Source organism: Mercurialis annua, linkage group LG5 (assembly GCF_937616625.2).
Source record: "Mercurialis annua linkage group LG5, ddMerAnnu1.2, whole genome shotgun sequence".
NCBI classification, from domain to species: Eukaryota; Viridiplantae; Streptophyta; class Magnoliopsida; order Malpighiales; family Euphorbiaceae; genus Mercurialis; species Mercurialis annua.
In genome coordinates, this window is record NC_065574.1 from 45950508 (window position 1) to 46022596 (window position 72089).

Sequence of the window (72089 nt, forward strand, 5' to 3'; positions counted from 1 at the left end):
CTCGGAGTGAGGAGGATCATGCTTATCACTTGAGGACTATACTACAGACCTTGCGAGAGCATCAGTTGTATGCTAAGTTCTCAAAGTGCGAGTTTTGGCTGGAACAGGTTACCTTCTTAGGACACGTGGTGTCGAAGGATGGGATCAAGGTTGATCCAAAGAAGATTGAGGCGGTTATGGATTGGCAGAGGCCGAGGTCAGTTACCGAGATCAGGAGTTTTCTTGGATTAGCTGGCTACTACCGTCGGTTCGTGCAGGATTTCTCTCGGATATCTGCACCTTTGACTAAGCTGACCCAGAAGGGTGTTAAATTTGAGTGGACCGACAAGTGCGAGGCAAGTTTCGAGAAGCTCAAGGAGATTCTGACTACAGCTCCTGTTTTGGCGTTACCTTCTGGCATTGAGGGTTTTACTGTGTACTGCGATGCTTCTCAGATTGGCTTGGATTGCGTGTTGATGCAACATGGACAGGTGATAGCCTATGTTCTCGTCAGCTGAAGAAGCATGAGGTGAATTACCCTACTCATGACCTGGAGTTAGCTGCTGTAGTTTTTGCTCTGAAGATCTGGAGGCACTACTTGTACGGTGCGACTTGAGAGATCTTCACTGATCACAAGAGTCTGAAGTACATCTTTGATCAGCGAGAGTGAAATTTGAGACAGAGGAGGTGGCTAGAGTTTCTGAAAGACTACGACTGTACTATTCAGTACCATCCTAAAAGGCTAATGTGGTAGCCGATGCTTTGAGTCGCAAGTCTTCGGTCAGTCTGGCCCATATTTCTGAGGTTGGACGTAGACCCATGGTTAGAGAATGGCATGTTTTGATAGCTTCGGGCTACGGTTTTCAGGTTTCTCAGAATGGTAGTCTGTTGGCACAACTACAAGTGCAACCGGTTTGGATTGATAGGATTAAAGCTTTACAAGCTAAGGATCCATAATTGAAACGGATTATGGATGAGATCCATCTGGATGGGAATTTCGAGTTTGTTTTTGTTGACGGAGTTCTCAGGTTTGGTCCTAGACTGTGCGTTCCGGATTTGGATGGTTTGAGAGACCAGATTCTGGAGGAGGCGCATAGATCAGCTTACAGTGTTCATCCAGGATCTACCAAGATGTACCATGACCTCAAGGGTACGTATTGGTGGAGTGGAATGAAGAAAATGCTGATTTATAATAGGGTACGTATTGGTAAAATGCTGATTTTCGAGTTTCTAGTCACTCAATTACTTGTTAGCTAGCGCTATTCCATAATTTGCTTTTTAAGGGCATATATAAAGCAAAAGGAACTAGTAGGGCGAGCAAGGCAATGAAGTCAAGGTGTTAGACGGATAGACAACATGATGATAAGTAATTGGATGGATAATGGTCATAGGTTCAACTAGGTTCAAAAAGAACATAGCGCTTTAGGAATGCAATTGCTCGAGCGAAGGTCTTTTTTCAAATGGTAGAAATGGGGTTATCTCACTACGGTTGAAAAGGATGCTACATTTATAGAACGCTAAGATGAAGAACCTCCTAGCTCATAAGTTCAGGCCATATTGGTATATCGAACCAATCAGGAAATCAACTGTGAGTTGCGGAGTTGACTCGCTTTTCTAAGATTCTAAGAGATGGCGAGATTGGTGGTAACATATGTGATACAAGGGGAAGCTTTGAGTCTACTTTTTAGTCTATTCTCAGCAGTAGGGTTGATTTTCCTTATTTTGCCTTTTAATCATCAGTTAATCAATTAAAAAGAGATTTCCGTAGTACCAGTTTATAAGGCATTCAGGAAATAGGCAATGGCACTTTGAGTAGAAAGTCACCCTTAGAAATTGCTTCAGAAAGAACCTCAGATACAGTCTATGAAATAGCCTCGGAAATTGCCTACGTATAGGAAAGTCCTTTAGAGCTGCGGGGATTTGGCTTCGTCACCATCTCTGTCCTCGGCTTAGGTTACTTAGTTCCCTGCCAGAAAGGCCTCTCTCTTACCCACGATCAAGGTATCCCTTGGATAGAAGGAAGATTTATATTTACCTTATTTCTAAAATAAAGTTGCTTGGGATCTTTCTTCAAGAGGCACCTGCTGTCTCAATTATACACATTCTTTATTAATTCCACTCAAAATAGTATATATATTTTTAAGTGCAAGCTGCGCTAAATGCTACTAAATAGATATTTAGTACCGAACGAACCGAGATGACTGGGAAAGCTCTCGACTAGATCAGCATAGAAGTTCACGGCGTATTTGGAGCAGAGTAAGCTGCGGATCATTTCAACTCAATATCGGGTCGAACTAGAAAGCAAATGGTGAGTGGCTTGAGATGTTATTTTTATGAGTTAGCCAAATCCAACAACAAAACTTGCAGGCGGTAATAAAGAGGGCCTGTAACTTGGCGACGGATTAGCCCCGACCTGTAGAATGCTCCTACGCAAGTCTGGTTGTGTCTTTGGTAGTTCGAGTAGTATTTTTAGTAGTAGAGAGAGCCAAGCCATTATATATGATATTTTTAATCATAATAAAAATCCTTCGAAAGGTCTGAAAAGAGCCTTTCCTGTCTACTGGCTCTATTGCGGATGTAGCTTCAGTGTCCGTTCGACTTTTTCGTTAGCTGAAGCTACTGATGTCCTTGACACTTTAGAGTTCAAGTTGCTCAGAAAGATCTGTTTTTGTGCAGGTCGCCTCCTTATAATGCAGAGATCCTTAAGAAGAGATGGGATTACCGTTGATGAAAGGAGGAAGGTACTTCTGTATTTTCATCATCACTGGCAGCTGGATTACCCTAGCATTGGCAGCTGGATTACCCTGGCACTGGATTGCTCAGAAAGGTCTATTCAGTTGCCAGGGGCTATCTCAGCCTCCCCTCTTCCAGTCGCTCCCAAGATAGAAAGGTTATATCATTTACTCATGCCCTTTCACCATGGAGAAAATCCATCTCTCTTCTAATACCGAGTGAGATCTTAGATTGAATAATCACTAAGGGATAGTAAAGAAAACAGAAAAAAGGAAAAAGAATAAAGAAGAAACCTGGGCTCGATTTGCCTGAAATATTGCTCACTTTCAATGTAGACAGGGGTGAATGGAAACTCGCCTCAGAAGTCAAATAAAAGAGTGAAACACACTTTCACTCGCTCTTTTGAATGATAAAACTTCAAAATAAATTTATTTTTTAAAATATAAAGAAGGGACTTTTTTTTATTCCTTTCACCTTCTTTTCCGATCAAATTTTTTTCGGTGCCGACGGTGCAAAACGAGGAGAGCTCCTCGTCGGCGAGGAGCAGCTCTTTCAAAATGGTCCTCGTCGGAGGAGGAGCACACTCCTCGTCGAGAGCAGCCCTTTTCCAAAACGAGGGGCCCTGCTCCTCAACGGAGTTGGAGGAATAGATGTGCTTGGCGGGAGTATTCCCTCCAAAAATTAGAATGAACGCGACAAATTGTATATTCCGTTGCTAAAAATGGATTAAATTTGCTAGATGTATTCCATTCCTAAACTCTCCTCTTCGGAGCCTTTCTTCCTCCTCTCCCCGGCGGCTTCCTCAAACAATTCTTCTCATTTTTCTGCCGCTATTGGCGCTTCTCACCGACTCCTCCGCTCTTCACCGGCGATTTCAGGTAAGTTTTTGGTTATTTTTAATTTATTGTTTATATAATCTTTTCATTTTTTATTTTTGTAAAACAACAGTTTTGTTAGGTCCGCCTTAGTTCGCTACTCACCTATGTCTGCTGCCACCTTCCACCGCTGCCGCCTACAGATTTTATAAAATTAGATTTTGATTATTGTTGTTTTAATTAAATTAAAAATTATAATTATTAGAATTTTAGTAGCGTTTATATTAGTGCTCTGTTGGAAAATAATCGCAAGTGTACGATATCGCTCAAGTAATATAACTTGGAAGACCAAGTATCGATCCCACAGAGACAATGGACTTAATCACTAATTTCAAATATTCTTTAATCGGCTAGCTAGAAAAATCAATAGGGTTTTGTAATTTAATTAAACTAATATAAACTGAAAACAAATAATAAAATATAATTTAAAACAATAAGATTAAAAAGCTCAAGGATTGATAATCCCAAATAAATAAGTAAAATTATGGAATAGGATTTCTTAGTGATTTTATCGCGAATCGAGCTATTCTAAAGCACCGAATCCCGCCTTCTCAAGCCTCAAAGATTCAAATAAAATCACAACCTAATTAGCTAATCAATTATTAACTTGCTCTCACAATATTAAAACTGAATTAAATAATCAAATTATAATTATGAAGCAAACTCAATGACTACCTAAATTCCAACCCGCTCTCACGGCGTTTTCCTCTAAGTTCTTAATTATCTATGTCTATTTAATTAACAATCTCTCAATTAGTTAACTAAACACAAACTCATGAACTAAGTAGCTAATTTAATCCAAGCAATAAGATTAATAATTAAGACACGAATTAACATTAATCCATCCAATCCAAGTAATTACAAATTTATAAGTTCATATCAACCCTTGAACAAGGGTTTTAGTTACTCATAATAAAACTGAAACAAAACAAGAAGGATGATGAAGAAGAAAACATAATTAAACAATAAATACCGGAGTTGTCAATTTCGGAGAGAATCGTCTTGATTAAGCTTGAAATCTTCAACAATCGTCTTGCAGAAACTAATTATAAACTACTTATAAACTGCTGAGAAACATAAAACTAAAACGCTAATCTAAGAGAAAATAATTAAAACTAATGTATTCTAAATTATTCTACATCTTTAATTGAGTCTAGTACAAGGTCTTTATATAGTAGGAGAAGTTCCGGAGTCTTCTAATTCGTATTACAAATCAATTTGTAATAGGAATTGTAATTGTAATTGGAGTAGGAATTTCAGTCCAATTCAAAGTCTGCTGCACGCCAAATTCTCTTCTTTCCCGTTCGGGAAGCCAGAGTTCCGTTCGTGACATGCCCAATTTTCTTCTTTCCCGAATGGAACAAACCATTCACGTTCGAAAAAACTGTAGACCGAAAGCTTTGAGATCTGATTCCTTCTTGAGTCCCGAACGGGACAAGGCTTTTTCGTTCGGGACTCATGCTCACTCTGCATGTTTTCCGTTCGTGAAACCTCTTTTTCGAACGGAACAACCCCTTTTTTTCCTCAATCTCGTTCGTGAACTTTAATTCCTTCGTCCGCAAGCTACGCTTTTTACTCGTACACGCAATCCACCATAATTTTGCCCCAAATAGTCGTATTTCACCTAATTTCCACTGAAACACTAACAAACACTATTAAACGTAAAAACGCCAAATAATGTATAAAAACAATACTACACATAATGAAAACCGAGTAAAATCGACCCTAAATATAGGAGTAAAATACTCCTATCAAACCTCCTCACACTTAACCTTTGCTTGTCCTCAAGCAAGAAATAAATCTTACTCTACAAAATATGTTAGAAATCCTTAGCATATAACTTAACAATAAATCAATCAAAGAAATCCCCGACCCTATGAATAATATGAAAAACAACCTTCTAAAACCGACAACTAAATAATGATGCAATCGAATAACAATAATAATTCTATGACATAATTCAATATAACAACGGTTACTAACTCATTAGTACAAGGTCAAATTGAATCACACTTCAAGTTTCACTATCACTTGCGGGACATGGAAAATAATCAATTTTTCACTTAGGCAAATCATAGCACAATTTAGTAAAAACTAAGCTAATGGCATCAATATTTCAACAAGTAGGGTGTATAACAAAGAAAGCTCACAATTGAAAACATGAATACTCACCATAAGCTTGCTCATAGTCCCGGACTCCGCTACTTGATTCGGTAATCAACAAAAATCATATGGTCTTTAATGGGGTTGTAACGTGGCTATGGTAAAGGGTAGGTAAAAAGGATAAATCAAAGGCTACATATCAACTTAATAGACTATTTATTACTACTATTAACTTTTAGGTTGATCTAACTCCACTTTCGCGTTTTATATGAACTTATAACTTTCTTTTCTTTTTGAATTACGCTTTACTCATTGCTTTTTTGCAATCTCAGAATTTTTTTCTTCTTTTTGAAGCTTTTGCTTGCAAATTTCTATCTCTTTTTATTTTCTTTCAATCTTTTATAAGGCGTAACTTTATCTTTTAAGCACAATGTAGTTCACTTTCTCTTTTCACTAATCTCGAGTTATTAATCACCTATATTTATCATAGTCATAACAAATAATATATTAAGTCGATAAGGTAAACAATAGAGGTAAAACATAAAACGGTAAATGGTAAAATATGGTAAAAACAATAAAAAGGTTTAAGGCTCAAATTGGTGTAATCTAGGGGATAAGGGGTAGTCTATTTAAGTGGTCTAAAAGAAAGGTTATACCTAATTGCCATAATCATCTAATTGTTGAAAACTCAATCGTGTAACTTTAAACGGACACCGAGCAAGTTCTAGGAATAAAACACGAAATCAACACTCACAACAAGGAAATTAAGCTCAAAACTCTCAAAAGTGTGTAGTGTTATGCCATAAACTCAATTCCTACAAAAATTATGCTACTTATGCCAAAAGTTAAAAACGACTATAAAAATAAACAATCAACATGTCATGAATCCGCATCAAGTTATTCAATTTTGTTTCAACGATTTGAACAAGTCTAAATTTTGAATTCACCCTTATTTCATCGGATTATGTCAACGAATTATTAAGTCATTAAGCAAGCATCGCTTATCAATTGTCGAATTAAGAAATCGCGTTCATACATTCATTGATTCGGGGAAATCTAAGATTGACAAATTAATTAAGATACACACCAAATCAACTAACACTTTCATATTTAAAAGACAAAGATTTAAAGCGATACAAGACCTTGAAATAAACTAAGAATATCCTAAAACACCCTAATACAATCTACTGAAGCACAAAAACACAAGAAAAACAATAATAATAAAAAAACACAAACTAAACTTAAGAAAACAAACAATAATAAAATAAATAAAAATCCTAACCAAACGATATGTTTTTCCCCCATCCTCACACTATTTCATGCAATGTCCTCAGTGTAATGAAATAACAAAAATTGAAAAACACGAGTGTAAGATGAAAGAAAAATAATACCTCTTGGGATTGCCTCCCAAGTGCGCTTTAGTTAGAGTCTAAAGCTTGACTCTTCGCGTAAGGTTGCTAAAAATAAAACCTAACATGAGGAAGCCGTCTTGGTAGCATCTTCTCCCTTTTTTTTCTTGTTGGCTCCTTCGAATAAAACTTGGATGATATAGAGTATGCGTGTACATTATAGTAGGGAACATGAGGAGTATGAATCATATTCATATATTTAGTATTATTTCCATCATACTCGGAATCAAATCCTTCTAAGAAAGGATCTTTGAAATCAAAGGTTTTATTAAATTCCTCGTAGAGTACCGTAATACCAAATTGCTCTCCACTTTCATTATTTAAGCTCATGGATGTTGTAACTGGGTGGAAAATCGGAGTATCAAGTTCGCCATCCGCACACTGTTCTTTTTCGACCTCTACATGTACCTTTGTTGGATGATGTCCAACTAAAGCATTGACATATGGAATTTCAGCCATCTCATCCTCACTATTGATCGGTACATCGTCAACTTGAACCACCTTCGTAACATATGGATTGTCAAGTGATTTTCCGCTTCGAAGCTCAATTACTTTTACTTGCTCTTTTAGATTTGATTCTTTTGTAGATGGTAGACCATCTTGAGCTATATTTTGAATCAAAATAGCCAACTGAGAAATTTGCGTCTCAAGACGGTGGTTGACCGCGGCTTGATTTTGGAAACCGGTTCTCATCTCCTCAATGAATTCGTCAATCTTGCTTCCTTCATCCACATTCCAATTTTGCTGAAAATCCGGTGATTGTTGTGGTTCATTATCAAAGTTGGAATTGAAATCCCATTCGTTTTGATATGGGTGATAACTTGAATTAAAGTTAAAGTTTTCATTGGAGTTCTCCCAAGTATCGTTCCAACCATAAGTTTCACTAGCTTGCCATTGATCACCCATGTAGTTGGCATGTCCATTCCAATCTGGATAGAGCGCATGACACTCGGCTCGAATATGACCAAAATCCCCACAAATTTCACAGTTATACTGAAAATTTTGGTACTGCATATAATTTTGATTCCATGCCATTACTCTTTTCAGAATAGGTACACCAAAAAAAATGAGGATTAACCAACAAATATCAAATTTCCTGCACACCCAAAAACAAGAACACCCCACGTAAAATCCAACAAACACAAAAACTCAAATAATAAAAAAAAACAAAAAATAAAGGCTAACACAATCAAGAATATAATACTCTTAATTTATTAAGTACGCAATTGTCCCCGGCAACGGCGCCAAAAACTTGTTGGAAAATAATCGCAAGTGTACGATATCGCTCAAGTAATATAACTTGGAAGACCAAGTATCGATCCCACAGAGACAATGGACTTAATCACTAATTTCAAATATTCTTTAATCGGCTAGCTAGAAAAATCAATAGGGTTTTGTAATTTAATTAAACTAATATAAACTGAAAACAAATAATAAAATATAATTTAAAACAATAAGATTAAAAAGCTCAAGGATTGATAATCCCAAATAAATAAGTAAAATTATGGAATAGGATTTCTTAGTGATTTTATCGCGAATCGAGCTATTCTAAAGCACCGAATCCCGCCTTCTCAAGCCTCAAAGATTCAAATAAAATCACAACCTAATTAGCTAATCAATTATTAACTTGCTCTCACAATATTAAAACTGAATTAAATAATCAAATTATAATTATGAAGCAAACTCAATGACTACCTAAATTCCAACCCGCTCTCACGGCGTTTTCCTCTAAGTTCTTAATTATCTATGTCTATTTAATTAACAATCTCTCAATTAGTTAACTAAACACAAACTCATGAACTAAGTAGCTAATTTAATCCAAGCAATAAGATTAATAATTAAGACACGAATTAACACTAATCCATCCAATCCAAGTAATTACAAATTTATAAGTTCATATCAACCCTTGAACAAGGGTTTTAGTTACTCATAATAAAACTGAAACAAAACAAGAAGGATGATGAAGAAGAAAACATAATTAAACAATAAATACCGGAGTTGTCAATTTCGGAGAGAATCGTCTTGATTAAGCTTGAAATCTTCAACAATCGTCTTGCAGAAACTAATTATAAACTACTTATAAACTGCTGAGAAACATAAAACTAAAACGCTAATCTAAGAGAAAATAATTAAAACTAATGTATTCTAAATTATTCTACATCTTTAATTGAGTCTAGTACAAGGTCTTTATATAGTAGGAGAAGTTCCGGAGTCTTCTAATTCGTATTACAAATCAATTTGTAATAGGAATTGTAATTGTAATTGGAGTAGGAATTTCAGTCCAATTCAAAGTCTGCTGCACGCCAAATTCTCTTCTTTCCCGTTCGGGAAGCCAGAGTTCCGTTCGTGACATGCCCAATTTTCTTCTTTCCCGAATGGAACAAACCATTCACGTTCGAAAAAACTGTAGACCGAAAGCTTTGAGATCTGATTCCTTCTTGAGTCCCGAACGGGACAAGGCTTTTTCGTTCGGGACTCATGCTCACTCTGCATGTTTTCCGTTCGTGAAACCTCTTTTTCGAACGGAACAACCCCTTTTTTTCCTCAATCTCGTTCGTGAACTTTAATTCCTTCGTCCGCAAGCTACGCTTTTTACTCGTACACGCAATCCACCATAATTTTGCCCCAAATAGTCGTATTTCACCTAATTTCCACTGAAACACTAACAAACACTATTAAACGTAAAAACGCCAAATAATGTATAAAAACAATACTACACATAATGAAAACCGAGTAAAATCGACCCTAAATATAGGAGTAAAATACTCCTATCATGCTCCTCGTTATTTGATAATTAGATTTGGTAATTGATAAAATTGGGTGGAATTAAATTAAATTATTAAAAATTAGGTTTATTAAAATTATTAATCCTGGAGATCACTGAACTTTCGACTTTTTTCATTTCAGTCACTAAACTATTTGTTTTTTCATTTCGATCACTGAACTTTTTTTTTTCATTTTGGTATTTCAGGCCAAAAATGCTTAGGTGGCAGCCGGAAGTTGACATGTGACATCCGAATTTTACAAGTTTTACATTGAAAATTTATCACACATACATAATTTAACTTTCAAAATGATTTTTTGGATATGGCAACTTTTCAGGTTAAAAAAAATTAATTCCGGCTGCCACCTAAGCATTTTTGGCCGAAAAATACCAAAATGAAAAAAAATGAAAGTTCAGTGATCAAAATGAAAAAAAAAAAAATAGTTTAGTGACTGAAATGAAAATATTCGAAAGTTCAGTGATTTTCAGGATTAATTACCCTAAAATTTACTTTGTTCACTTTTCACCATTGGATGAGTTTTTATCACTTTCATTCAATGGTAAAAATTAACAAAATACACTAAAAACAAAGTAACCATAGAAAAAGCCTGATTGTGGCATATAAATGTAGAGCTTGATTCAAGTCTTGCACATCTTCTTTCATAATGAGCTTTTTTGTTGTAGTCATAGCTATTGTACTTTAAGTGTGAATCAAAGATGTGTCGCTTGTTAAGTCTATGAGCGCTCACCAAAACTTTTGGAACCTTGCAAAAAACTCTAAGCCCAAAAATGAGTACAAAAAAATGTGAAACAAACGTAATACATGAATTATAAAGTATATTAGTATTTCTACTCCTATGTCAATGAACCCAGTCTTTAATTTTGAAAATTTTATACCATGATGTTTGTATGATTATTTGTTTTGACATCAATTTAGGGGGCTCTTTGAATATCATTTTTAGAATGACTTTCATTATTTAAATTTATTTTTTTAATTTATATATTAAAATTTAATATTTATTTAATAAAATTTATATATGTTTCTATTTTTGAGGATGAATGAATATATAAAAAGTTTATTTAATTTAAGTTAAAATGTTAAAATAATGTAGTTTTAAATATTTTTCAGATCAAATTTTATGATTGGAGAAAACTTATTCTATTTCCAAAATAAAAAAATTTCACTCTTAGGGTGGGTTCGAGATGGACTTAAACGATTAGAAATCTCATGTGGCTCTCAGGATGAAATCTGTGCGAAATCAAGCCACTTTTACCGAGACTTCTGAGCGTTACTATCCAGACTGCTACCTATTTTAAACAAATTATATCTTTGATTCCCGACACTTCTTTATTGTGCTGATGAGGATCTCAGTTTATGGATTGTTTTACCATAATGTTAGATGCTATGTTTTCCCTGATATAACGTACCATTTTTTAAATTGACACTAAGAAACACAAAAGTCCCATAAAACAATATATACTGAGGGGAGAAAAATATCAAAAGCCTCACCCCATCGACCTTCCGACGCCTTACCTCCACCATAAGAAGTGTTGGCCTTGCAACTCCTCCCCTCAAGCAAGCTGATCAAATATACTCATTACGTTTTGAGTGATTGGAAATAAATATTTCTGACTTAAAGTTGGTGCTGTGAGCTATGAAAAACTTAAAAGGACTTCTTCACCATAACACTTCCTCCGTAATATCAACATCATTGTCAGAATCGTTATCTATGCAAGGTAACACCATAGAGCGATTAACAACACCAGAAATACAAATAAACAACCCAGCTTAGATACTTTCACAATATTGTCAATCTGTAAAACCTTACCATTCCAATTACAGCACCCAATTCTTTTTCCATATAATCACCCTTTTACCTTATATTGGATCCATCCACATTTTTTACCTGTCTTTGATCCAATCTGTAATGCTAACAAACTTTTAACCTTGTTCATTAAGACCTGCTCATTTTGCTACATCATGCTAGAGACAGCTGTAAAAAAAGCAGCAAACTCTGCACTTCTAAGAAGGCTCGATCATTTATAAACAGACTGAACACTCATTTTCTCAGGGCATGTTAGTTTTTGAGGAACAATCCATACAACAATATTGCAATATACACAAGCAGTTTATAATAGCAGTTCAATGGATTTTATTCAACCAATTAAAATCAAAAAACGATGGGCTGGGTGATTTGTCATAATTTCAAAAAAAAATTGGAAGGAAATATTACCTTTTGTGCCACCATAGTGAGGAGCAGTATCCCAAAATTCATCACATGAGTTTTTTTTACATGGGCAGATCTTAGTAAAGCTGCCAAAAACTCACATTATTACTAAAACAAAGACGTAGATCATTATCAAAGACTTATTGAAATCTGAAATTAGCATGTATGACTATCATTACACCATGCACATGTAGCCATTCGACATGCAACGATCAACAATATAATGCAGTGATCAACATAATCTACAAAAAGTTTTTGATTGGGGATTCAAGGACAGCAACAACAAACAATGAATTTAAATTCCAAATGCATAGGAATTTCACTTAACCTGATTTAAATCAGAATGAAGAATGGAATCAAAGCTAAATTATCAATCAGAGATAGACAACAAATCCGAAGAAATCTTTGTCACTATAACTCCATTTTTGTTCATTTCCAAGTCCAAGTCTCACCACAGGGTAATTGATTCTAGGGGTTACTGTACTTTTCAAGAATTGCAAAATGGTGACCGAACTTCAAAACGTAACAAATTGGTTACTAAACTTTCAAATATGTGATTTTGGAAGGTTTTTTAGTGTTTTACGGTCAAATTATACATACGTAGTAATCAAATTTTGATTATTTATAACAAATAATATCTTATATTTCATATATACACACAATCAACAAAAAATCGACTTGAAATAATTTTCTTCGGTAACCAAAAATCCTTCTATCTTAACATAACCAAGTAGTATAGTAACTAAAATGTTACGTTTTGAAGTTCGGTCACCATTTTGCAACTTTTTAAAAGTACAGTGACCTCCAAAATCAATTACCCCTCACCACAACATGTAGTAACTTAATTAGCTTCAAATTTACCAATTGCAAAAGATAGATAATCTAAGAATTCTAAGAATAGACATAAGTATAATTGTCAGGGCGAAACCTTGGAAACCGGATGGGCTTACCAAAAAAAAAAAAAAAGTGATAATTTATTAGTTTTAATCTTTGAATTTCCCTTTTTTTAAGCTTTAGTTTCTTTCATAAATGACATTATTGCCACTGATCAATTCAAATTGTGTTTAATCCATTAATTAAGAGAGTTGATATGCTAAAAAAAAAATTATTCTATCCGACTAAATCTTGGAAGGCATCTAATATGATGATTTACTAATGGTTTTTTTTTTATTAATGATTAATTATAAATAGAAAGGAAATGAAAATTAAAGAAATATTTATTTGAGAAAATTATGTTAAATAAAAAGTAGAATTAAAAAAATGTTAAATAAAAGGCCAAATAGAAAAATACATGTAAATTTCTGTGTGTTGTAATTTTATCCAAATTTGAATTTCTATAATAATGCTCCCGATTTTATTTTGTCGTAATTTTAGCTAATTTTTGTTCTAATCAATAATTGTTCTAATTTTTAGTTGAATTTATAAATTAACTCCTTTGCAAAATTTATTTTTAAAAATTTCAAAATTTAACTTCTAATATTAAAAAAAAAATTAAATCTAATTCTAAATTTTCTAACTTTGTCGGTGGTTGAAGAAAATACAAACGAATTTAGGCCGTGTTTGGTTCATGAAATGGAATAGTACGAAATAGAATAGTTATTCCATAAGAAATAGAATAGCCATTCTTTTAATTTTGAGAGCAGTTTTGAATAACAATTTCATGGAATACCCATTCTATAAACCAAAGTAAAAAATTGTTATTTTATACGGAATAGCTATTCCATTCCGCACCTATTTCTTGAACCAAACATGGCCTTAAAGTTAAAATAACCGAAAAAGCCAAATAAAACTAATAGGTAGGTGAAAGATTGAAAATATTAAATTGAATGAAAGAAAATGGCTAAAATTGCAACGAAATGTTAAAATTAAAAATTAAAAAAATTGGATAAAATTACAACCCGTAAAGATTTGCATTTATTTTACTATTAGGCATAAATAAAATTAAAAGGGCAAAAATTTTAACTAATAAAATAGATGCGATAATTTTTACTAGTAAAAATTTTCTACGTAAGAACCGAAAGACTATTAAACTAAGGCTTAAATGCACAAAAAATCACCAAATTTTGCGTGTTTTGGGTATTTGACACGAATTTTTAATTTTGGCATATAAATACACGAACTATCAATTTTTTGCATATATGATCAAGTTTCCATTTTTGTTGAAAAACGGTGCCGTTTTAGGTATAAAACGGTGCCGTTTTAGGTCAAAAACGGTGCCGTTCTATGTTAAAAACGGTGCCCGTGTTACGTATGCAAAAAATTGATAGTTCGTGTATTTATATGCCAAAATTAAAAGTTCGTATCAAATACTAAAAACATGCAAAAGTTGGTGATTTTTGGAGCAATTAAGCCTTAAACTAATTAACTCATATAAATTGTCCAATTAAATGTTTTAGCAAATAAATTTCAAGATTTTCCAATAAAATTAACTTTCTATTGGTTGTTTACGCTAGAGAAAATTATGAGGTGGGAGATTTTACGTGGTAGGATAGATAATGAGTATGATTGATAATTGACGCCGATTAAGGAAGCACTGTGGTGTAGTATAATTATTTTATTGGGTTAATTACATATAAAATCATCATCTTTACATGAATTTTCAAAAATAACACGACCTTTAAAACGTGTCAATTCAGGGTATCACCTTTCATTTCTTTTCAAAAACAACATGGGTACGTTTTATGATAAAATTTTGCTGACTTGGACAGCCGATGAGAGTGACACGTGTCACGCCACATCAGCAAAAATGCCACTAAAAATATGCCTGTGTTATTTTTGAAAAGAAATGAAAGGTGGTGCCCTGAATTGCCACGTTTTAAAGGTCGTGTTATTTTTGCAATTTCGTGTAAAGGTGGTGATTTTATATGTAATTAATCCTATTTTATTTTTTATTGGTGCCATATTTCATGATGACCGGAGCGAAGATAAAAGAGGATTTTTGAAAGTAAAAATCTAGAAAACATAATTTATGATAGACCAACTAAAGATTTATTTTTTCTAAAAATTACTACTCCCTCCGTCCCAATAGAGTTGTCCACTTTGAGAAATTTTTTTGTCCCAAAACTCTTGTGTACTTTTAAAAAGTAACTAACTTTTACATTTAATTTTCCAATATTATCCCTATCTAAAATCCACTAATAAGTAAATTGAAAGTTGACCTTATATTTAATAGGAGTATGACAAGAAAAGTAAGAAATTTTTTATAAAACCAATAAACAATAATTGCTTTTCTTAAACTGTGTGATAAAGGTAAAGTGGACAACTCTATTGGAACGGAGGGAGTATTTTTATTAAAATATTTTCTAAAAATTAATTTATTTTGAAAAAATTCATATGTAGCACTATTAAAGTTCAAAATATCTCAACATTACATTTTGCAATTTCAATTTACAAAATTGATCTATTTAGCTAATCCATTCAATAATTGGTATAAAAAAGTAATTAAAATATTTAATCACTTTATAATTAAGTTTTCTTTTATTCATTATTCATTTATTTATTTTAAATACTACGTCGAAGTTTTCAAATTATAATGTTTTATTTTCAGAGATTTATCTTCCGAAACGTACAAATTATCTTTAACCCAATATTTACTTATTCTTTTTATTATAATAATTTTATTTTTATATAAAAAATGACACATATCTCAATGGACCTTAATTGATAAGTGTGAGTTTCTTACGTCCCAAAATTTGCGGGGCCTCATAAAAATTAACATTACAACAATAAACCAATGGTTTTGCTTCCTTTAAGGTTTTAAACTTGAAATATAAGCTGGATAGTGCATCCACTCCAGTATACGCAAGTAATTTACCAATACATAGAATCATAAACATGGCAGAATAAAGCAAAACCCAGAATTGAAGCAACCTGTAGTCGAACTTTTTTCTTTAATCTTCCTTTTATTGATCAGAATGTTAATTTTTATGAGCTAAATTAATAATTATTCTTTATATAAATCTATCTGTTTCATCAGCATGAATATATATTGTCAAAAATAAATAATAATAGCACTCTGTCAAGCTGCATGCAGCCTTGTAACTTGTTTAAGTAAGTGATCTTCTTTCAAACTGTTCTGATAATGTTGTACTAGCAGCCCGCAGGTATTTTTATATTTATTAATTCGGAAAGTATCTGAAATATCGTATTTTTATTTTCGTGACTAAATTATTATTTTTAATTTGAGTTATTAATTTTTTTTTTCATGCCAAAAATACTTTAGAAACATCATAAGCTATGAACAATGTTCAAGAAATTGCTCTCCTATAGTGACTTGCTATGCAATTCTACTCGATAATCTCATCAACACTACAAAAGATGTGAACATACTTTGCAATAGCGATATCATAGATAACTGGCTGAATCCGGACGACGCAACTCAGTTCTTCAACAAGCTCTACATCGATGCCCATGTGAAAAAATTCTATTATTTTAACCTCTGTAGGGATGTGAACAACTATCGTAAACACAATTGGCCGCAGTGGAGAGCAGCTTATTTGCACAACTATTTTGGGACTCCATTGGTGGTTGCTTCTCAGGTTTTTGCTGCTATTGTTTTGATTCTTACTTTCTTACAAACTTTGTTTTCTATCATCAAATAGAATTGTATTGTTCTTTTTTCAGAATAAGTCATGTTTTATGTCTTCATTCTTAGAATTTGTTTACTTTGAACTCACTTATTTTGTTGGAGGAGTGATATATAAAAATGTGTGATTCATATATATGTAATTTTACTTTTTAATTTATTGTGATGAGATATATCTCCACAGATACTTTGAGAGCTGATAATATAAACCAAACTTTAAAAAACGAATTTGGTTCGGTTTGGTTCAATTTTTGTTTTTACCGAAATATAAAAATATTTCTTCTTTTAAAATTTTACTTAAAAAAAATTAAAGACATTACACTACAAGGAATACTGGAATTAGCAGCAAACTTTTTTGCTGCAAAAAGTGATAAAATTGCTGCTGTTAACATATAGCAGCAAAAATTAAAATTGTGGCATGTTGCTGCTAATAAAACGTTGTCGTAAGTAATTGGTAACAAAATTTAAATTGCTGCTGAAAACATAACAATGGTAACAATAAAAGTTGCTGCGAAAAATTCACCATTAGCCACAAATATAATTGCTGCCGAAAATTCACAATTAGCCATAAGTATAAATGCTGCCGAAAGTTTACAATTAGCCACATTTAAAATTGCTGCTGAAAGTTTACAATTAGCTACAAGTATAATTGCGGCCAAAAATTCACAACTAGCAGCAATAATATTTGCTGCCATAAAGATTAAAATTAGCCAAAAATGTTGCTGCTAAAGGATATAACCACATGTATAATATTACAATAGAGAGAGCCAATCAAAAGGAATAGTGCATCAACCACAACTAATCCAGAGTTTGAGAAAGGTGACAATCGACAATACTTCTCAAGTTCAAACGACAATACTCTACAATAGCAATTAATCTTAATTTCTGTCTAATAAATTATCGCATTTTTTTAAAACAATGATATAATCTCTTAGTCTAAATTCATGGCATCAACTATTAGTTATATAAATACCGGCTAAGAGTACGTATTGAATACATCTGTTTCTTGATTGTTCACCTGTTTAACCTAAGCCAGGCATCACTAAATTTTCATTATCACCAACACCTAAAAGGAATTGATATTTTTAATTACTACATTCAGCCTCTAATATTGTTTCAAGCATGAGAATCTAATATGTTGTCCAAACAAGAACACTGAGTTTATTAGTAATCATGACATTGTATTCAAGGCAGTTGAACTAAAACTAATTTGCATACAAGATTGTTATTGTAGGAGGTTTAGACAGAAAATGAAAAAGAGAGCAGAGTTTTTGTGGTGGATTAAAAGCTAAATATATTGTATTTACAAAGCTATTTATAATTAGTACAAATACTTGAATGTTCTAGATTTTACATATCATCTAAATTAATCTAGAACACATCATTGGGCTAATAGAGAAACAAAACAAATCAGCCCATATATCAAAAGCAAAACATATATATTGACAGCAATACTGTCATTTTTTCTATCAATTCTCCTCCTTGACAGAATTGCTGGAAACACAAAGTAGTTGTCTTAACTCTTCAAATCTTCCTTTAGGCAAGGCTTTAGTCATTAAATCAGCTAGCTGCACTTCTGAATAGCAATGAACAAGCTGAACCTCTCCTTCTTTCTCCGCTTCTCTAACAAAATGATACTTAATCTTGATGTGCTTGGTCTTTCCATGAAAAACTGGTTCCTTAGCAATTGCAATAGCAGATTGGTTGTCACATAGGATAGTAGTAGGCTCAGTTTGAATTTGATTCAACTCAACCAACAATTTCCTTATCCAAATTGCTTGATTAATGGCATTGGCTGCAGCAATATATTCAGCTTCAGTCGTGGATTGCGCTACCGTGTCTTGTTTTCTAGAACACCAACTGAATACACCTGAATTGAATGAAAACAAATAGCCTGAGGTGCTTCTCATGTCATCAAGAGAGCCTGCCCAGTCACTATCGGTGTAGCCCTTTAGCTTTAATTCTGCTGTTTTCTTAAAGAAAACACCAAAATCAAATGTCCCTTTTAAATATCTCAGAACTCTTTTAGCAGCTCTAAGATGAATTTCACTTGGACTTTGCATAAATCTTGATAAAAGACTTGTGGCATAGACGATATCAGGTCTGGTTGCTGTCAAATACATCAAGCAGCCAATTATGCTTCTATAAAAAGTCTCGTCAACCTTCTCAGCTCCATCTTCTTTGCTAAACTTTTCTCCATATGTCAAAGGAGTTGAGACTGATTTGCAATTAGACATGTTGAACTTCTTCAATATTTCTCTAGCATACTTGCTTTGATTTATGAAAACTCCATGTTGAGTTTGTTGTACCTGCATACCAAGAAAATACGTCATTTCACCAAGATCAGTCATCTCAAACGAGCTTTGCATCTCCTCCTTAAATTGTTGTATCTGATTCAGATTGCTGCCGGTCACTAGGAGATCATCAACATACAACGATATAATCATCAAATCATTAAAAATCTTCTTAACATAAAGAGTTGGTTCATTAATGCTCTTACTGAAGCCTCGTTCCAATAGATAATCATTAATTCTACTGTACCAGGCCCTTGGGGCTTGTTTTAAGCCATAAAGAGCTTTCTTCAATCGATAAACTTTATCCTCATGCCCGTGAGATATGAATCCCGGAGGCTGTTCGACGTAAATTTCCTCTTGAAGATACCCATTTAGGAAGGCTGATTTAACATCAAGTTGGAAGATTTTCCAACCTTTTTGAGCTGACATGGCTATTAGAAGCCTAATGGTATCAAGCCTTGCTACTGGTGCAAAGGTGTCGAAGTAGTCAATTCCAAATTGTTGAGAATAGCCTTTCACGACCAGCCTTGCTTTGTGTTTATTGACTGAACCATCTGCGTTCAATTTTGTTTTGAAAACCCATCGTACACCAATCACTTTCTTTTCTTTTGGTCTATCAACAAGTTCCCATGTTTCATTTTTTTCAATCATACGCAGCTCCTCCTGCATTGCATCTCTCCAATATTTTGACTTAACAGCAACTTCAAAATTATCCGGCTCCATGACAGCAACATTGCTTCTTTCATAAATATCACTTAGAGATCTAGTACCTCTAACTGGAACTTCAGTATCGCTGTCTGAAGATGAATCACTTGAGGTTGCATCTTGTTCATTAGGAGCATTATCAAGAATTGGAATCTGACTTACTGGTTCAATGGCTTCTCTTTCCCAATTCCATGTTGCATCTTCATTGAATTTGACATTTCTGCAAATCATTATCTTCTTCGTCTTCAAATTAAAAATTCTATAACCTTTGCTTTGATTGCTATAGCCGATAAAGATACCAATTTCAGCTTTTTTCTCTAGCTTGTCTCTTTTAATTTCTGGCACAAATGCATAGCAAATGCATCCAAAAACTTTCAGATAATGAGCTGAAGGTTTAACTCCACTCCAAGCTTCAATAGGAGTCATGCCATTTAGTGCTTTTGTAGGCAGCCTGTTGAGTAAATAAACTGAGGTGTTGACAGCCTCAGCCCAAAAAGTTTTGGGCATTTTCTTTTCAAATAACAAACATCTGGACATCTCCATGACTGTTCGATTTTTTCGTTCACTAACCCCATTTTGTTGAGGTGAGTAAGGCACAGTGAGCTGGTGATGAATACCGGCTTCTTCACAAAGCAGTTTAAACTTATCTGAAGTATACTCAGTGCCGTTATCGGATTTAAGCACCTTAATTAAGCTTCCGCTTTGGTTTTCAACGAAAGCTTTAAACCTTTGAAACACTTGAAACACTTCAGATTTTTGCTTTAAAAAATACACCCAGGTCATTCTTGAAAAATCATCAATAAAAAGCAGAAAATATCTACTGCCATTCAAGGAAGTTGTCCTCATTGGACCACAAATATCAGTATGGACAAGCTGCAATTTTTCGGTGGCTTTCCATGTTGAATTTTTGGGAAATGGCAGCTTGGATTGCTTTCCATATTGGCACACTTCACAAACATCATTTACAGCATGTACAACAGGCATATGTTTAATTAAATTCTTGCTTTGCATATATTTTAAAGAGTTAAAGTTGAAGTGGCCAAACCTCTTGTGCCAAAGACGTGTTTCATCAAGAGTGCTAGAGCATGCTTGTAAATCAGAATCTTCCCATTTAATTGGAAAGGTCCTTTTTTGCATTTTGACTGTAATCAGCTCTTTGCCGAATGGATCCTTTATGGTGCATGACTTGTTACGGAAACGCAAGTCATAATCTCTCTCAAGCATTTGCCCAACACTCAACAAATTTTGGTCTATATCTGGCACATATAAGACATCAGGAATGAGCTTTTTACCTGACGGCGTGCATATCTCGACAGTTCCTCTTCCTTTAACTGCAACAAATTTACCATTCGCAATCTTAACTCGTGATGAATGGCTTTCATCAATTTCTTTGAACAAATCAGCATTGTTAGTCATATGATGAGTACAGCCGCTATCGATTAACCATGATTCAGAATTTGAATTGACCATGGAACAAGTGGCAACGAAGAGTTGTTCTTCAGATTGCTCTTGTTGTTGTTCATGCTGCTGTTCTGAAAGATGGGCTGATTGCCCTTGCTGATTTGTGTTGTTCTTGCATACTTTGTTTATATGACCGAGCTGACTGCATATTGTGCATTTTTCCGTTGGCCTCCACCAACAATAACTCTCTAAATGACTGTTTTTTTTGCAATGAGGGCATGGAGGGTACCTTTTTCTTCCTCCATTCCTGCTGCTATTGCCCTCTTTCTTCTCTTTTCCTTTTCTATCTCCAGAAATCTTATGTCCGCCAGTGCTCACTTGCTTTTTATAGTTGTGTTTTGCTTGAAGTGCTCCCTCTGTTATCTCTTCTTGTCGAATGGCTCTCCTCTGCTCGAATGCTTGCAAGGAGTTTACAAGCTCAGTTAAAGATAATTGAGAAATATCTTTAGATTCTTCCAAAGAAGATATCTTGGCTTCAAATCTCTCTGGTAAACTAACAAGAACTTTCTCAACAACCCTTTTATCTGGAAGCTCTTCACCCAGTAGTCTAATCTGATTAACGATCTTCATCAATCTATCGGCGTAGTCTCTTATATTTTCAGAGTCCTTCATCCTTGATATTTCGAACTCCCTTCTCAAGTTAAGCACCTGCATTCTTTTGGTTTTATCACTACCACCAAACTCCTCCTTAAGCTTGTCCCATGCTTCTTTAGGTGACTCTAGAGTCATGATTCTTGTGAAAATCACATCTGATAAAGCAGAGTGAATGCAAGTTAAAGCTTTATCTTTTTTAACAACTTGTTCACTATGCTCTTTGATTTGTGCAAGCGTAGGGTTGGGCCTCAACGGAGCTGGTTCTTGCCCTATTTCAACAACATCCCAAAGATCAAAAGCTTTGAGATAAGTTTTCATCTTCACCTCCCAAATATGGAAGTTTTCTCCATTAAAGATGGGTGGTGGTGGTGGAGTGAATTTTCTGGAAGCCATTGGAAGAGAAGAGGAATGTGGGTTTTTTAGGTTTTAGCCCTTTGAGATCAAGAAGCTTTGATACCAGATTGTAGGAGGTTTAGACAGAAAATGAAAAAGAGAGCAGAGTTTTTGTGGTGGATTAAAAGCTAAATATATTGTATTTACAAAGCTATTTATAATTAGTACAAATACTTGAATGTTCTAGATTTTACATATCATCTAAATTAATCTAGAACACATCATTGGGCTAATAGAGAAACAAAACAAATCAGCCCATATATCAAAAGCAAAACATATATATTGACAGCAATACTGTCATTTTTTCTATCAGTTATATGTGTTTGCTAGCACATACAGTATGTCATTTCAGCTACCTAATACTACATCAGCCAAATTGAAGGGTCAAATACATTATGTTAATTTATAAGATATTTTAAAAAGAATACCAAAATTTGTAAGTCTAAACAATAAACAAAAATCATTTGCAACACTAGCTTAGATCCTCCCAACAAAGTTGATTATAAGTTTATAAATATTGATTCAGGACGACTTAGATAGTTGGCAAAACATAATAACAATCTTTAAAAAGTCTCTTACTTGTTTGAGTTAGATAGTATTGTGCGATGACTGGAGTATAGATCACTGTTCCAATCGCCTCCTCGGAGCTGATTCGAGACACTAATCAGTTACCAAGAAGTGGTTGCTCTTCATTATGAACTTCAAGAAAGAAAACAGAGCTCAAGTTAGAAACAACCAAAAAAGCCCATGAAATTCAAGAAACAGCAATGGAATATAAATGTCTTACATGCTATCTGATGCAGTATTTGATGCTATTTTAAGTTGAATCACCGAGAAAGAAAAATTAAGGAAAACTCAACAATTAGACATGTTTATTAGAAGATAAAAAATAACATTTTCAAGAAAAAACAAGGACAAGAAAATATTGCCTAGTCCAAGACACAACCATTCGTTTCCAAATTCGATGTTGACCCAAACTCAACACATCATTCAATTAAATCATATTCTGTCATTTCATGAGGCACTTCCTCATCATCGACATCAACATCATCATCATATGTAACAATGTTTGTGTCTTCATCGCCATAACCGACAAATTCTTTCTCTTTCATTAAAACAGTTTCATGAATGTAACAAGCAGCCATGTCTTTTCTTTGCAACATATTCAGAATATCAAAATCCGATTCAACGCTATACTGTTCTGAAGATGCCAACTCATTGTCTTGATAAGGTTCCATGTCAACTGTTTGCTGACTATCAACATCCACAAATGCAAGTGGCATATTATAACAGCTTTGAGGCTTTGATTTTATCATAAAATGCCATCCAGGATTCATAATATCCTTTACATAATAAACTTACTCTGTTTGGCATGCTAAAACAAATGGCTCATTAGTCTTGAGTTTGTGCCTCATGTTAATTCTAATGAAGCCATTTTTGTCCTTCTTGTATCCTTTAGTTTGATTTTTTTTCTTTGGGAGGAATATCAAACAAATCACCTTTGAATAACACTACTCGATTTCCACCAGTGTATTATAACTCGATAATTTTTGTAAGCACACCATAAAACTCCAAGTTGCCAATTGATTCATCACCTTTCACTATGATTCCGCTGTTTTGTATTTGAAGTGTCTTTCACTATTGATAGTACAAAACTTGTATCCATTGATGGTGTAGCCTTTATAAGTACAAACAAGCCTATCTGGCCCACGAGCTAATGATAATAGCTTTTCATTCACCTCATCACTCCCTTTGTTGTATTCTTCTAAAACCTAAATGCACAAGTCACCTATAATTAGAAGTATACTAAATTTAAATTTATACATAAGACACATAAAATTTTACTTACATGGTTTTCAAACCATTTAGAGAACTCTTTTCTTGGATCAACAAATGGAATCTCGGCCTTATATTTCCTACATAAGTAACAAATACCATGTTAATACCTTATATTTTGTTCAAGAAATGTTGTTTAAAATACATAAACAACAAGTAAGAAAACTTTTTGATATATTATTTGGGATACTTACTCAAACCATGGCATAGCTTCATCACAATTTTCAAGCACATAATTATTTCTTGCTAAGATCCATTCATCCATATCAAGTAGCTCCCAGTCATTTGCTCCAGAGGAATGACCAATGGAAGTGAAAACTGATAATTTTTTGCAAGACCCAAGAGTAAGATTAGTCTCGGTGTCACTCAACTTTGGCTTTCTATCATACAAGTACCATGAGCAAAATGTCATGCATTCCACAGATAAATACCCTTCAGCTATAGAGCCTTCAGGATGTGCTTTGTTCCGAACATAACATTTTAAGTCATGCAAACGCCTGTTGAAAGAAAAATATGAATTAGAAGAGCATACACTTTCAAACTGTAGAAAAAACTATATTTGATAACTGAAACGTTACCTTTCCATATTGTACATCCACCTATACTGCACTGGTCCAGCAAGTTTTGCTTCATAAGCAAGATGAATCGATAAATGCACCATAACATCAAAGAATGCTAGGGGAAATACTCTTTCCAACTTGCAAAGTATAATCGAAATTTGATTGTCAAGTTGCTCTAAATCCTTTACTTTAAGCTCTGTTGAACACAACTTTCCAAAAAAAAAAAAGCTCCACTCTATTAAAGGTTGGGAAACCTCTTTAGGTAAAAGACCTTGAATCACAAGTGGAAGCAATCTTTGGAAAATGACATGATGATCATGACTTTTTAGCCCATAGATCTTGCACTCTTTCACATTCACACATCTAGATATATTGGAAGCGTGACGATCTGGCACCTTCACATCTTTTAAAAGTTGACATAGCGTTCTTCTTTCTTCTAATGATAAAGTGTAGCAAGCCGGAGGCATCAAAAACTTATCTCTTGTTTTTTTGGAGATGAAGTTCCTTACTGATATTCATATCTTCAAGATCAAGGCGAGCATTCACATTGTCTTTTGTCTTCCCATCTACATTCATCAATGTGTTTAAGAGACTCTCACATATATTCTTTTCAATATGCATGACATCCAAGTTATGTCGTAATAAAAGAGTCTTCCAATAAGGAAGTTGGAAAAAGACACTCTTCTTTTTCCAATTGTCATTTCTGTCTTCATCTGTTTTTCTCTTTCTAGTAAGCTTCCCAAATATAACTTGGTCAAAGCTCGATAGTTGCTTAAGAACATCCTCCCCGGATAAAGGCTTTGGTTTCTCTTTTGCTTTCTCCCATTTTCTCTTCTTTGTATCCTTGCCAAAAGTTTCCTTATGAACCAACGGAGATTCTTGTGCAATGCATGCTTACTTGGTAGAAATCTTTGATGGCCCATATAGCATTGTTTACGCCCGTGTTTTAACCAACAAGACCAAGTGTGTTGGTGACAACATGGGCATTCCAATTCTCCTTTTGTGCTCCATCCATACATAACAACGTACCCTGGAAAGTCATGGATTGTCCATAGAACAGCTGCACGCAACTCAAAATTCGTCTTAGTGTAGCAATCATAAGTCTCAACCCCAAATTCTCATAATTCTTTTAGCTCATCAATCAAGGGTTCTAGATAGACATCAATGTCATTTCTAGGAGACTTTGGACCATGTATAATAGTTGACATAATAGAAAAAGGTCGCTTCAAATCATCATGTTTCTCATCAAAGTTTTTCCATGCCAATGAATCAGCTGGATGTCGTAATACTCCATCCTCCTTACGTCCTTCCTTATGCCATCTCATATCTCTAGCGACTTGTTCACACATAAACAAACGCTTCAATCTTGGTTTTAAAGGAAAGTAGCAAAGAATTTTATGAGGTACTTTCTTGCGTTTACAATCAGATGAGACCACGTCACCATCTCCCAATTCCACATCTGCTTTCCATCTCAATTCACCACATGTAGGACAACGGTCAGCGTTGACATACCTATCATAAAATAGAATGCAGTCATTAACACAAGTATTGATCTTCACATACTCGAGTCCCAATTGTCGAATTGTCTTTTGAGTTTCATAACATGACTTGGGAATTGTATTACCCTTCGGAAAAGCATCCACTAACAAGTCAAGTAAAAGGTCAAAGAAAGCATTACTCCATCCACCATTGCATTTTATTTCAAACAACCTAGTAATGAATGACAACTTTGAGAAGTTATCACAACCAGGGTACAAATCAGTCTCAGCATCTTCTAGCAACCGAAAGAACTTTTTTTCTTCCTCATTTGGCTCCTCACTAGAATAATTTTCCCCAATATCATCAATTGTTCTTTTTGATGTTTGACCTTTATACATGTCATGTAACATTTGATATGAATCAACATCAACGAAAGTTTTTGAGCCGTCTATCTCTATGTCATCCATCTCTACGTCATCCATTTCTACATCTTCATCATCAGATAATGATTCTCCATGATGATGTTAATTAACTGTAATTGTAATTGTAATGTATTAAATATAAAATAAAAACCAAACCGGTCATTTTTTATTTCAGTTCGGTTTGATATTTTTGTTCGGTTTTCGGTTTCACACACTACAAAAAATTTGGCTTCTTGTGACAAAAAAATATGTGACAAACTATATTTTGTCATAATAAATAGGTTAGTTGTGACAAAAAAAAATATTTTGTCAAAATGAGAGTTCAATGAAATGATATTGTGACAAATACATATTGTGTCAACCATTTTTGTCACTATAAAAAATAATTATGTTTGTTGTGACTAACTATTTTGACAAAAACATGTTTTGTCGCCGTAATTTAAAATATTTTTATTATGACAAAAAAAAAATTATCATAATATTTAAAAAAGTGGTGACAAATTTTATTTTGCAGCAATTAGATATATTTTGTCACTATAAAAATTAATTACGTTTGTTGTGACAAAGTATTTTGCCAATAAATGATATTGTAATAAATTAATATTGTGTCAAATTTTGTCGTCACTTAGAAAAAAGTAAATATGTTTTTGTGACAACGTATTTTGCCAAAACAAATGTTTTGTTTTCGTATTTTAAACCTACAGTTATAACGACTGCATATGAACCTGATGTCAACCTTATAAAACACAAAATAAACACAAAATAGAGTATGAAAAAGAAATTGCAGAAAATATATATGTTAAAGAATAACTCGAAAAACACTCTTTCCACTACTGTTTATTGCGTCAAATTTATTTGTCAATAAAAAAAGTAAATTTGTTTTTGTGACAAAATATTTTGCCAAAACAAATGTTTGGTTCCGATATTTTAAAAAGACAGTTATAATATTTATTGTGTCATATCTATTTGTCACTATAAAAAAAAGTAAATATATTGTTGTGACAAAGTATTTTGCCAAAACAAATGTTTTGTGCCTGTATTTTAAACTGTAGTTATAATAACCGTAAATAAACCGTTTGTCGACCATATGTCAACCTTATGAAACACAAAATACACACAAAATAGAGAAAGAAAAACTAATTGCAGAAAATAAATAGTAAAATATAAAATATATACAGTTATAATGATAAAATAAATTTTAGCATAATATTTAAAGACTTTTGTAACAAATTTTTTTTTGCAGCAATTAATTAAACTTATATAATGTTGTGATAATTAAATATTGTGTCAAATATTTTTGTCACTATAGCAATTAATTGTGTTTGTTGTGACAATGGGTTTTGACAAAAACTGTTTTGTCACTGTATATTAAAAATACAGTTATTATGATAAAATAAATTTTATCATAATATGTAAAAATAGTGTGAATAATTTTATTTTTCAGCAATTAAGCAAAATTAAATGATATTGTGATTAATAAATGTTTTGTCACCATGGAATTGAAAAAAAAAATTAGAGAAAATCACAAAAATATACCAAAAATGAATGTCCTTTTCATGCGGTACATTCTTTTAACAATTCTTTACCTTTTATACCAATTGATATCAAAATATTACCAAAACACGTGAATAAGTTATGCGCGGGTCATTTTGTTTGGTTACTGTGATGCGCGGGTCATTTAGTTGGGTCATTATGATTTGTGGGTCATTAGTAAGTGTAACTTATCCATTTGTTTTTATTTTTGTTAAAATAAGACAAAAGATGGCAACCATTTCCAGCATTTACTAATATATTTTTCTTGTTTTTTTTTAATAAAAAATAATATTCATATATACTTACTTAATATTTAACTTTAAAATACTAATATTAATAATAATTTTAATTTTAAAAATATAAATATATTAATTTTTTAAAATATAAAAGTATACAAATGATATAATTTACAAAAATATAATTTTGTGAATTATTTATCAGATACATTGTTGATACATACCGAACACGGGTCTGATACATAAATATATCTAAAAATATGTATTTATCAAATTATATATCATGTATAAATTATATCTATAAATATATTTAAAAATATGTATTTATCAAATTTATGTATCTGAGATTTATCAAATTTATGTATTAAAGATGTATCAAATTTATATATCTGAGATGTATTAAGTAAACGTGTCATTCGTCTGTTTGAAAACAAATGTATCAAATATATATCGGAGATATATAAAATATATGTAACGAAGATGTATCAAAAATATATCAAAAAAGAAATCAAATATGTATCGAAAAAGAAATTTGTAACGAAAATGTATCAAATATATATCTAAAAAGATGTATCAAATATATATCGAGAAAGAAATCAAATTTGATAGTTTTATTACATTTGATTTTTTTTCAATATATTAATTTATCATAATCTATTACGTATATTAAAAGATATATGTATCATGTATAAATTATGTTGTAAAAAATGTACCTATCATGTATAACGTATGTATCAATGATGAATCTATTTAATATATTTAAAAAATATATTTATCATGTATAAATTATGTATAGAAACTGTATCAATTATGTATCAGAAATGTATCAAATATATATAAAAACTTTATATATTAAAACTACAAAAAGACGTATAAAAAACAAGGAGTTTGAATGATCGAATATATATATCAAATATGTATCGAAAATGAATCAGAGATGCATCAAGTGTGTATCAGAAATGATACAATTTTAAAAAATGTAATTTTATAAATTATTCATCGGAGATATTACCGAATACAAGTCTGATGAATAAATAATATATTTATCATGTATAATTATGCATATCAGATAGAATATATTTAAAAAAATATATATCATGTATAAATTATATGGTAAAAAATATATCTATCATGTATAAATTATGTATCAACAATTTTATATAATTCATTTAAAAATTGTATATACTATGTATAAATTATGTATCCGCGATGTATTTATTAAGTACATAAAAAAATTATGTTTCGTGTATAAATTTAGTAAACAAATGTATATATCATGTATAAAATATGTATCAAAGGTGTATCAAATATCTACAAAAAACATATAGGTTATACATGTCATAAAATTTCTGATACATCTCAAATATGTATCAAATATGTATAAAAATTATATGTAATAAAACTTAAAAAAGTATAAAGAACAAGAAAAGGATCCTACCATCGAATATGTATTAAATATGTATCGGAGATGTATCGAATATGTATCCAAAATGTATGCGGTAAGTGGTTTATAAAATTACATTTTTTAGAATTTTATTATTTTTGTAACATGTATTTTTATATTTAATTTATATTAAAATTAATATTACTCTTTTTATAAATTATGTATATGTTCAGTATATTTAAAAAATATATCTATTATGTATAAAATGTATAGTAAACAAATGTATTTATAATGTATAAATTACGTATGATGTAATTTATGCCATTTTTACCATTTTTTTAAAATATAAAATAAAATATTAACTACTACTCACATTTACACTTTTATTAAGGTCATTAGTACCATAAGCTGATTCATCTAAATTAACACAAACACCTTTTTTGAAACTCTTAACAATAGAAAATTCCAATACTCCTTCAGGTTTCACCAAGAACAAATGTCCACACTCAAGATTCTTCACTAATCCATAAACATAATCTTTTATGATAAACTAGAGCAGGAGATGGCGTTGGAGAGTTCATAAAAGACATGTACAAAGTGGAAAAGACCAAAATATCATTCAAGAACAGAACTTTCAATAGCTACAATTACAGTTACAACTAAAAGTCAGATGAAAGACTAACAAATTGTACATTGATTTATCAAACAGTGCAAGCAATAACATAAGCATTCATAAATTATGAATCTTTTGAGATAACTCCTCAAAATTCAATAAAGGGTCACAAACTTGTAAACAACAACAAAATCAAAAATTAATGAAGAACAATAACTTGAACATTTGAATGCAGAAAGTGAAGCAATAAATAAGGAGAGCCAAACAAAATTTCCATCAAAATATCCACAAATTTCACTTCACATCCGCTGCTATCCCACTATTCATTGCACCATCAACCCACCAACACTCCGGGCATAGAAGCTCCGCCGAGAACCACCCTTCACCGCCGCTGCCGCCAATTTGTCCCACTTTCCCATCCAAATCCCGCCGTCGAAGAAAACTAACTTGATCTATGATTTCTAACCACAATGAGTCATAAATTCTCCGGCAGTCACCATTCTTCCGAGTTTAGTAGTTTTCCGACGTCGTAGATAAAAAATGACCACTGTCATCATCTTTGCCTCCAGATCCCCACACCGTTGGTCGCAGCAATGATGATGATCGCAGGCGTAGTAGTAGGGAGAGAACTACGGTCGTCCGATCACGGACTGGAGTATCAGAGCTCAACACCGGAAGGAGAGAAATTACCGCCGGAAGAGAAGACTTTCTTTGGAACATCAACAACGGCGACAGCTAGTGGTTGTGATAATAATAGTTGTAAGATGGTAATGGAGATCTACAAAGATGGTGATGGAGATTTACGAAGATGGCAATGGAGAACAACACCTTTCTTAAAAAAAAAAGGGTGCTGGTGAAAACTTTTAAAGAAAAATTGTAAATTTGTAATAAAATGAGTACGAATGTAAACCATAGAAGAAAAAATGTATCGCGTGAAATTTGGGCTAATTTTTGGCCTTTTTCTGTAATTTTCTCAAAAAATTAATGATAACAGGTTTAAATGGGTTATGAAATTATATTTTATTTTGATAAAAAAAGGTATATGACAATTAAAATTCAAATATCCAAATTAGGTTAATCGAAGCACTCTTCATTAGGGAAAAACTTTTTTTGCTGAATATTGACACCACACTACCGCATCAATTCCATACGTTTGTACACGTCTCACGCCGCCGCACTTTCATTGATTTTGTGTTTGTTGATGCTTATTTGTCCAGGTATTTTTTAACTTATGAAAAGAGATTAAATTGATTAATGTAGGATGAATTTCACATTCAAATTGCTTATTTGTTCAATTGATAATTTAAATTTTCAACTGATTCGTACAAACTCGAGGTCGGGCTTCAAACTCGACGACTTATCACCTATTCTCGAGTTTGTTATCTCAGTAAAAACAAGAACTCGAGGTTTTGCTTCCATTTCGTCGAGTATTAAGACTTACATCAAGTTTGTGCTTTGACAGAGATAAAAAAGTCGAGTTAAGGATGTAACTCGTCGAGTCTTAAGCATGACATCGAGTTTTAACATTGCAAACGACGTATAAACTCGAGTAACGTGTAAAAAGTCGTCGACTATATAGCCTTACCTCGAGTATATTTTGACAGTAACACTAAACAAATGTTAGCCTTGTTTCAGAATCGCAGGTAGTTCAGGGAAAGAAATTGGATATATTTTTAAAATAGCTAACGGTATCTGATTTGTAATGGGTAAGTTTTAATTATATTTTCAATTGATAGATTTGTACCAAATATTGATGTTGCCTAATATATTATTTTGGAATTAAAGGGACGCCATCAGACAAAAGTTGGATGACGTCGTACCGATTTAGTTCATGTTATATTCAAGGGGTCAAAAAATTTCTGAATGTTGCAAAAGACTTTACTGATTCAAATGGCAGAGTTCGATGTCCATGCAAGAACTGCATCAATATTTATTTGAAGCCATTGCAAGAAGTCAAAATGGATCTATATCAATATGGAATTAGTGAAAACTACACAAACTGGGTGCACCATGGTGAGACTTCTCAACCTCGTGATAGTTTTGATGGCTCTATTAATTCGGACAATGAATTGGAGGATAGTGGAAATGATGTTTCAGAAATGTTAGATGATATGTGTAATGCAACTTTTATGGACACCGACATGGAAGACAGACTTGCCAATCAAGATAATAACATGCTAGAAGGAGAAGTAGCAAAATTTGCTAAATTGTGGAATGATTCTCATTGTGAACTATATCCTGGAAGTCAAAAATATTCAAAACTCTCTTTTCTTCTTAAGATGATTAATATCAAAGCACTCACAAATTCTAGTAATAAGTCATTTTTTTCGAATTTGGAGTTGTTCAAGGATGCACTCCCGAGAGGAGAAACCCTTCCAAGCTCAAGTTATGAGGTTAAAAAATTGATGCGTGATTTAGGACTCGGTTACGTAACTATTGATGCTTGTGTAAATGATTGTGTGCTATTTTGGAAGGAAAATGAAAATCTTGACACGTGTCCAACTTGTAAGGCCCCTAGATGGAAATTAGGTTTCGGAAAACGCAAGAAGGTTGCTCAAAAAATTCTTAGACACTTTCCTTTAGTACCTAGACTTCAGAGGTTATTTATGTCTAAAGATATTGGTGAAAATATGAGGTGGCATAAGGAGAAACGTGTAGATGATGATACAATTAGACATCCAGCTGATGCTACGGAATGGAAAGATTTTGACCAGAAATATGCTTGGTTTGGCAAAGATGCTCGTAACGTGCGACTTGGGCTTGCTAGTGACGGATTTAACCCTTTTGGAAATATGAGCACGAGTTATAGCATGCGGCCGGTGATTGTGACGCCATATAACTTACCACCATGGAAATGCATGAAGGAGAATTTTTTGATGTTATCTTTGCTTATTCCTGGTAAGGAATCTCCTGGAAATAATATCGATGTATATTTAAGGCCATTAATTGATGAGTTAAAAGAGTTATGGGAGACCGGTGTGACAACATATGATGCATATAGCGGTAAGAATTTTCAATTACATGCTGCATTATTATGGACAATAAATGACTTTCCAGCATATGGAATGTTATCTGGATGGAGCACAAAAGGAAAATTGGCATGTCCTGTGTGTAATAAGTGGACGTGTTCGCTAACATTAAAAAATGGAGTGAAGCAATGTTACATGGGTCATCGGAGATATTTACATGCCCAACATTCTTGGAGAAAAAGCAGAAAATTTGATGGCAAACCAGAGCACGGGCCAAAGCCTGAAGAGTTGTCAGGAGATGAAGTTCTAAGGCAATTAGATTTGCTTAATAACTCGGCGTATGTGGTGACAAATGTATATTAATTGTGATAAATATGGTTTTGTCACCATATAATCTTTTTGTCACTAATAACTCGGTGTATGTAGTGACAAATTTATATGAATTGTGATAAATATTTTTTTGTCATGTTATTAGCGTTTTGTAACTAGAAGTCGATGTATATTACGACAAATTTTGACAACATTGGATTACTTGTGATATACATTTTCGTCAAAATAAATATGAATGTGACAAAACAATTTTATTACAATAGAAAATTTATGGTGACAAACTATAAAATTAACTTATTGTGACTTGTTTGTTGTGACCAATAAAATTCGTCATAAAGTAGTCACAATAACGTTGTTGTGACAAATTTTGGGCTTAACATGATAAATTTTATTCGTCACAAGAAGCCAAATTTTTTGTAGTGACATTCCTAACTACAAAGACAATATCGTTGTTTTAAATCTATTTTAATAATTTTGAATATGTTCTATTAACTTGGTGTAATGGTGCTTAATTATTTTTACTTTTGAAAATATATCTAATATTTTTGAAAGTTATAGATCTATTCCAACTTGGTTAATTAGTCAAAAATCTCAAAATCCATGTAAATATTTTTCAAAATTTATTTATCTAAATATGTGAGATCATGATTGACAGCTCTTTGTCTTTTTAATTTTTTTTAGAAGAAAACATTTTACATGCAATTGTCACATAGGTCCAATTGAATCAATTTTTTTTAAAAAAATAATTTTTCGCAGATTTGTTAAATTGAGATAGATTTGCAAAATAAAAAAGTTTGGATAAATATTCAACAAGACGAATTTTTTTTGCTTTTAGCACCATTGTGCCTATTTATTTTTGTTGTAATAAATGTTTAATGCAACTGTTTCATTAATTTTAAAACATTAATTTGTTTTAGTTTTCTTACTATGCTATCTTTCAAGAATTGATAGAAAAATGAATTAACAAGTTTCAGTTTGAATTAACTCTTCCAATTAACAAGTTTTAACAAGTTTGTTTTGAATTGATAGAAAAATGAATTAAACCGAAAAGCAGGAAAAATTGGTCGAAAATGTACTGTCCTTACCGATGGATTGGCTAAAGAAAGTTGTCGATAAATTCGTTGTGAAATCATCTACAGAACGAGCCGTGATAAAGTAGACATAGATTGGCCACGTATTCCTATTCCGTCGCCAATTTAACGAGGAATAAGCGACTAATTTCGTCGCTAATTTAATGACAGATATATGTGTTGCCAATCTCTAGGCTAACCGTCTTTAACTCTTCACCACGTTGTGGTATTTTAGCGACGACCTAGCAATATAGTGATAGATTTAAGCCATTTAAACAACAATAAATTCGTGACTAAAGATTGTTTTCTTGCAGTGAAAAATAGTTACAAGACAATACTAATTAAAAACAGAGGGAGTAATTATTTCTATGCTAATCATCTATATATTTTATTAAAGTTTTTATTGTTTGATAATTTTTTTTATTATATGTTTTAGAATTTCTTTGAATATAATAATTTTTTTTTGTTATAATAACGAGCTCTTTAAAAGAATTATCAAAAAATCGATGGATAATAAAAAAATAATTTGTTTATATATTTTTGGGCTATTATTACTATATATCCCCACTTTTCGCGTTTGTTTTGATTATTGCACAATTTAAAAAATGTGGCATCATATATCCCATTGTGGCATATAATATACTCCCTTCGTCCCAAAACAATAGTTCACTATCCCTTTTTCATACAGTTTAAGAAATGCAATTAATGTTTTAACTTTTCACAAGTTTATCAACATTTTGCCTATCATACCCTTACTAAATGTTATGAGTATAGGTTAATAGTAATAAATGATACACTTTAAATAAGGGCAATATGAAAAATAAACACTATAAATTGTGATTTACAAGAAAAGTGGACTATTGTTTTGGGACCAAAAAAAATAAAAAAAGTGGACTATTGTTTTGGAACGGAAGGAGTATAATACAAGTGCCTAATACGACATTGTTTTGATCCTTTACATAAAACAACATTATTTGTATGGAAATAACACATAAAATGTAAACCAAGTTATAAGATGAAAAGGTTTGGATGAAATGTAAGATGTTTTTTAGATTCTGTTTAAATAGAAAAAAAAATTATAAGTGAGGATGTATAGTAAGAATAATTCTATTTTGTATTATGGTGTGGTCTACTACTGTTAAAATAATTATTGACTAGAAGTGTAAAAATAAAAAAACAATATGTTAAATTTTATAGTGTAAAATTATAATTAATAATAAATAATGATTAAATGTTAAAATTTATGTTATAATTGGTGTCTTTGACAAACAATATGGGGCATATAGATTTAGCACTAATCATAATATTTTTAATTTAAAATTTAATATTAAATTACAGTATTGACACTTTATTTTAACATTAAATTAAAATATTATAATAGGGAGCACCTTAGTTTAAGAATAAAGGATCAATTCCCCCCCTCAACTTGGCACGAAATATTAAAAAGGCCTAAATTTATAAAATCGAATAAATGCAATCCACAATGATACCAAAACGGATCAAAATATCCTCCTCCACTCTCACTCTTGCGATTGAAACACACCTCTTTATTATGAAATGGAAAAAAATTTATAATGGTCCTTGATATTTATTTCATTTTTTATATTAGCACCTGATGATTTTAAAAATCAATTTAACTCCTATAACTTTTAAAGTTCATATATCTAATAAATTTTTATTTAAAAGTCCAAGGATTTTTTAGCACTTTTTTTTCTATTGTTCTTCTTCCTCTTATTCAAAGAATTTTAAAATTTCAAGTTAATTAGAATTAGGTTTAATTATGTTAGATTAATTAGATTTAATTAAGTTTAAGTTTCATAAATTAGGGTTAATTAGGATTTTATTTAATATTTTAATTAGGGTTATAATCATGAATTTAATTATGATTAATTGGAGTTAAGTATGATTAAATAGGATTAGTTAGGTCAAATGACCTATTTTGTGTTCTTTTTATGTCAAATGTGTGTGTGTTTACAGCTTTTGCAATTTTTCTGTTTTATTGAAGGGTTAATGTCAGAAAATTGCGTTTAAAAATCGTCATTTTCATACAAGAACTATCAATTTTTCCTAAATTCATACAGTAAAAATTGCTGAGTTGGCAACCGGATAGTGACATTCCATAACGAACCAAATAGTGACACGTCGGTAATTTTTAGCGGATTTTTGAACGGTGTATAGATTTAGGAAAAAATAATACTTGTGTATGAAAATGACGATTTTTAAACGACGTGATTAAAATGAAAAAATATGTAAAATTGGTGAATTTTTATGACATTACCCCTTTAATTAATTCAGTTTGACGAACTTGGACCTTTTTTATATTTCGTGCCAAGTTGAGGGGGTAATTGATCCTTTGTTCATTAGTTTGAGGAGAATTATACAACGCAATAATTGCTCCATGTAATTCGTGTAACAAAATAATAAACATTAGTTATATGAAAAATTAATGATAAAAAAATTCATATTCTAAATATTCATTATCTTGTTATGAATATGACATGATAGATCTATTGCGTGAAATAATACTCCTAAGAGTCATTTGGTTAGTCGAAAAAGAAGGGAGGAATGGAAATGAGAATAAGAATGGAAATGGAAATGGATGATTCCTATTATTTATGTTTGTTTTATTTAAAATCACTAGGTAATGGAAATGGAATTACCCTTTTAATGGGAATCACCCATTTCCCTCACTCCCATAGGAATGAAAATGTTTTAGTAATAAATAATAATATAGAATTATTAAAAATATTTATTTATTTTTTTATAAAATAAAAAATATTTTTAAAAAAAAAATATTTTTGAAAAAATTATTTGAAAAATTAAAATTATTTTTTAAAAAATAAAAAATATTTTTTTAAAAAATAATTAAAAAAAATAACTAAATAATTTTTTTAAAAATAATAATTTTAATAAAAAAATAAATAGTAGATAATATTTTAAAAAAAATTATGCACTTTTATCCATTCTTATTTTTATATTAATTTATTTAATTAAATAAAATATGAAAATTTTCATTTTCATGCTTTTTCATTTTCATTCTCATTTCGATTTCGATTTCTAACATTGAACCAAACGGCCTTTAGTTTAATCATTCACTTTCAGAGTCCCACTTGTAGCGACAATATCTGAACTTTATTTGAATCCGATGCGAGAAATCGTCATGTTACTGCTGTCCCTTACTCGTTTTTTCTTTTCTTTATAAACTGATCGTATTGGTTAAGTTTTCTTTGAAATCTGCTGTTCTTAGAAAGTCCTCATGGAATTAATTGCTGATCTTTACCTGAAAAATTAATGTTAAATTGGGCGCAGACTTGCACACGTTCGCTACTCGCCAACCATTAAATAATGTAATACCTAATCAATTTGTTTAGAACATTTTCTTCAGGTTCATTAGTTTGATTTTGAAATGATTTGTATTGACTAATTAATCACTTGAATATTGTTGAATGTCTTTTGTACTTTGAATTGATAATAGAAAGGGTACTCTGATTAATAACTTCATAAAAATATTAAATCACAAATTAGAAATTTTCCTCATGGTTTTAATTTAATTTTAATTTGGACTAATTTAACACACAAAGTGAATTAATATAGTAATAATGGAATGAAATAATTTTTCCATTTTCTTTTATTTTGAAAATACGTTATTGGATGATAAAAAAGAATATACTGTAGTAATTGCTAGCGGCAGATATTTGAATCTGTCTCATTATACATACATCAGGACAAATATTATATTCTGTATTTATTAATTAGACAAAAAATAATATGCAATGACATGTGCAGTATTTTTTATTCTAGATTCCTTTTAGTTTGATAAGCTAAATTTTGTTGAAACCAGTTTTTCAGCACATGATATCTATAATTTGAAGTTTTCTATGGTGTGCAGCTACACAAGAATTAACAAATTCAACCACCATAGGTGAAATATGTTAGTTATGCTTCTCTCAATCTGTCCCCCCAAAACAATAATCTTCTCCAAAATTTAGGTGTAACAAACAATTTCTTTTACAAAACGATATGTGAATTAAGCTGTGCGTAGTACCAATTTTCAGTCAAGGCGCCCAAGTTAATTTAATTATTCTTTTAATATTTTAAAACTAGGATTAGAATTAATAAAATTCTAAAGTTTCAAAAAATTTAACTAATTGAAATTTCATTTTGATGAAATTTCAGGTATCTGATAACTAAAGTTGAAATAAATTTATTTTAAAAAAAAAACTTATTGCATCCTTGAAAATATATTATATCATATATATTTTTAGTAATTTAGATAATTAAAAAAAATTAAATTAGTAAAATCACCAAAGAGTTTTGTTATTTAAAAATAAAAAGTAAAATATTTTTTTTTGTAAGAGATAGACCCGTTTGCTATATATATTTTATATTAAAAGTATCCTTTAATATGTATACGAATTATAACAAATATATCTGTTAATAAAAATAAAATATTATTTAGCGGTCCATGTACATACTAACGCGATTTATAAATACTATTAAAACATTTCTAACTCGTATGTGAATTGGTAAGAGACTTCTCTAATTAAAATGAGATTTGTGGGCTCAAATCATACTCGTGCATGCATGCTATCATTTAAGATTTGAATTTTATTTTTTCGTAAAAAATTATCGGGTTTAAATAAATATATATTAATCAAGATATAAATAAATAGATAAAACTTTAAAGATGAAAATTAATTTTGATTTAATAGAAAATTAAAAAATTACAGATGCCGTGTTATAGAATCAAATGAAAAGAAAAGAAAATTAGACCATTTGTGCCTCCACATTTTGGATTAGTGGAGGAGGAAGCTTCGACGGTTGTGAAAAATCTTTCTAGTAAATCAAAATGTTCTATTCATAAGTCAAACCTCAAAATGAGTCATTTTTTTGTTGATTTCTTGTCAAGAAACACACTCTTTTGTAAATATCTCAATGCATCATGCCTCATTGTGGATGACATATAGGTAGTAGGGGAGAGTTTTTTAGTAAAATTTCATTTTGGTTTGGTTTTTAGTTAAATCGATTTGACTGTAATTATTAACTTTAAAAAATTAATTAGTTTTCAAAAAATAAAATTAATTAGTTCTGTTCTTGATGAGTTTTCTTATAAGATTTTTAATTAACTGAACTATTAGAAGTTGCCAAATTATAGATATTAATTATTTAAAAAATATAAAATATCTTTGTAAAATTTTACCGGGCTTAAATCAATTTGTTCGGCTAATTAAAACAATCGATCTAAGTTATTTTGGTTACTAATTCATTTTGATGATCGAACTTAATGATGCACACCTATACGTATAGAAACTTTTGATTTCATATTTTCTCTTCTAAAACTAATATTCAATTACAAACCCTTCAATTTTAATTATTTTATAAAAACATAATTTAAATGATAAATAAAAATTTATTACTTTTAAACAATAAAAGTATATATAATTATTATCGCCTGTTTCATAATTTTTCTATCAATCTAAAAATCTATAATGCAATTAATTTAATAAATAAAAGCCAATAAAATAAGATAGTATATAGCAACACCTTACTAGCAATACGTAAAAACTAAAATAATTTTTGTATTGTTAATAATTATGACCAGATTGAAAAAAATATGTTATATCAGTATGATATGTTAATTTTGTGAGTCCTAATTATTATATTCACTAAAAAATAAAAAAATAAATTGAAGATCTAATTAATTATAATAACACACATTTACTATTTTATGTTTTATGATATATAAATAAAATTATTTTAACAATAATATACAAATTTTTAGTAAATAAGATAGATATTTTTTAAATTATCATACTTTATTTTAATATGGACAAATTTAAATATATAGTAAGTTAATGAACTAAAAAAATAAAAATATTAATTTTTAATAATTGAACTCTTTATGTTTTTATTTATTATTTGAACATAATAATCATAGATCGTAAAATTGATGAACCAGACTGTTAAAATTATTTTTAATTTATTTTTATCAATTTAATCATAAAAATTTATTTTTACAAATGAAAATTTATTACCATCAAATATGACTAATAATTCTATATGTGGCTTCTATTGTCCATATAGCTAAATACTTTTTATCAAATAAACAATGCTATTTAAAACACCTTTTTAAATTCACTTTTTTCTATCGCCTGCTTGACGTGGCAACAAATGAATGGAGGGATACATTTTTAAAAAAAATTGGATAAATGAGAATTCGACACATAAGAAGAAAAATAAAAAATGATACAGATAGATGGACTATAAAATATTTTCTTTCTCAAATATCTCTACTAATACCAATAAGATATATCTCAAATATTATAAGCACTTGATAAAAAAAATTATAGACCATGGATTCATTTCTTTTCACAAATGCTTTGGCTTCCGAATTATTAGAAAAAAAACGTCTATTATATTTCCTATTTACAAATGAAAGTTTATATCTATATATGGCTTCTATTTGCCGGATAATATAAGCTATAAAATAAAGTTGGATATTTAATTTTTAGAAACTAAAATAAAAGGAATTTGCTGAGAAAAGACAGTGTCATGGACCATGGCTTAAAATTATCCATCTTCTCATCATTTACGAAACTACCTCTCTCTTACACTTGAAATGTCGGCTACGACACACGCTTTCATCTTTATAAATATATCTACCATTTCTCAAACCTAAATTCAGTCAATTTTCTTCCATCTCCTTCAATAATCTTAAAACCATACACTAAAATCATATTCTTTCTGTACACATCTACATACATAAACTAAGACGAATGAACAAAACTGATCAATATCAGCGTGTGTTTAATGACTTCGACGAGAATAGAGACGGTAAGTTATCGCCACAGGAGCTGCATCAGTACCTCGGAGCGATAGGCGGAGACCTTTCGATTGCAGAAGCAGAGGTGGCGGTTAAGTATACGGACTCGGACGGAGATGGGCTGTTGGATTTCGAGGATTTCGTTAGGTTTGTCGATGGCGGGGAAGAAGAAGAGAAGGTGAAAGATTTGAAAGTAGCGTTTAAGATGTATGAAATGGAAGAAAGCGGGTGTATTACTCCGAAGAGTTTGAAGAAGATGCTTAGTAAATTAGGTCAATCTTGTAGTCTTGATGAGTGCAAGATTATGATTGCTCAGTTTGATCTTGATGGTGATGGAGTGCTCAATTTTGATGAGTTTAAGGTTATGATGTTATGATAAGTATAGGAATGTATATAATTTAGTATATATTTGTATCGATTCATTCATTTTCTGTATATATGATTCTTTGATTCTTTAATTAATTATTCATCTTTTTTAATCAGTCAAATTTTTAGTTTAATTTTTTGGTAAATCGCGAAAAAGAGAGCAATATATTGTTATAGACCAAATGTAACAATTCAGCAACTGCTGATACAACTTACTCTGGGATCAAACCAGAAACAGCAAAAACCAACAAACTCTACACACTGCAGACTAATAGAAACATCAAAGACCTGCAAAGCTTTACATACTGCAGACTAAACAAACAAAGCTATAAAACTTAACTTTAACAACAAACACAATGCTATTAACTACATCTTCAATCTCCTGCACTGTAATGAAATCTCCCTTCTTTTCAATAATTTTTGATTGAAATCGAGAATATCTATTCTTGGATAATTTTCATTATGCGTTGAAATTGATAGATCTAATGAACGGTTATAGTAGTCCTATTTTTTCTATTTTACAGTTTATTTTGAGTTATGAGAGAATTGTGAAAAAAATTCTATTTTATTAAGAGATTACTGTCAAAATAAAAAAGCTGAAGTAAAAACATAAGATAGGACCACTTTTAAGGGATTTGTGTAGATTGTCCTTTTATTTTCTTAACAAAATATAATATACCTATATAATTTGGTTATTAAATAGGAAATTTATTCCAATTATGACTTTATTTTAACAGCCGATTCAGATTGTTAGGGAAAACCTCCATTGGAATCCGGCATGTTCTTCTCTTATATATAGTGCTTTTATACCATCATAAAACATATCAATAACATACATAATTAAAAGATATGTAGTTTTTTTTTTAAAAAAAAAGATAAAAAGAGAAAAATAAAAATTTTTAATTGAGACAATCATTCAACAAGATCGTACAGTCTACACCCACAATTATAAGAGCACGTGCTCCTCTTTCCATGGAAGGAATGAGCCGATCTGCTCTTTCCTTCCATTGAAAATGAGCAAATATATTCCTTCTTTCCATGGAAGGAGGAGTATGAAAATAATAAAAAATTAAAATAAATCAATAGTGGATTTAAAAAATGAGAGAAGTATGATGGTAGGTCGGAAATATATTTTTAAATAATTTAATTTTTATTAATAAAATATCTAAAAACAATCAATTATCACGACCTATTTGAAATTTTCAAAGCTGAAGAATTTATTTGTATTTTGTTCAAATAAGAAAAAATATGGTGTAACCCGTCTATTTAGTTGTTATTTATAACGTTTTTATTCTGAAACTATTTAAATCGTCAACTGTAGCCTTTTCGAGGTAAAGGTGAAATATGAAAACTCAAAATAAAATATAATTGAACTTTTTTCTAAATCAGGGTATAAACACAGAAAAATTAAGATGGATTTTTTTAAGTAATTAGACCTATAAAAAATTAGGAGATTTTGTCATTCCAAACTAAAATAAAAAGACTTTGGTGGAAAAAAAAAAGTCACAGTTTCAGGGACTACAGACGAAATTTATCCATCTTCTAGTTATTTCGAAACTACCTCTCTCTTACACTTAAAATGTCGGCTACGACACACGGTTTCGTCTTTATAAATTTACATATCATTTCTCAAACCAAAATTCAGTCAATTCTCTAAAATCTTAAAACCTTACACTAAAATATATTGTTTCTGTATACATCTACATATATAAACTAATTATCATAAACTAGCGAATGAACAAAACTGAGCAATATCAGCGTGTGTTTAACGACTTCGACGAGAATAGAGACGGTAAGTTATCGCCATTGGAGCTGCATCAATATCTCGGTGCGATAGGCGGAGAGCTTTCGCTTGCAGAAGCAGAGGCCGCGGTCAAGTATACAGACTCGGACGGAGATGGGCTGTTGGATTTCGAGGATTTCGTTAGGTTTGTCGATGGCGGGGAAGAAGAAGAGAAGGTGAAAGATTTGAAAGTAGCGTTTAAGATGTATGAAATGGAAGAAAGCGGGTGTATTACTCCGAAGAGCTTGAAGAAGATGCTTATTAAATTAGGTCAATCTTCTAGTCTTGATGAGTGCCAGATTATGATTGCTCAGTTTGATCTTGATGGTGATGGAGTACTCAATTTTGATGAGTTTAAGGTTATGATGTTATGATCAGTATAGGAATGTATATAATTTAGTATATATTTGTATCGATTCGTTCATTTTTTGTATAAATGATTCTTTGGTTATTCATATTTTTTAATTAGTCAGATTTCTGTTCTCTAGTTTTTCTTTGTTTTATACAGTTCTTGAACTATTCTTGTTTAAAATTCTTTTGGCTTCAACAGTGTTCCGTGCTTTTATTCTTTATTTCTTTTAGGATATATACTAGGTGTCTGAATTTTCAAATTTTATATTTGAGTATCGATGTTTCTAACTGTTTAAAAATATATCAATCGAATTCATACAAAAAAAAATATATATCAATCGAGGGTTTTTATCCATTTTCGATTATTTAACTATTAACATGACCAAAAAATATTAAATTTGCATATTTCACTTGTTATTTTAATTTGGGTTAATTTCATATAAAATTATAATCTTTACTCGTTTTTTCATTTTAATCACATCCTTTCAAAAGTGTGAAATAAAATCACCACCATTCATTTTTTTCAGATTTATCACGAATGTAAAATTTCAGCGAGTCAATAACAAAAAAACTAAGGGGGAGGTATTTTTTTGTGTTAATTAGGGCATTTGTCAGATTAGCACATTTATTTAAGAAGGAAAAGACACCGAATTTTCTCATCGGTGGTGGATTTGCAAAAAAAAATGAAAAATGCTGATTTTATTTGATATTTTTTAAAAGACGTGATTAAAATAAAAAAACGTGTAAAGGTGGTGAATTTGTGTGAAATTAACTCCTTTAATTTTATATGAATAACTATATCATTGAACACACAATAATGTTTTTTATTAATATGACACATAAATTATAAGTAAAAATTGGAGTTATCTTAAATTTTTAAGACAACCGGGAAAATGGATAAAATATTATTTTAATTTGTTTTTAAATTTTTTGAAACAATGATATGAAAAAAATAAAAGTTCAGAGACAAATATAGAATATTTGGAAAAATACAAACACCGTAGATGTATTTTTTTTCTTTTATCCAATAATCTGAAATTGAACAGATAGAAATCCATGAGGTTTTGATTTCGGGTCTTAATAGTGCCATTATTTGGAGACCAATTTTACGCTTAATTACTCAAAAATCTCCCACCTTTATCTTTTTTTGTAAATATACCCTGACGTAATAATTTCTCCAATTTTATCTTAATTTGCCCTTTTATGTTTTAATTGTAATCCAAAACATTAAATTGACCTCTTTTTATTTATTAAAAAGTTTAAAATAATTTTTTATTTTTTATATTATTAATAATATTATGGTCTAATTGAAATATAGGTTAAAAATGAAAGATTATTTTAATTTTTTTAAGTGAAAAGGTACAATTGAAACATAAAAGGGCAAATTAGTATAAAATTGGAGAAATTCCTACGTCAGCGTATATTTAAAAAGGGACTAAAAGTGGGGGGGTGTTGAGTGATTAGGCCCAATTTTAAATGAAAAAATCCAGCACTAAAACTATATCTCTGATAAAAAAAAAAAAAAAATAACTACAAAATTATTCTAAAAGATCACTTAATCTGCAAATATATATATATATATATATATATATATATATATATATATATATATATATATGTGTGTGTGTGTGTGTGTAGTCAAAAAAAATAATCAAAAACTTTATATAATTTATGTATTTTTTTTACTATTAAAAGATTCATTTTGATACATTTTTATATTTTTAATATATCTCGGATGTATCTATAATATAGTACGTAAAAAGTGGATACATGTTTCATATTTTTGTAAAAACATTTAGGTATTAAATGTAATTTTTTTAGAAAATTTAATTTTTTTTTCCTGAACTTTTTTGTAAATTTCCCTAAAAAATTCGTATAAATTTTAATTTTATAACATTACCCAGAATGCAAATTCAACACTTAGGGTAGAGTTCATCAAAAAGCTTATGGTTCCTATTTCATTGACTACAGAAGCTTCGATCATAAGGTATTGAATAAATTTCAAAGTCAACATTCCTTTTAAACGTTGAATAAATACAAATATTCTACAGATTTTGCATACGTGGGAATATCAAATTGGCACATTCTTTACACGACGATAATTAATTAATAAAGAACGGATTACAAATTTATTTGCGTAAAGGCGGCCTAACAGACTTTAAAACAAAGGTGGGCCAATAGACTTGAAATGTAAAGAGGTTAATCCAACCAATTGACGTCCGCATGGAGCACATCAATATACGTACTTAATGGAAAAAATTAGGGTAAATGACAAAAATATCCAAAAAGTGGAAGAAAATAACAAAAATGCTAAATTTGTTGAAATATTACATGAGCACCTTAAAAAATTAAAACTTTATATTTGATACCTTTCCTATGAGAATGCAACACATGGCGCACACAAAACAAATAAAAAAAGTCAAAACGCGTCTGAATGGGTCAAAAACACGTTAAAAACGCGTCTGACATGCGTCTGACAAGCGCGTCGGAATCGTGCGCGTCAGTCACGCGTCAGCTTGTCAAAACTATTCAAACATGGGCTTAATTACTTAAAAAACCCTCACCTTTAACTTTTTTTTCGTTTATACCCTGACCTAGAAAAATTATCACATATACTATTGACATTGTAATTTTGTTTCACCTCTACCCCAAAATTCAAAAATAAAATAATTTATTTAAAACAACTAAATATAAGAATTATTTTATACTTTTTTCAATTAATAAAAGTACAAACAAACCCTTCATCTTTAAAAACGTTTAAATAAGTCCTAAAATTTAATTAATTTTTTTTATTTAAAAATAAAAATCGAACCGCCATCCGACTTCCTCCGCCACCCGAATTTTTAAAACCCGCCGCCGGAATTTTTTGAAACCGCCGCCAAAAATTTATTCCTCCTCCGCTGCTCCTCTTTCCGGCGGTCGTCCGAAAAATTGAATTTTTTTTTAATTTTTTTTTTGTTGAATAGCGGGTTTTTAAATCGGAGTATGGTGGTAGGTCGGAATTGAATTATTTTTTAACAGTTTTAAATTTTTAAATTTTTTAATAATTAATATAAATTAATTAAAGAGCATGAGGTGAATTTTTTTTAGAGAAGAAGGTGTTTTGGTATAATTAATAAAATTAACTTGTAATTAGAATATATGCTGAAAATGAAGGATTATTTTACATTTTTTTCAATAGAAAAAAGGTCAATTTAATACCTTGAGGGTAGAGGTGAAACAAAATCACAACGTCAATAGTATATGTGTCATTTTTCCTAGGTCAGGGTATAAACGAAATAAAGATTAAAGGTGGGATTTTTTTAAGTAATTAAGCCTTCAAACATGTATCATTTATGTATCCGTTATGTATCAGATATGTATTAAGGACATATTTGATTATTATTTTTTCATATTTTTAAAATAAAAATAAATAAATAAATAAATAATATATATTATTAATATGTATTATTTATGTGTATTTAAGGTATATGTATTATATATTTTAAATTAAAAGATATATGTATCACATGCTTTAATTAAAATTCACGCATCAAATAATATCAATAACATTTTGATATGTTACTATTCACTATAAATTGAAGTATAAAAATAATAAGTTATAATTTTTTAACTTAATTTTTATCAATATAAACATGTGATATTAAAAATAAAACTAATAACAATATTTATCCCCTTCATTAAATTTACCGTCATTGACAAAAAAAACTATATATATTATTAATATGTATGATTTATATGTCTCAAAACTATATTATTAATATGTATTATTTATGTATCTTAAAAACTATTCAAACGGACACAATTTACTTCACGACTCTTTTCATTTGCTAGCTCTAATAAATTACAACCACTACTATCCACAAATAATACGTTTTTGATACACTATTTGTACATAATACACATCAAAATACACAAATAATATATTATTAAATATAATTTTAATAATACGTCTACGATACATAAATAACACATATTAAATATAATTTTAATAATCCATCTATTTAAATATAAAAATTACAATGTATAAATTATATATCAAAGATGTATCTATAATTTATTATAACTTAACACGTATTTTATAAAAAAAAAATACAATTTTAAAAAAATTAAGTCTGCAATGTATCATAAGAGGGGATGCTTTATAAGAATTATTTTTATAAATTAATAAAAAGAACCGTCCTAGACACAATATACGTCTAAACTATTTCTAATATGTACAAAAGATGTATCGAATATGCATAGTATTTGTATTTAAGTTATATATTTAACGCATTGAATATATAACTTACGAATAGTTGAAATATATCTATAACATATATTAAAATAAAAAATATGTCAGATGCTCTGTAAATTGTATAATTTATTTATCAATGATACATATTAAGGATATATTTATCATATTTTAATTGTATATGAAAGATGTATCTAAAAAATACATCTAAAAGAAATATATATTTATATAATATATATTTAAATATTCTTTGAGCTGTATTTGATATGTATTGTTGATGTATAGGAGATGTACCGAAAATGTATCTCGAAGGCATTGAGGTACCACCATTGACGAGAAGACACATATTAAGAATATATTTATCATGTATGAATTATATATTAAAATTTATCTAATAAATACATCTAAAAAACATGTCAAACACGTTTGATGAATTAATATATATTTAAAAATAAATGTATTTGAGCTGTTTCTGACATATGTCTTATATGTATAACATATGTATTTAATATGTATTAAAAATGTAGTTCGAAGACAGTCACATACTATTAATAAAATTATTGAAAAAATATATTTCAGATACATTATAAAACACATTTGATACATAATTTTATAATTATATGAGGTAACAATATAAAAAACTACATAAAGTTATAAGACTCTGAATCTTGTGAGAAGTGAAATTCTAATCAAATCCAAAACACACTAAAAAACTACATAAAATTAAAAACTTAATTCATACAATCAAATTATACTAGTTGTTTCTACAACTCTTACTCCTTTTCTATTACTCTTATAGGTAATGCTTCATCTTTACTTTTTCAATTTTTTTTTTCACTTCACAAATCTCTGAAGAACTTATCATATTGAAATTTTTCTTTTATGTCCCACAATTGTAAAATGAAAAGTATAGGAGCCTACAGTATAAACAAGTTACTCTACAGCTGTAACGGTTCTCAGGGGCTAGTAGATTATCTCAATTCTACAAAAGTTAAAGAAAACACCAAATTAGAAATAATAAAACATAAAAGATACATAACAGAAATATATGGTATACAGAAAAAAAATATAAAGCGTATTAAATACACAAAATAAATACATGAAATAACAAGTTCATGTGAAATAAGACCTGATTTGATTTTGAGAAATCAAACCTAACTTTCTATGCTCACTAGGAAAACAAAAAAAGAGTAAATAATAGAGAGATAAAAAATAATAAAGGGATTAGAGTTGTTAACAGCAATTTACACGAAATTTTTAAGTGACCAAACTAAATTTATAAAAAAAATTGGCATTCAGTGTTTCTGTTTATGGGTCCTTGTTAATCTCGTCTACACTGCTAAACGTCATGTCAAATTCCAAACAAATTAAAGAAAGTTTGGATGACGGCTATTTGTGCTTGATGAACCGAATATGAAAAAAGTGACTAACAACTCCAACAACCAAAACTCAAAAGAAGTATCATTAATATAAGAAATTTGGCAATCATCCTTCATTAAATCCAACCTCTTGAAATTTATTCTGTAAATCGAGTAGCTGATGATAGTAAGCAAGGCACTCAGCATGGTAAAATGCAGCTAATTTTTTAATCAAAGCTTTTCTTTTGATAATGCCAATTACTAAACAAATCCAAATTTAATAACATTAATTAATTTACACCATCAAATACAACAAATAACAAAATTAATAATGAAATTAATTAATGTTGACTCCTCAATCAACTAGCAAAAATATTTTAACTGAATTCTAGATAAGAAATAGAATATAGAAATGTAAAAATAATAAGAGAGAAATTTTGCTTCGACTGGGATCAAACGGAGTAGGCGGTGGAGGAGGAAGATAAGATTGTGGTTGTTCGGCGGCAAGAGAAGAGGTGGCGGCCGGAGGTGAAGGGGGCGGAGGAGAGTTGTTGTGGCGGTCGTGAGTGTTGGGCAACTGAATTTGAACAGTGAAAAAATTTGTTTGTCTGAATATTAAAACCCAAATTGGGTATATGTGTTGATCTCTTTTTTTTTGGCAAATTAAAGTAACACCTGTAAGGGTTAGATAAAGTATGTACAAATTGTAATAATTTAGCGTTATTAGCTCTCTAATGTAAACAATAAATTAGCACCAATGAAAGAAATTTGACAACTTAGCATTTTTGTTATAATTTCCCGTGTTTAGCCCATTTTTGTAATTTTCTCAAAAAATTATAACATATGAATCAAAATTTGAAATTTTTATGTTGGTGACTCAAAAAAAAAATTGTGCACAAATCTCTCATTTTTTTTAAAAAAATTCCACTATTTACCTCAATTTAATTATATTCCTTTTATAACCCTCAATTAAGTTAGAGTTTTAGGAGATCAGGCAGGCTCGGCCCTAGGCCTAGGACCTTAGATTTAGAGAGAAAAATTAATAAGTACCCTACATAGCTATATTTAATTAGATTTTTATTGTTGACCAAAAAAAAGTTGATGACATACTTTTTAAGTTTTCAAATTGCACAAATAACTTTATGATATTTGAGGATTACTGTCAACTATAAAAAAGAAAGAAAATGGTTACAAGAATCAAAATCTCCTACAAAATCTCAAAGTATAAATATATAGTAATTAATATTCAAACATCTTTAATAATCCTTAATTATAAAAACTGATAATTTGAATTATATGTCATAAACGGCAAAGGGAAACCAAAAAAATAAAAACAACAAGCATTTGAGAAATAAAAAAAATCCAGCAAAACAAGAAATTCATCAACTCATCATAAACAATCAACAAATATGAATATACAATATAAATTCATTTGTTTGTAAACAAAAAACTGATATACTATTAGTTTACATGTAGTTAACCATTAATAAATTTAATTTAATAAAAAAAACTATTAACATCATAAAATCATTTTTAAATAAATGTAACAATAATATATCCTAAAATTAACAGTACACCAAATTAGTTAACTGTCAGTTAACCAGTAGTCACTTGTCCCAAAATGATACTGACAGTAGTTTCACATCAGAGTTAAAACAAATTAACTATTGTGCGATAGCCAACTGTGCTCACGCATAGCCATGGGATTTTCACTCCCGGGCTTATTCCGTCAAGCTTAAATGTAATTTTTCAATCTGAAACGTCAATTCACATACCAAATAACTCGATTACGCAATCGAAACGTAAAATCAATACGTATACGTTCGATTCGATACGGTACAGTTATATATTCAAATATAATCCAATTTCTATATAACCGAATTTAAAATAACTGTTATAACTTCGATTAATAACGGATTACCGAAGAAATTCGAGTTAGAAACGAAAAATCAGATCAAAAATGGATAACCTACCATCGATTGAAGTTGTCTCCGTTTTCTGAAACTAAAAACCTAAGTTTTTCTTTCTCTGAATCAAATGATTCATTCATTTGAATTCTTTATATACATATAGTTTGGTTAAAATCCAAACTAGCCCTGAGATATTTACGTGTTATTTTAACCCAAATTTTTAAATACTCGTCCGTAATTAAAACGGACAACGAACTCCGAATTTTATGAAATTTTAACCATGAATTCCATAATTCGTAAATAGAATAAAAACGTAATTTTTATTCTCACGGGACCTATATTTTATTTTTAGTAAATTATTGAAGATTTATTAGGGCTAAATTAGACCCACTTAATAAAATTTCTATCTCCAAATTCTATAAAATTTTAGGAGTAATTTACTAAAAATATTCCGTGAATATTGACTTCAAAAATATTCACACGAGACTTATAAATTATTTTATTTTAATTCATAAGCATTTCTAAATTCCCGTTAGTTAAAATATAAATATCCAAATTTTATATTTTAACTTCTATAGTTATTTTATATTTCTGGAGATACTATAAATTAAATTTATCCTCAAATTTAATTTACGTTCTCCCGGTCCTATTAATTATTCCTTACGTAGAATAATTTAGTCTTTTAAATTTACGGGGCATTACAAATTTAGTATTTTAAAAATAATTGGTCTATACAATATATAAATATATTTATATTATAAAAATTGTTCAAAAATATAACAATTTTTAAGCTTTTTAAATTGACTTAATGTCTCAAAAAAACCTCGACCTTTTAGGATCTTTTCAATCCACCCCGACGTAAAATTGTCAATTGCACCCAAATCCACATCTTTTCGTTTCAATTGTATCCAATTTTATAATTTAACGCTTTTTCATTCGAAAAAAATTCAAAAAAACCCTTGTAAATGACTTATTTGAACTCTTTTCTATTTGAAATTTTTTAAATGAGTGACATTGGAATATCTTTTTCAATAAAAAAGAGGTCAATTTAGTACTTGTGGTACAATTAAAAAGTGAAAGGTGTGAATTTTGGTATAATTGACGTTTTACAACGTCGAAGTTAAATTAAAAATGCGTTGAAAGGTCGAGATTTGTTTTGGGACATTCGGCCTTTTAAATTTTACTATAACAAACATTTTTGTACTTCCACATCTTCTTTTTTTTTTTTTGTCGAAGATAGAATTATTCTATGTTAGGTGTTAGTTGTTAGTTTTAATTTTTCGAAATTTATTTTTCTAAATATAAACAAAAGTGTCATCCTTTTCTTATCTAAATGCGATTTAATCTATACTATATATAAAAACACGGATAGGGGGACAGGCAAATTTACTGAATAATCTTTTCCAGTTTACTACTAAATAAAGGTTTTATAGTCATTAACTAATTAATTATTTAATTAATCACTATTGTAGTTAAAGTCCTAATTAGAATAGGTAGCTAAATTATCTCCAATTTAATTTATAGTATGTCAAAATAACTAAATTGTCTCCAAATTAGTAGGAATACCTATCTTTTAGTTTGATTTAACTACAAAATTAAAAAATTATATTTGGTCAATATATTATTATTTAAATTTCTATCTTATTATTTGTAAAAATATTACTATTAAAATTAAGTTAATTATTTAATTATGGTTATTATAAAATCAAAAGAAGAATAAATTTAGTATGGAAAAAAATTTAATAACCGAGTATATTATATTTACTTTTACAAAAAGTCTTAGCTAATTTAATATTAATTATAAATAAAAAAATTGATATAATTATAATAAATTTACTAATATATTCATTGAGAAGTTACGTTACGAGCCACGTGCATAGCACGTAATGCGAAACTAGTTTCTTAAAAGAGTGTATATTCTTTCTTTCTTTTTTAAGAAAAAAGAGTGTATATTCATAAAATATTTATGAGTACTAAAGGTTCTTATTTAGACAGAGTTATTATAGCTTGCTATGTTTCACTCATTTTCTTAATTACATATACACAAAATGCAATAAAACTAACATAAATTACTCATAGAACTGCTTCTACTGCTGCTTCCTTCTTCACTAGAGGTTTCGACGAGCTTTCGCAGATCGAGATGTGCTCTCCTTCTGATGAATGTTCGACTAGTCTTGACAGTTCTTCCACAATTACTCCTGCGTTAGGCCTCAAATGGACCTCTTTTTCGACACAAGAATGTGCCAGATTAGCTAATGTTACGGCTTCATCAAACGAATAGTTTTCGCCCATCGCCTTATCCATCCATTCCCTTAGTTCATCAACATCTTCTGATGATAGTATAGACTTGATTTTATCATGTCGTGCTGGTGTTTTTCCTGATAAAACCTCAATCAGAACAACGCCGAAAGCGAATATGTCGATACTTGGTGAAACTAGGCCTTGATCATCATCATCTTCTGTGCAATTTTCCATTCCGAAATTTCCAATCTTTGCATTGAACTCTTCATCCAGAAATATATTCCGGCTCTTCACGTTTTTATGAACGTAACTCGGATTCATGATTTGATGCATGTACTGTAACGCTACTGCTACATCAAGGCATATCTTTAGTCTCTGCTTCCATGTCAAGAAACAATCGCAGGATGCGATGAACTGATTCTTCATCGCTAATCCGCCGTGAAGCCAATCTTTCAAAGATCCATTTTTAGCATACTCAAACACCAAAAAAGAATCAGGATCCTCGCTTAAACATGTCCCCAAAACTCTAATTATGTTGGGATGATTTTGAGTTGCATTGTTTAAAAGATTGAAATTGATTTTTGACATAGTTACCGATTTTATACGTTTTATCGCCATGTTCTTCCCGTTGAGACGGCCATGGTATACAGAGCCGTCTATAAGATTACTAGAACTGAAATCTTCAGTTGCTTTTCTCAGCTCTTCTACAGAAAAGTATTCCACAAGAACCTTCCGTTTACGAGGCGTAGTAGTACTATCGAAGATAATTGGAGCATCAAAAGGTTCCTGCTCGAACGAGACTTTCTTTTCGCTTGTAGTTCTTATACTTAAACTAAGTTGTTGAAGCTCTGGATCCCTGTCTTTGCTCGAACTCCTCTGCTGCTGCTGCTTCTTCTTCAGCTGAATAATAAAAAAAGCTGCTACAATAGCAATGGTGGCTCCAACTACAACTCCTGTAACAGCAATGTAAATTCCTGTCATCCACATTTTTGACTTCTTCTTCTTCTTATGTGGATTAAGTTCCGGAATGCTGCTTCCGTGAAAACGCGAATTTGGCTCGTGGGGTTTGGCCAGAGGACCAAGCGCAGGCTCACTATTAAGCGGAATCAGAAGAGACGTAAGAGGCGCGAGGCTCTCAGGTTTAAAATTTATTAACAATCTGCTGTTTTCTGATATAATAGCTTCGACAGAAGTGTTAAACTTAACGGCTAAATTCAAGACTGTATCGCCTGGTCTTACCGGATAAGTCACCAAGAACCTTGTTGAAGATGAACAAGCACACCTTAATGGGACTAATAAGCGTGCCTTGTCCGCAAGATTCCACTGCGAAACGCCGAGGTTTCTTTCTTGAATGGCTCTGCAAGTTGTTAAGCCTTGCAATGACTCAGCTATACCATAAAAACTCTCCGTTTTAATGGTAATCTTGGTAACATCAGCCTGAAAGAAACTTCCATTGCATTTACAGTCTATTGGTAGCAACAAAGGCTGATTTATCGGAAGAAACTCCGTATCAGCAGAGAAACCGTTTGCTTCAGCTATCAAAAACCGTTTAAAACCCAAATAAAAGCTCAAATTCGAAAGAGATGAGAAGTAAGAGTTGGTGAAAAGAATTGCAAATGTCTTGCAATGAGTTTCTGATGCATTATTATTATTTTCGCAGCGATAACCAGAAGCATCGGGAGAAGTAGTTTCGCAGCTCGACAAGTTCTGCCCAATTGCAGGGGCAAGTAAACAAAGCAATAAGGCCAAAGCTCGAAAGCAGAAATAATGACTCATAGTAGTTGGCATTATGCCAATAGCACCTTAATCCTGCATAGAATGCTTAATTAAATAAGAGTTTTGCTGGTGAATATCTTGGATCTATACACTAATGGTGTTAAAATAAGTTTAATTTTTTAAAAGATAGTCATAGACAGGACTCTTGGATTCGATACCTTAAGCTAAGGGGTGGCTATCTATCCCAAAGTTTTTTCAGTTTAGCTACTCAATTAGAGCTTCTTGAACTTCCAAATCTGCTTTTATATGCAACAATTTACACATATCTCCATACAAAATTCTTGTATGTACAATGTACAGACAAAATATTAGGTAACATACACAACTTTGCTTTTTAAATTTATTATGAAGATACATTCTACCAACCTTGTAATTTGTTGCAAAACCACGGTGGGGCGGCCATCTCATCTCGGTTTTGCATGTTTGAAACCGATGAGCACCGAATAATTATTTTAAAGAGGATTGAATATTTTTTATAAAACATTAAGTCAAACAAAAATGTCATTTAGTTTAAAATTAAAAAATAAAAGTAAAATAATATGTTATTCGATCTAAAAAATAGTTTGGACGACATATAGTTCGACCAAGAAAAAATTATGCTCCAACTGAACAATAATTCTAATTTCGCCATTGCTTGTAATTGATGTTCGCATCTTTTTTCCTTTATATATTCTTATAAAAAATGTCATTTTACCGTTTTTTATTTTGACGGTTTTCATTTCGACGTTTCTGTGCAATATAGGACCCAACACAATGGAACCTTTGCCATTGCCAAAGCTTAGATCAACTATTATAAAGTTGTTTCTAATTTATACAAAGGTCTCAAATTCGAGTCTTAGGTATACTACGATTGCATCGGAACTTGGTACGGAGAGATTTTCCACTGATATTGTCCTCTCCGGCTCGAATTCAGATTAGCAGGCCGCTAATATGATAATCGGATACCATGTGATTAAACTAATATGGCAAGAATATATTAGTTTGAACATTCAACTAGCAAGGATAGTATGCACATGGGCTGTATTTTAAAAAGTTGTGTATTCAAATCCTCCTAGTTCGTTATTCTTGAAACATTTCCAATATTCTACAAGAACTCACTGTCCTACATACGAATATGTACGAAATTAGCTAGAATTCTAAATGATAATGCATGTTCCCATAATGTTAGTCAGGGTCCTACACATAGAGTGCCAATAAATCAAAATAACAAGAAAAAGTATAGACATAAACACATATATGGCAGACATTTCCCCCTCCGGATCCATCATATATGCTTGAATTTGTGAGAATTTCACTGTCATTTCACAATCACATCGAAGCAAAAACTTATAAGGATATGATTTTTCCTTCATGTAAACTATGATGTTAACCGAAATATTTTCTTCATCTACATAAATCCTAGACAGACCATGTGAAATTAATTTATTTGTCCAATTCTGTCTCATATGCAGAAGTGGAAGCACTATACAAAAGATCAAAAAGAAAATCAATAGAAGATTTTTATGCATGCATGAACCTCGAAGTATATAAAAATCATATGAGTGTATCTAGATATAGCATAGTGGTCCGGACGTTGCGGTTCGACCTAGGAGTATCCGGTCCGATCTTCTCGCTCCTCATTTTTGTCAAAGCAATATAGAATGGTAGATAGAGAATGATATGAGCTTGAAATTCAAGAAAAGGGAAGATAATTTGAAAAGATAGTATGCATGGTAAAGGTTAGGCATAAAAGTGAGGATGGGAATTTATAGGTCAAAATTGACATGAGTAATATGTAAATTTTCCAATTGTTGACAAGGATCAATAGTGTCCTACAAAAGTACTGGCCATGGTGAATTTTCATAATGTATTACTAGGCTTATCATTTCCTTAAAGAACCTCTCCAATGATAACTTCAAAGAACAGCTTATCAACATGATTTGAAAGAATTATGATGCACTATGCGCTTGACATTATTTATGGAGAACTTTACAATCTAGTTAATTAACTTCACAATAAACAAAATAACTAGAGTTCTTTAACTATGAAATCTCTTCTATATGTACTTAAACATATGGTTGTAAATCAGATTTTCTCTCTAAAAAACTCTATCTTCTCTCTAAAAACTCTCTTCATCTTAATCTTGTGAAGGGTGGGAGAAGGTGATTTCCGATCTAAATCGGAAAATCATCTTTTCTCCGCCCAAGTTATTAATATTTCTACGTTTTTCTTTATATTTATGTCTTTTTAAATATAAATTTTTTTAGATCTAGAATTTTATTAAGAATTATTGTAGTTTTTGTTGAATGTTCTTGAAAATCGAAAAATTTATTTTTTTAGAATTTCTTTGAATACGAAGATCAGATCTAGCAAATTGAAGATAGTTTTTGGATTTATATTGAAGATAGGACTTGAAAAGTTTGAGTATTGAAGTTTTAAGAATCAAGCGATTTCAAGATGTAGTCTCAATATTTATATATTTGGGTAACCTTTTGATGGTTGAAAAAGTCTATTCGATGACTGTATTAAATAACTCTCATCATTATTCTAGATTAGTTCTTTCAATTTTTTGAAGAACTATTCCTTTATGTAATTTTCATTTCATCAATGGAAGTTATAGCCTTTGAGAAGAAAAAAAACATATGGTTGTTAATTGGAATAATTAACTCACCGCCTATTTAACGTCGAAATAGAAACTCTGAAATGGAAAACATCAAAATGATATTTTTACAAAATATGTTATAAATATAGAGTTTTGTAATCTCATAATCGAAAATGAAAAAGAAATCGCCAAAATGCAAGATTCTAGAAATTTTTGATGTAATATATGCTAATGCTCTTGTTCCATGTGAAGAATGATCTAAAAGCACTTAATGGGCTGCCAACAAAAGTTGCAAAAGATGATGCTAAAATGATTTTTAAAATGACTTTTTAAAAGCTTTCTAGATAGATCTCACTCCTAAATTATGTCCTACCATAATCAAATCTTCCACTTCGCCATATACCAAAATGTCTTCTTCATTTTTTATTTGTAATTGTCTTTTGACTATATAGTGCAAAAACTTATCATAACGTTCATTTTCGTTTCCAAAACGTTTTAAAAACTTCATATTACATCCCATTAATATAACAAAATGGTTTAACATTTCAATGTTTAGGTAATTTTGTAAAGAAATAGGAAGTTGAAATTCACTGCAATTGACACACCACTCTTCGCATCTACCTTGTAAATACTTAGGAAAAGATTAACCCTTACCAATGTTTTGAGCATGCACGTGATCACACGTGCTTTCCACCTTGCATTTGGCTACTAGTAATTATTTGGATAATATATATCTTGGATGGATGAGAAAATAGAAACAAGAAAAATATCGACTATGTTTGATAAATCTCTTCGCTTTTGATTTCGAGATTGGTGCTACAGTAGACAACTTTTACTCGAATTCTAAATTATGTTTAGGCAAAATATATGCCAAGGTTTTGTACTTCTCATTTTTTTTGTTCTTATTTGAAAAAAAAAATCTTTACTTGATCTTTACACTTTCGAGAATAGTTTTATAAAATTCTGAAAACAAAAGTGCGGAAGTGTAGTACACTATAAGAAACCAAGTAAAACTATTTTAAAAATGCGAGGACTAAATAAAAAGACAAAAGAATTTCATAAAATTGTTTTCGAAAGTACAAAACAAAGTAAAGAAATAAAAAAGCCTAGGCACATAGCAAAAAAAATGAAAAATACAGAAACCATAGACTACATTAAGCCTTAAGTTTAAGCATAGTTTGAATCAAAGGTTTTGAAATATATGAATTTAGGATGTGACTTTTCCATCTTGAATATGAAATTCTAAATGATGACTTTTACTTAAATTCTTGATTTTACTGTAAAATTGATGAATTATATTTCTCCATTATAACGAGTTTTACTTATTGTTCACTCTCATGACTCGTATATTAAAAGTTCCAAATGAGTGTAGAGCTCTGAGGACCCCATTAACAATGAGTTTCCAGATAATTAGTTAAGGGTGATATGTTACTCCGTACAATTGAGATAATTACAATAATCTGGAGTACAAAAGAAAACATAAATGAGATTTTGACAACCCACAATAAAATGATTCAATTTGATCGGTTAAACGGAACTTAAACCGGGTCGAGCCTAAAACTGATTCTTATATTGCAATGAATTATTTTGATTTAATCTTTATTATCCCATCTGTACGTTTGTAACTTTCAATTAAATACTCTAGTCCAGCTCCAAGACACACAACCTAAATTTTGAGATAAGCTAGACCTATGAGGATGCTACCTGGATCTTTTTGTTATTCGGTTCGGTTTAATTTAATTTTTTTTGTCTTTGGGTCCATTCTGAGATGCGTGACAAGAAAGAAGCAAACTCGACAATCACAACAGTATCAGCAACTGACTTCTTCACCAAAATACACAATAATCAAAACGGTAGAGACAGAGAAGAAACAAGTTAGAAACGGATAACTAAAGGAAAAAAACACAAGCGTATTACACATAAATGATTAAAACTGTGAGTTATAGTAAAAACTAAAACACTGGGTACTGCTATTTGGTTCAGCTCAATTATAGGCTATAGCCAACAATGAACCAAAAACCAATAACTTTCATTGCCTGTAACCGGACTGACCAAACTGCATAGAAAAGCCAAACTGAAGAGAATGAATTGTTAACAGCATTTTTGCTCGCCCTACAAGGCATTCTTCCTAAATCCTACTCCTAGCTAAACCCATAACTTGAGCCTTGACAGATGACTGAATGTATGTCTTATGACTTAGCAACAAAGAAACTGAAATATTTTACCTCACATTTCTGCAGCTGCACCCCGTCGTATGCCTGCTAAGGTAGGTCAAAGTACAAGAATGTCTGATGACTTGGTAGAATCTAGCATTAGTCTAGAATACACTTAAATGTAAGTTTTTACTTTTTATAGTTCTCTCTATTTTAATTTTAAATAAACAATTAACCAGTCATCTATTTAAATAAACTACCAACCAGGCAATAAAGCCTTTATAAAGGTGCAAGCAAGCAAAGAGATAATATTATTGTAAAATCGCAATCCAATTCTTTTACATGCCTTGTTTTATTTCAGACGTTCACAAAAGTCTCCAAGTATTATTGGAAATGACTGCATGAGATTCGCAAATGACATGGAGATGAGTAGATTATAGAGATGAAACAAACAAAATCGAAGCATTTATAAATTCCATCAACAGATACAACAAACAATGTACAACCTTTACGCATATATTTCAGATAAGCAGCAGTGAATCTTGCCTGGAAGAATGTCAATTGTTTTGCTGAGCTTCCTGAACGCTCTTTCTCATGAGTGATATAACATGGGCGGGCTCGGGAGCTCCAAACACTGAACTTCCAGCTACAATGCAGTTTGCACCAGCTGAAGCAGCCATTTCAATGGTTGAAGGTCCTAAACCACCATCTACCTGCAATAATAGTTTTACACATTTCAGAACGGACAAACATTATATTTCTCAGTTTCTTTGAGACAAAAAAAAAACATTAATGAAGTCCTCTAAAATATTTTTCTTTCAGAAAACAGAAATTAACTGAGGCATAACAGAGAACCAAAAACAGAAAATTATAATCTTAATTATGTGAAGTGACGGGTTCAACCTAAGTATGCTAATTTCTTTACAAGAAGTGAACGCGTAAAAAACCCTAATAATGATTAGCTCACCTCTATATCAAGTGACGGATATCTGTTCCTCAATGTCTTAACCTAAAAAATAGGAAATCATGAATGGTAAGGCAATCAGAAGGAGAATGTACTCGCTCGCTGAAACGAGTATGCTGAAACAAAAAGAAAGAAAAAATACGCTACCTTCTCCATCATAGTTGGCATGAACTTCTGACCACCAAACCCAGGTTCTACAGTCATCACAAGGACCATTTCCACAGGATTTTCACATTCAATCTGCAAATTATAGATGAAACATGAAATATAACACAGGAACTCCCATTTACCAAAATTGCAAACACAATAATTCAAAAGAACATTTGCGGTTTTTTATTTTTGTGAAGTATAGGAGAGAAAATTTTTATACCAAAGGATAAACTTCTTCAACAGGAGTTCCAGGCTTTAGTGATACACCTGGCCTCATGCCCTTTGACTTAATTCTCTGAATTAAGTCTTGCCAATTGTCTGCAAGATGCACACCATGAGAGATTTCCCATGAGAAAACGAACAAAACAAGACAAGGAGGGAGCTGCTACTCTAAGAACAGCTACAAAGAACAGACACTCTAAAACCAACCTTTAGATACTTCAATATGAAAAGTAAATCCAGAAGCACCAGCTTTGCCAAAAGGCTCAACATAATCAATAGGATTAGTAACCATGAGGTGACAATCTAAATACGCCCTGCAAAAGCACAACATATATCGCATAAATCATAGATCATTTTAGTCCTCGACTGGAATTAAATGCTAAAAAGGATCAAATTCAAGCAGCAACAAAGATGCAAGTAAGACATTACTTTGTGTGTTTTCTCAAACTCTCAATCACCGGTGCACCAATAGTTAGATTCGGAACAAAGTGCCTACAAATCAAAATGAAATTGAAAACATTCAGTCATCCATCACTGAAAAAAAAGAAAAAAAAATGCAACAGCTTCATTACAATGAATCATTTTTTACTGAAATTGCAACAGAGCCTTAATTTATAATGCTCTAAACTGGGAATAATTATAGAACGCAACAGTTGTGCCACGTCATTCATGCAACAAACCATGAAGCGTTTTCCATGTTGGAATATTTAATAATAAGAAAATAAGTAATAACTACAAATTCACTATCGCAAATGTTAATCGGCAAGTTATAAAAATAACGTGGCCTGACCATTGCAGGAGATAAAACTGACTAAAACATATGCAAAAGATAAAATTACAATCTTGGAGTATAGAAAAGAACCGGAATTTTTCTTTAAACGTACCCATCCTGCACAACAATTAAGAGCAAAGACCTTAAATTACAAATTTATCAAGAAAAATAAAGCAAATTGGGATTTATTTTTGGTGTGATGAAAATATACCATGATATCCATGTGAAGCCAATCGGCGCCACAGTTAAGCATGCGTTCGGCTTCTGATGCTAAATTCGAGAAATCGGAGGATAGCATCGACGGTGCGATTTTCGGTGTTACGCCCATTTTTTCCGATTGACCCGACTGGGATTCGGATTCGGATCTGAAAGTGGGTTTTTGGTTGTTGAATTATTGAAAAACGTGGAATATGCGAGGGGGATGAGATTGAGATTTTAGGTAGGGGTTGTGATTTATTTTTTGCTAAATTTCGATGAAACGAGGGCGTTTTAGCATTTAAAACGAGGGTGTTCTATGAAATTGGCGGGCCAATTATGCGGCCTTAAAATTTATTCACATGGTTCAATTAAAATGAGAAAATTACACCAAATCACCCAAAAATTCAAAAGTTTGTATAAATCACCCAACTTTTTTTTTTTTGCAAAAATCCCTCAATTTTAAAAAATTCTTTTCATCTCTACCTTTTAATAGTTGTGATTACTATTTTATCCTTATGGTGTATTTTACCAATTGTGTTTCCATTACACCTAATAATTTCTCCTTATTTTACATAAACCGGACCATTTCTAACCGAACCACCACCGGTCGGACTATTATTGGCCGGACCACCGCGGTCAACGGCCGGACCACCGCGGTCAACGGCCGGACCATTACTGGTTTGTGGTCTAACCATTTTTAATGGTTGGACCAATTTTAGTTAAATAATTAAAAATTAAATAAAACACTTTTTTGTGGGTGAGGGGATTTGAACCCTTGACCTCTTATAAGGGAGAGCTTGTGCTTTGCCATTGAGGCAAAGGCTGATTGTTGTCAACCTTTACTCTATAGTATATATATATATATAACTGATTATAAATTTAGATTAACTTATTAGAATGAAATTAATTTATAATGCAAATTAAATATCAACTTAAATTAAATTTATTATAAATTTAATATTAAATTAGTCTAATTAAATTTATTTATTTTTTAAATATTTATACAATAAAAAAATAAAATATACATATATTTATATTTTATACAATTTATTAATACATAAGTAAAACTAATAAAAATATTTCACTTTTTAAAATTAAAAAATATAATGGTTTAGTGGTCGTGGTCGAATATGTGGTGGTGGGACCCCCGTAGTGTCCGAAAACTCAATAAAAACTCAATATAAACTCAATGATGACTTAATGTCAAATCAATGATAACTTAATGTCAACTTCATTATGTATATTATTAAAAGTAATTTATAATATTACAAATAAAGTAATAGTAATTTGAAAGTAAATTATTTAAGCTTTTATTAAAATAAAATAAACCGAAAGTAATTTTAATATAAGTGAACTGAATATAAACTTAATATTAACTCAATGTCAACTCAATATAAACTCAAAGTAAACTTAATGTGAACTCAATATAAATTCAATATCAATTTAATGTTCACTGAATGTTAACTTAAAGTAAATGTTTTGATAAATAATTATAATTTTAAAATGAATTTTTTTTATTATTATATAATTTTTTTTTTATAATTTATACTTTCAAAAATAAACTATAGTAGATTGAAAGTAAATTATTTAAGTTATTATTACAGTAATTTGTGTAAATTTAATGTCAACTCAATATCGACTCAATATCAACTCAATGACGACCCAATATCAACTCAATGTAAACCTAATGTCAACTCAATAATGTATTTTAGTAAGTATAGTTTTAAAAATTAACTTAATATCATCTCAATGTCAATTTAATATCAACTCAACGTCAATTCAATGTCAACTCAATGTAATCCTAATATCAACTCAATGTAAACTTAATGTAAATCCGAAGTACTTTTTTAGTAAATTATATTAATTTTAAAATGTAAATTAATATCAACTCAATGTAAACTTAATAAGGCAACGTCGACTCAATGTCAACTCAATGTAAACCTAATATCGACTCAATGTCAACTCAATATCAACTCAATGTAAACCTAATGTCAATCCGAAGTAATGTTTTAGTAAATTATTTTAATTTTCAAATGTAAATTGATATCAACTTAATGTAAACTTAATAACTCAACGTCAACTCAATGTAAACCTAATGGCGACTCTATGTCAACTCAATGTAAACCTAATGCCGACTCAATGTAAACCTAATGTCAATCCAAAGTAATTTTTTAGTAAATTATTTTAATTTTGAAATGTAAATTAATATCAACTCAATGCAAACTTAATAACTGAACGTCGACTCAATGTCAAACTAATGTCAACTCAATGTCAACTCAATGTAAACCTAATATCGACTCAATGTCAACTCAATGTAAATTACATGTCAATTTAAAGTAAATTTTTTAGTAAATTATTATAATTTTAAAAATTAACTTAATATCAACTCAATTAACATATATAATCTGTTTTGAGTTTATGTCGAGTTGATATTAAGTTGATTGTGTTTTTAATACATTAATTTATAAAATCTATTTTAACTTAGTTTACTTTAAGTTAATATTTAATTAGAATAAATTTTTTAAATTTTGACAAGCGTAATATCTTATTAGTGTTTTATAATAATATATTATTTATAATCAACCATTTTAATAGGTTGATATTTAGTTTATATGCTTTTTTATATATTATTAAAGAGAACATGTATATATATTAAAGAGTAAATAAAGACAACAAGCATGTCTTGCCTTGGTGGTTAGGCACTTAGACAAAGAGTGAGAGGTCATGGGTTCAAATCCTACCAAGAGCAAATTTGTATTTTATTAATTCTTTTAAAATCTCACTACTATAGTTGACCGCCGCTGACCGGGTGTTGACCACCGCTGACCGCCGCCGACCTCTGTTGACCGCCGCTGTTGACCTCCGCTGACCGTCATTGACCACCGCCGTTGACCGGCGTTGACCTCCGTTGACCGGCGTTGACCTCCGCCGTTGACTGTGTGGTTGGACCGGAATCGGCCGGTGGTCGGTTGCGATCGGTTGGTTAGTCTAACCAAACCCATATTTGCCACATGTCAACATTTTATTGACTCAAATATAGACCAATAAGATATTGACAAATAGTAAGGACAATATTGTCTCATTTTCTTTTATTTTGGGTTATGGGAGATTTTTGAAAACTTTTCTTTTTTTTTGAGTGATTTTTGCTAAAATCAAAATGTTGAGAGAAAAATGGAACACTATAGCACTTTTGAGGGATTTATGTGAAAAACCCAATTAAAATTTCTCCTATTCTAATTTGAAAAATTAGGAGAATACCTAAACATGTAAAAAATTCCTAAAATCCAACTTGATTCTTTTATCTCTGCGTGTTATATATTTACTTTTTAAATAAAAGATCAACGCGCTCCCTAAACTTGTGTCACGAGATCATCTAATTTAATTTATATTTTTTTGAGCAAATAATTCCAAAACTTTTCATTTTCGGGTCAAGTAACCCCATAATTGTATTTTTAAAACGCATAAAATACAAATCGGAGGTGAGAAATGTAAAAAAGTAATTAGATACTTTTATAATTGTTGCGATAAAATTATCCTAAATCTGTTTTTTAAAATAAAAATATAAATTATGGGGTTATTTGATTCAAAAATAAAGAATTTTGGGGTTAGCTGCTCAAAAAAATATAAATTGGACTAGATGACCCCGTATCACAAATTCAGGGGACGCGTTGACCTTTTGTTCTTTATTTTTTTTAATCTATTTGTTTTGTACTCCATCTTTACTTTATATATTTGGTTTAATCACCAAAAAATGTGAAACATTTACGTCTTGTGTCAGTTATTGTCAAACCTTTTAAAATCACCAGATTAAGCTAATTTTCCTATATTCTGTTTTTTTTTCAGTCATTTTTGAATCGAACCCGATTTATTGCCTACATGTTATCCATGTCATTTTCAAGTTAGCAAATTAACTGACATGACAACATTCCAAAAAATACCAACTTTTATGTTTTGTGTCAATTATAGCCAAAAAAATTCAAATCACCAGACCAATTTTACTATATTCTGTTTCTTTTTTAGCTATTTTTAAATAGAACCGGATTTATAGCCTCATACAATCCATATCACTTTCAACTCAGCAACTTAGCTGTCATGCCAACATCTAAACTACTAACCCAACTAAATTAAATAAAATCAAATCCAACTAAATCAAATAATAATTATTTAATTAATAAAACTCATATATATTAAAAAAATTAATATTAACTTAGTTCATTTAATAACTAATGAATATATAATTATTATTTTTTACAAAATAAATTAAATAAATGAAAATCGTAAAATTCAAACGGACAACTAAAAATCGTGAATTTCAATTAAAGTATGTGATACATATATCTTTAATTTAAAATATATTATATATACACCTCAAAGACAATAATATATCAAGTAATATCAATAATAGTTTGATATTATATACACCTCATAACTTATTATTTTATGCTTCAATTTATAGTGAATAGTAACATATCAAAATATTATTGATATTATTTGATGCGTGAATTTTAATTAAAGCACGTGATACATATATCTTTTAATTTAAAATATATTATACATACACCTTAGAGACACATAAATAATACATATTAATAATATATTTATTTATTTTTGTTTTAGAAATATGAAAAAATAATAATCAGATATGTCCTTAATACATATCTGATACATAACAGATACATAAATGATATATGTTTGAATAGTTTGACAAACTCACGCGTGACTGACGTACGGTTCTGACGCGCGTGTCAGACGCATGCCAGAAGCGTTTCTGAGGTACTCATGTAATATTTCAGCAAATTTAGCATTGTTATTGTTTTCTTCTTCTTTTTGTACAGTTTTGTCATTTTCTTAATTTTCTATTTAAAAAATTTATATTCGATCGTTCCTTACACATCCCTACTAATTCTTGGAGCCCAAATCCTGAACAAGCTGTAGTACGATAAAGTATGGAGGAAATTATATGTTGTACTCCCTTTTTGAATATTATAACAAAAGTACTCTCTCAAAAGTTGGTTTTGCAAGCGTACTCCTTTTTTAACTTTCTCTTTTCACATTTACTTTCTTAATTCTTAAATTACTTGCATCACATCATTTTTTTTGCCATGATCTTTTCTAGCCATTTTTTCTTCCATTTTCTTTAATTACCTTTAAAGATTAAAAAGAAATTTACGCCCTTATTTATTGATTCAAAGCTTGGTTTTAATTTCAATATTGGTATTTGGCTTCAATCTCTACCTTAAAAGATAATAAACTGCATATTGGTTCAAATTGTTAGAAAATTTATGAGTTGTGCAACATTTGTTTTAAATTTAATCTTTTTCATTGGATGATTTACATTAGTACCAATTTAATTCTAATTTATTTGCTTACTTAACTGGGTATCTTTGATTTGATTTATTTTTTGATTTTTCCTTTTCTTATGATGAACAAAAATGTTATAGGCACGAGATTGTTCAAGTTTCTACCTGATATTCGGGTTTATCACTCTTTGTGTTTTTCTTATTTTGGTGAACTCTAGACATTTGATAAATGGAGCCATCTTGCTACTTCATAAATAGTAGAACTTTTATTAGCATTTTTAACAATTGAATAAAAAAACTAAACTACATTTGACTAATTATAAATTTACCTAGCAAAGATAAAACCTTAATCAAACAATTTGATCATATTAGTTCTCCTGTATGGTATATTTGGTAGTTGATATGGTGACGAACCCTACATCACTGTTAGGAAATTATTTACAGAAAGGTAACTAATTAATTATATGCATAATTAAATTCCAAATTATAATTTTTCATATGTTTTTGTTTGCTATTCTTTTTTGTTAATATGTCCTATGTTTCTCATAAATTTTACTTATTTGATGACGACAAGAGAGGACGTGATGTGTTGTTTTCTTTCTTTAGTAAATGATATAGTTATGACTATGTATTCATATATATAATTCAAAATTGAATCTTAGTCTTCTATTTTGGTACCCATGGAAGAATTCTTATAAATTATATTTCAATTTTCATATTTGAAAGAGAAAATAGCCAGAGATTGAAGCTGTGGACTTTCTTCAGAATTTTAAAATTATACGAAATGAAATTTGTCTATATGCAAATTGTGCAGTTGCTATGTTTTGGAGTTAAAAAGAGGTGCAATTTAAAGATAATCTTTTGGCTGATGAAGAACAAAAACAAATTGATGACACTTGAGTTGAGCCTCAAGATATTGATCTAGTTATGACACAAAGTATGAATACTAAGGAGCATGGCTTTAAGACACTTAGACACATGATGGAAGCCTTGTTTATGCAATTACTGAGCTTACTACATAAGTGGATTAAATTGTAGTATCCAACAAGTATTTGTTAACACGAATTTCTTGTCCTGAAATTAAGAAACAAGAAAGTATGCACAAATGTCAATTTTATTGAATTTAATCAAAAAGCGAGTACAATCTCTATGGGGTAATTTCTACACGTGTAGAAATTAAATCCTTTGATGCTTTCCTTCAATATTTGTGGATCAAGGGCTTATAAAGCTTGTTCTTGAATCCGTTGTAGAATCTCCTTCGATTTGGTGAAGAAAATTGTTGAACCGTTGACGAGTGATGAACACGCCGTTTGAAGATTTAATTTGAGGACTTGATTTGATATGTAATCACTTGGTTGAATCATCGACGGGTGATGAACACAACGTATGGAGATTCGAATATGGAGGCTTGATTTGATGTAGTCGCTTGAAGAAATTATGCAGAGCTTCTATGTTGCTTTGTTTGCAGAATTCCGGCGGCTAGAGAATTATGTCTTTGTTCTCTTTTTGTAGAAATTATGCAGAGCTTTTTTATCGCTTTGTTTGCAGAGTTTCCACGACTTGAGAGTGATGTCTTGTGTTTTTTTCATCTTGTGAAGACACTCCTATTTATAGGAGTGTAGAGAATATGTATTTATGCACATATCTCTATACTTGGAAAGAATAATTAATTTTATTTTAATTAGTTAAATGAGAATATTCACTTAACTAATAGGAAAAAATAGCATATTCTTTAATATTAGGTAAGTATGATTTATTGACTTACCCAAAATAATTCATTTAATATTATTTAGACTTTATTTAATAATTAATTTTAAATTATTAAATATGTTTAAAAGTCCAATAATACTAAGCACAATTCATTTTAAGGGCCCAAAATTTATGGATCAACAAATGCCCCCTTGAGACTTGTTCGCGTTTTTTTTTAGCGATCATGTCTCAAAATTGAATTAAATTATTAAAAGTATATAATACTTTAATAAATTAATTCATGAATAATTTGAATAACCATGCCAATTTGAATGTACATGAAGCAATTTTTTTTTTTAAATGTATCTCAAATGGTAATAATGGAACTTGGTAGTCACGTGAAAACCAATTAAGAGATGTATCAAAAATTATTTTGCTGAATAATTTTGCATTCTCCTTATTTGTCATGGACAAATAGTAATTCCTATTCAAGAAGTTTTTTTTTTGAAAGGAATTTTTTTTTTAAGATGTCCAATTTAGGAAGAGCTTCAAAAGAAATAGTTCCAATTTAGATGAACGTCTTTCGCAAGAAAATATTCTTCGCATTCTTTATAAATAAAGGAGTTTCGCATTCTTTATAAATAAAGGAGTTAACCTTTATTTAAGATATCTGAACATGCAAAATTTCATAATTTTCCTCTGCTTTAATTTTCTTTTTCATGGATTGTAGTGACTAGAAAATCACAAAGAAGACAAGGAAGGTATTGATGTTCGTAGCTAATCTTCTCTCTATTCTCTTTTATTTTGATGTGTGGGGCCATGTGCAGTTTGATGACTTCATCTTCTTTTTTTTGAAATTATATAATTTCTGGAGATCCTCCTTTTTTTTTTACTCCATAATTGAAATAAATTATGAAACAAGTTTTTGACTTTCTCTTTTGTATCATATAGTGCTTTCCTGGCAATAAAAGAGAACAAACAGTGTGTCACCGTGAATTAATTGGACAGTAGAATCAAAATTTAGATTGATCATATGGGCCCAAAACTTATTTGGTGAGTTTTTTTTTTCTTTACGTCAATTACGAACTTCTTCGTTTTCGACAATTGATTTTACTTTGGTGTTTTTTTTTAGTTGACTGCATCTACACTCTCAACTACATATTTGAAGGCTTCATTATTCGACGCACTCTACATTTGACGGCTAAAAGCTTCACTTCGTACATCAAAATGATTGTCTTTAAGGAAACTACATCTCCTACTTCGACAAATCTTCATATCTTGGACAATGAAACTTCAAACGTGGAGGAGGGTACTACACTTGCGGTTTACACACCCGTCATCGGTCGTCATGCCCCCACTTGGTCTTCTTCAAATGACGGTCTTCATCTTTCTTCATGGAGTTTAGAGACGGCGCGAGACACTTATGGTTGCGACAACGCTATCACCAAATCTTCAAGGGTCACATTGCTACAATCTTCTCTTCATAAGACTTCATCTTCACATGACGTGTTACCACTTCTAAGGCATCGTATCCAAAATGGAGAGCTATCATGGGGGTCATCTTCTTCATTCTTCGTTGGAGCTACTTACACCGAATGCTATTGGGAATGGGCGGAGGATGTATTAGCAAGCAACGAGCACAATTTGACTTCATCTCATCTATATGCGCCTATCTTTACTTCACTCTTCACTTATGATTTCAAGGAGAATGTCATGCGTGGATTTTGTGAGCATTGAGATTCTTCTACAAACACACTTTGTACTGCTAAAGGAGAAGAATCTATCTCTTTGTGGGACTTGAAGATGCTTGGCGGTCTTTCGATAGATGGTTCCTTTTATGATGAAGTCATCCCATCTGCAAATGAATTAAATGGGATTGATCGTGATGGCAAGCCTTCTCTACCCATAAGCTGCAAGTTCTTATTTCTCGCTTTTCATAAAGGCTGCAAGAAAATGGGTAACCATTACGAGATGACCATCAGCGATTGGATCAAATGTTGGTTTTGTGGCCCTTCAAGATATAGAGAGCCTCCAAAAAGAGATAACAAGAAGAGGAGTGCAAGACCAAGGGAGACCTATAATCCTTCTGGTGTTATTGACAAATGCCAACGTCGGGCAAAAGAATGGTACAAGCCATTCTCTAATCTTCACGTCAAGGTTAGTGACCGAGAAGAAGTTTACTTGGCCGCCTTTATATCTTGTTGGCTTTGTAAATTTGTGCTTCCCGGAAGAGACGCAGGTTTAATTCGCCCAAGCACGTTCAAAGTTGCAAGTATGATGGCAACTTCTCGTCGTTTTTGCTTGGCAGTTCCAGTTCTAGCAAGTATTTATCATGGTCTGCGAGGAATTTCGACTGCATCTGACTTCAAGACTTTTGCAGTTTCTTTTCCCACTCATTATGTTTATGGATGGCTTGCTCATCGATTTGAGACGCATTTTAGTTCCAATCGCGAACGGGTTCCCTTGATGACCTCTTATGCTGGTGAGAGAATGGCTCGTACTTTTGAAGATTCGGCCGCCCTTGCTCTATTTAGAAATCCGTCGCAGCTCATTATTCCTTCTTTCAATCCTTCAACAAAAAGAACGACATTAACTGATGATAAAGACTTGTCCCTTGGTTATTGGGAGTACCTTGCTAGTCTTAGATCGAGTTATTTGGTTGC

The 72089-nt window shown here is 30.7% G+C and overlaps 7 protein-coding genes and 1 long non-coding RNA gene across 10 annotated transcripts; 4 read left to right on the plus strand and 4 right to left on the minus strand.

The window, feature by feature from the left end:
- Positions 1-10293: 10293 nt before the first annotated feature.
- On the minus strand, positions 10294-12541 carry LOC126680004 (uncharacterized). Its single transcript, XR_008790655.1, has 2 exons — positions 12098-12541; positions 10294-11857 (listed from the first exon to the last, which is right to left on the minus strand). It is a non-coding gene; the product is annotated as an uncharacterized LOC126680004 (long non-coding RNA).
- A 3528-nt stretch (positions 12542-16069) lies between these two features.
- LOC126680002 (uncharacterized) lies at positions 16070-16845 on the plus strand. 2 transcript variants are annotated; one of them, XR_007641019.1, is made up of 2 exons: positions 16070-16194; positions 16314-16845. XR_007641019.1 is itself a non-coding variant. In XM_050375029.1 (2 exons), exons 1-2 carry the CDS (start codon positions 16119-16121, stop codon positions 16690-16692), a joined length of 402 nt encoding a protein of 133 aa, XP_050230986.1. In that variant the 5' UTR covers positions 16070-16118; the 3' UTR covers positions 16693-16845. The 2 variants fall into 2 exon arrangements, 1 of the variants encoding a protein (XP_050230986.1); XM_050375029.1 differs by having other exon boundaries at positions 16070-16141.
- An 8148-nt stretch (positions 16846-24993) lies between these two features.
- Positions 24994-26480, minus strand: LOC126681949 (uncharacterized). The gene is made up of 3 exons (XM_050377504.1): positions 25680-26480; positions 25475-25579; positions 24994-25377 (listed from the first exon to the last, which is right to left on the minus strand). Exons 1-3 carry the CDS (start codon positions 26478-26480, stop codon positions 24994-24996), a joined length of 1290 nt encoding a protein of 429 aa, XP_050233461.1.
- A 5347-nt stretch (positions 26481-31827) lies between these two features.
- LOC126681950 (uncharacterized) lies at positions 31828-34601 on the plus strand. The gene is made up of 4 exons (XM_050377505.1): positions 31828-31892; positions 31972-33189; positions 33337-33509; positions 34515-34601. Exons 1-4 carry the CDS (start codon positions 31889-31891, stop codon positions 34599-34601), a joined length of 1482 nt encoding a protein of 493 aa, XP_050233462.1. The 5' UTR covers positions 31828-31888.
- Positions 34602-41218: 6617 nt separating this feature from the next.
- Positions 41219-41860, plus strand: LOC126680000 (calcium-binding protein CML38). Its single transcript, XM_050375027.2, has one exon. It carries the CDS (start codon positions 41332-41334, stop codon positions 41752-41754), a length of 423 nt encoding a protein of 140 aa, XP_050230984.1. The 5' UTR covers positions 41219-41331; the 3' UTR covers positions 41755-41860.
- Positions 41861-43377: 1517 nt separating this feature from the next.
- LOC126680001 (calcium-binding protein CML38-like) lies at positions 43378-43999 on the plus strand. Its single transcript, XM_050375028.2, has one exon. It carries the CDS (start codon positions 43479-43481, stop codon positions 43899-43901), a length of 423 nt encoding a protein of 140 aa, XP_050230985.1. The 5' UTR covers positions 43378-43478; the 3' UTR covers positions 43902-43999.
- Positions 44000-53377: 9378 nt separating this feature from the next.
- LOC126679998 (protein LYK2) lies at positions 53378-55797 on the minus strand. The gene has a single exon (XM_050375023.2). It carries the CDS (start codon positions 55407-55409, stop codon positions 53454-53456), a length of 1956 nt encoding a protein of 651 aa, XP_050230980.1. The 5' UTR covers positions 55410-55797; the 3' UTR covers positions 53378-53453.
- Positions 55798-60419: 4622 nt separating this feature from the next.
- On the minus strand, positions 60420-62679 carry LOC126679999 (ribulose-phosphate 3-epimerase, cytoplasmic isoform-like). Of its 2 annotated transcripts, none has more exons than XM_050375025.2 (8): positions 62451-62679; positions 62352-62356; positions 61897-61959; positions 61675-61781; positions 61466-61563; positions 61243-61335; positions 61099-61140; positions 60420-60844 (listed from the first exon to the last, which is right to left on the minus strand). In XM_050375025.2, the coding sequence occupies exons 1-8, from the start codon at positions 62565-62567 to the stop codon at positions 60689-60691; spliced, it is 681 nt and encodes a 226-aa protein (XP_050230982.1). In that variant the 5' UTR covers positions 62568-62679; the 3' UTR covers positions 60420-60688. The 2 variants fall into 2 exon arrangements, with proteins under 2 accessions (XP_050230982.1, XP_050230981.1); XM_050375024.2 differs by having other exon boundaries at positions 62330-62356.
- Between the last annotated feature and the right edge of the window lie 9410 nt (positions 62680-72089).

Excerpts from the sequence above, each read along its gene's own strand:
- LOC126680002 (XM_050375029.1), top strand. The coding sequence starts at position 16,119 with ATGCAGCCTTGTAACTTGTTTAA. Across the intron at positions 16,142-16,313 it reads CAGCCTTGTAACTTGTTTAA|AAACATCATAAGCTATGAAC; the intron begins GTAAGTGATCTT and ends AAAATACTTTAG.
- LOC126681949 (XM_050377504.1), bottom strand. The coding sequence starts at position 26,480 with ATGGATGACGTAGAGATGGATGACATAGAGATAGACGGCTCAAAAACT. Across the intron at positions 25,580-25,679 it reads CTCCTAGAAATGACATTGAT|CTGTTCTATGGACAATCCAT; the intron begins GTCTATCTAGAA and ends AGTTGCGTGCAG. Across the intron at positions 25,378-25,474 it reads TCACCAACACACTTGGTCTT|GAAACTTTTGGCAAGGATAC; the intron begins GTTGGTTAAAAC and ends TTGGTTCATAAG.
- LOC126681950 (XM_050377505.1), top strand. Across the intron at positions 33,190-33,336 it reads AACATATGATGCATATAGCG|TGAAGCAATGTTACATGGGT; the intron begins GTAAGAATTTTC and ends TAAAAAATGGAG. Across the intron at positions 33,510-34,514 it reads CGGCGTATGTGGTGACAAAT|AAAAATGAATTAAACCGAAA; the intron begins GTATATTAATTG and ends TTGAATTGATAG.
- LOC126680000 (XM_050375027.2), top strand. The coding sequence starts at position 41,332 with ATGAACAAAACTGATCAATATCAGCGTGTGTTTAATGACTTCGACGAG.
- LOC126680001 (XM_050375028.2), top strand. The coding sequence starts at position 43,479 with ATGAACAAAACTGAGCAATATCAGCGTGTGTTTAACGACTTCGACGAG.
- LOC126679998 (XM_050375023.2), bottom strand. The coding sequence starts at position 55,409 with ATGCCAACTACTATGAGTCATTATTTCTGCTTTCGAGCTTTGGCCTTA.
- LOC126679999 (XM_050375025.2), bottom strand. The coding sequence starts at position 62,567 with ATGGGCGTAACACCGAAAATCGCACCGTCGATGCTATCCTCCGATTTC. Across the intron at positions 61,782-61,896 it reads AGTTTGAGAAAACACACAAA|GGCGTATTTAGATTGTCACC; the intron begins GTAATGTCTTAC and ends GTGCTTTTGCAG. Across the intron at positions 61,141-61,242 it reads TGCCAACTATGATGGAGAAG|GTTAAGACATTGAGGAACAG; the intron begins GTAGCGTATTTT and ends CCTATTTTTTAG.